The sequence below is a fragment of the Aegilops tauschii genome, chromosome 1, assembly GCF_002575655.3.
Source record: "Aegilops tauschii subsp. strangulata cultivar AL8/78 chromosome 1, Aet v6.0, whole genome shotgun sequence".
Lineage (NCBI taxonomy): Eukaryota > Viridiplantae > Streptophyta > Magnoliopsida > Poales > Poaceae > Aegilops > Aegilops tauschii.
In genome coordinates this window covers 16,222,887-16,294,975 of record NC_053035.3, presented here as the reverse complement: position 1 = coordinate 16,294,975, position 72,089 = coordinate 16,222,887, and positions in this window count along the sequence as shown.

Below are 72,089 nucleotides of genomic sequence, written 5' to 3'. Positions count from 1 at the left end.
GCTTCCGCTGTCGGTCTACGAGGGTACGTGGACAACACTCTCCCCTCTCGTTGCTATGCATCACCATGATCTTGCTTGAGCACAGGAAATTTTTTGAGTTTACTACGTTCCCCAACAGTGGCATCCGAGCTAGGTTTTATGCGTTAATGCTATGCACGAGTAGAACACAAGTGAGTTGTGGGCGATATAAGTCATACTGCTTACCAGCATGTCATACTGCTTACCAGCATGTCATACTTTGGTTCAGCGGTATTGTGAGATGAAGTGGCCCGGACCGTCATTACGCGTACGCTTACGCGAGACTGGTTTCACCGTCGGGAGCACTCGTTGCTTAAAGGTGACTGGCGGGTGTCTGTATCTCTCACTTTAGTTGAACATAGTGTGGCTACGCCCGGTCCTTGCGAAGGTTAAAACACCACCAACTTGACAAACTATTGTTGTGGTTTTGATGCGTAGGTAAGAACGGTTCTTGCTAAGCCCGTAGCAGCCACGTAAAACTTGCAACAACAAAGTAGAGAACGTCTAACTTGTTTTTGCAGGGCATGATGTGATGTGATATGGTCAAGACATGATGCTATATTTTATTGTATGAGATGATCATGTTTTGTAACCGAGTTATCGGCAACTGGCAGGAGCCATATGGTTGTCGCTTTATTGTATGCAATGCAATCGCCATGTAATTGTTTTACTTTATCACTAAGCGGTAGCGATACTCGTAAAAGCAATAAGTTGGCGAGACGACAACGATAGTACGATGGAGATCAAGGTGTCGCGCCGGTGACGATGGTGATCATGACGGTGCTTCGGAGATGGAGATCACGAGCATGGTGCTTCGGAGATGGAGATCACAAGCACAAGATGATGATGGCCATATCATATCACTTATATTGATTGCATGTGATGTTAATCTTTTATGCATCTTATCTTGCTTTGATTGACGGTAGCATTATAAGATGATCTCTCACTAAAATTTCAAGATAAAAGTGTTCTCCCTGAGTATGCACCGTTGCGAAAGTTCTTCGTGCTGAGACACCACGTGATGATCGGGTGTGATAGGCTCTACGTTCAAATACAACGGGTGCAAAACAGTTGCACACGCGGAATACTCAGGTTAAACTTGACGAGCCTAGCATATGCAGATATGGCCTCGGAACACGGAGACCGAAAGGTCGAGCGTGAATCATATAGTAGATATGATCAACATAGTGATGTTCACCATTGAAACTACTCCATCTCACGTGATGATCGGATATAGTTTAGTTGATTTGGATCACGTAATCACTTAGATGATTAGAGGGATGTCTATCTAAGTGGGAGTTCTTAAGTAATTTGATTAATTGAACTTAAATTTATCATGAACTTAGTACCTGATAGTATCTTGCTTGTCTATGTTAATTGTAGATAAATGGCCCGTGCTGTTGTTCCGTTGAATTTTAATGCGTTCCTTGAGAAAGCTAAGTTGAAAGATGATGGTAGCAATTACACGGAATGGGTCCGTAACTTGAGGATTATCCTCATTGATGCACAGAAGAATTACGTCCTAGAAGCACCGCTAGGTGCCAGGCCTCCTGCAAGAGCAACGCCAGAAGTTATGAACGTCTGGCAGAGCAAAGCTGATGACTACTCAATAGTTCAGTGTGCCATGCTTTACGGCTTAGAACCGGGCCTTCAACGACGTTTTGAACGTCATGGAGCATATGAGATGTTCCAGGAGTTGAAGTTAATATTTCAAGCAAATGCCCAGATTGAGAGATATGAAGTCTCCAATAAGTTCTACAGCTACAAGATGGAAGAGAATAGTTCTGTCAGTGAGCATATACTCAAAATGTCTGGGTATAATAATCACTTGATTCAACTGGGAGTTAATCTTCCGGATGATAGCGTCATTGACAGAATTCTTCAATCACTGCCACCAAGCTACAAGAGCTTCGTGATGAACTATAACATGCAAGGGATGAATAAGACAATTCCCGAGCTCTTCGCAATGCTAAAGGCAGCGGAGGTAGAAATCAAAAAGGAGCATCAAGTGTTGATGGTCAGTAAAACCACTAGTTTCATGAAAAAGGGCAAAGGGAAGAAGAAGGGGAACTTCAAGAAGAACAGCAAGCAAGTTGCTGTTCAGGAGAAGAAATCTAAGTCTGGACCTAAGCCTGAAACTGAGTGCTTGTACTGTAAGCAGACTGGTCACTGTAAGCGGAACTGCCCCAAGTATTTGGCGGAAAAGAAGGATGGCAAGGTTAACAAAGGTATATGTGATATACATGTTATTGATGTGTACCTTACTAATACTCGCAGTAGCACCTGGGTATTTGATACTGGTTCTGTTGCTAATATTTGCAACTCGAAACAGGGCTACGGATTAAGCGAAGATTGGCTAAGGATGAGGTGACGATGCGCGTGGGAAATGGTTCCATAGTCGATGTGATCGCCGTCGGCACGCTACCTCTACATCTACCTTCGGGATTAGTTTTAGACCTAAATAATTGTTATTTGGTGCCAGCGTTGAGCATGAACATTATATCTGGATCTTGTTTAATGCGAGACGGTTATTCATTTAAATCAGAGAATAATGGTTGTTCTATTTATATGAATAATATCTTTTATGGTCATGCACCCTTGAAGAGTGGTCTATTTTTAATGAATCTCGATAGTAGTGATACACATATTCATAATGTCGAAGCCAAAAGATGCAGAGTTCATAATGACAGTGCAACTTATTTGTGGCACTGCCGTTTGGGTCATATCGGTGTAAAGCGCATGAAGAAACTCCATACTGATGGATTTTTGGAATCACTTGATTATGAATCACTTGGTACTTGCGAACCGTGCCTCGTGGGCAAGATGACCAAAACACCGTTCTCCGGAACTATGCAGAGAGCAACAGATTTGTTGGAAATCATACATACAGATGTATGTGGTCCGATGAATATTGAGGCTCGTGGCGGATATCGTTATTTTCTCACCTTCACAGATGATTTGAGCAGATATGGGTATATCTACTTAATGAAACATAAGTCTGAAACATTTGAAAAGTTCAAAGAATTTCATAGTGAAGTTGAAAATCATCGTAACAAGAAAATAAAATTCCTACGATCTGATCGTGGAGGAGAATATTTGAGTTACGAGTTTGGCCTACATTTGAAACAATGCGGAATAGTTTCGCAACTCACGCCACCCGGAACACCACAGCGTAATGGTGTGTCCGAACGTCGTAATCGTACTTTATTAGATATGGTGCGATCTATGATGTCTCTTACTGATTTACCGCTATCGTTTTGGGGTTATGCTTTAGAGACGGCTGCATTCACTCTAAATAGGACACCATCGAAATCCGTTGAGACGACGCCTTATGAACTATGGTTTGGCAAGAAACCAAAGTTGTCGTATCTTAAAGTTTGGGGTTGCGATGCTTATGTGAAGAAACTTCAACCTGATAAGCTCGAACCTAAATCGGAGAAATGTGTCTTCATAGGATACCCAAAGGAGACTGTTGGGTACACCTTCTATCACAGATCCGAAGGCAAGATATTCGTTGCTAAGAATGGATCCTTTCTAGAGAAGGAGTTTCTCTCGAAAGAAGTGAGTGGGAGGAAAGTAGAACTTGATGAGGTAACTGTACCTGCTCCCTTATTGGAAAGTAGATCATCACAGAAATCAGTTTCTACGACACCTACACCAATTAGTGAGGAAGTTAATGATAATGATCATGAAACTTCAGATCAAGTTATTACTGAACCTCGTAGGTCAACTAGATCAAGATCCGCACCAGAGTGGTACGGTAATCCTGTTCTGGAGGTTATGTTACTAGACCATGATGAACCTACGAACTATGAAGAAGCGATGGTGAGCCCAGATTCCGCAAAATGGCTTGAAGCCATGAAATCCGAGATGGGATCCATGTATGAGAACAAAGTATGGACTTTGGTTGACTTGCCCGATGGTCGGCAAGCCATTGAAAATAAATGGATCTTCAAGAAGAAGACTGACGCTGATGGTAATGTTACTGTCTATAAAGCTCGACTTGTTGCGAAAGGTTTTCGACAAGTTCAAGGGATTGACTACGATGAGACCTTCTCACCCGTAGCGATGCTTAAGTCTGTCCGAATCATGTTAGCAATTGCCGCATTTATGATTATGAAATTTGGCAAATGGATGTCAAAACTGCATTCCTGAATGGATTTCTGGAAGAAGAGTTGTATATGATGCAACCGGAAGGTTTTGTCGATCCAAAGGGAGCTAACAAAGTGTGCAAGCTCCAACGATCCATTTATGGACTGGTGCAAGCCTCTCGGAATTGGAATAAACGCTTTGATAGTGTGATCAAAGCATTTGGTTTTATACAGACTTTTGGAGAAGCCTGTATTTACAAGAAAGTGAGTGGGAGCTCAATAGCATTTCTGATATTATATGTGGATGACATATTGCTGATTGGAAATGATATAGAATTTCTGGATAGCATAAAGGGATACTTGAATAAGAGTTTTTCAATGAAAGACCTTGGTGAAGCTGCATATATATTAGGCATTAAGATCTATAGAGATAGATCAAGACGCTTAATAGGACTTTCACAAAGCACATACCTTGACAAAGTTTTGAAGAAGTTCAAAATGGATCAAGCAAAGAAAGGGTTCTTGCCTGTACTACAAGGTGTGAGATTGAGTAAGACTCAATGCCCGACCACTGCAGAAGATAGAGAGAAGATGAAAGATGTTCCCTATGCTTCAGCCATAGGCTCTATCATGTATGCAATGCTGTGTACCAGACCTGATGTGTGCCTTGCTATAAGTTTAGCAGGAAGGTACCAAAGTAATCCAGGAGTGGATCACTGGACAGCGGTCAAGAACATCCTGAAATACCTGAAAAGGACTAAGGATATGTTTCTCGTTTATGGAGGTGACAAAGAGCTCATCGTAAGTGGTTACGTTGATGCGAGCTTTCACACTGATCCGGACGATTCTAAATCGCAAACCGGATACATATTTACGTTGAACGGTGGAGTTGTCAGTTGGTGCAGTTCTAAGCAAAGTGTCGTGGCGGGATCTACGTGTGAAGCGGAGTACATAGCTGCTTCGGAAGCAGCAAATGAAGGAGTCTGGATGAAGGAGTTCATATCCGATCTAGGTGTCATACCTAGTGCATCGGGACCAATGAAAATCTTTTGTGACAATACTGGTGCAATTGCCTTAGCAAAGGAATCCAGATTTCACAAGAGAACCAAGCACATCAAAAGACACTTCAATTCCATCCGTGTCGTGGAATTGTCACGGCAGATGTCCTCGAGCTAGGACTTAGTCGTGGAGCCATCGCAACTAGGAAGCTTGAAGGGGTTATGTGGGACAAGGAACACGAGGATTTATACTGGTTCAGCCCCTTACGGTGAAGGTAAAAGCCTACGTCCAGTTGGGGTGGTATTGATTAGGGTTACGATCACCAGGGAGCTAAACTGCTATGCCCGGCTCTCGTCGAGATTGTTGTTTTTTCCTAAACCGCTGCCGGGTCATCCCTTTATATAGGGAGGCTACGCCCAGCAGCCCTTAGAGTCCCGGCTGGCTCATAAGAGTGTCCGGCTCGGACTCTCAACTATACTTGCCTTACACTACAAGTTCTACCATAATAATGATTGTAACTACGGGCTTTAAGCCATATCCGGGTCTTAGCCCATCTCTGGCCCATCGTCTTCAAGCTTAGCTCCGGGCTTCTAGCAACGACCATACGAGTAACCCGGCCCCTCCTGGCAGGTGACTCTAAGGTCTATATCCTCAACATTAGGCCCCAGATTGATTTGAGCCGGCTCATGTCAATCTTCAACTCTGCCGACAGAAAAAATCTCTGGCTTACCATTCATGTGAAGGCCATAACCCGGCGTGACGTCATCCTCTGGACTCCGGATAATCCGCCGTGACGTCATCTTCCATTAAGCCCGTTTTTTACTCCACCAGATCCGCAACGGATCTTTGCTTTTACTGCCATTTCGAAAATTGAGGCTTCGTGGGGGGGAGATAACCACGCCGTGGTCTCCTTGAATCTCGGGCCCACTTATGACCATGCCTTATAAATAGGCCGGCCCGACGGGCTCTTCTCACGCTCTCTTCTTCCTCCTCGCGCCGCTGCCTTTCTCACTGAGCTCGCACTCCGCCGCCGTCGTCTCGCCTCCGGTCTTCGTCAACCTTGGCCGCTGCATCACCCTGACTCGGACCAGATAAACGGCGGCGACTCCCGCACCTCTTCAGCTCCGGTAAGTCCTCACCACCCCGTAGAGTAGATCTGCAGTAGGGTTCATCCACGTTCTTCGTGTTCGCCACTATTGCCCGCAAGTTCGGTAGTTCTCCTAGTTACTGCTCCTGCTTGATGTTAGTCCTGCATAGAACTAGTGCGGTGGTTGTTTAGGATCCATTTCACACGCAAGTAGCCTTCCTTGAACTGCATAAGAACTCTGTTTGGACCCAAGAACTCCCTCACTGCTGTTTCTAGGTCTAGAAACTTTTTCTTTTGACGACCATTTTGATCCAAAAAAGTTACTGCAATATGTGAAACCTGTTTTACCACACTTAGTAAAAACTGCAACCATTGAATCTTGGCGGCTTACGATTCCGGGTTAAAGAACCCACGCGCTGTATAATCCTCCGGTTTAAAGAAAACCATGCTTCGTAGAATCCTCCGGCTTAACTGTAGTAAGGCCGTAGATAACCAACTTAATCTGAATGCCCCTGCGGCTTAAATAACCCATTGTACCTGAGTATATATCATTAGTCCCCTTCATAAGCCGCCACCTTAGTTTTGAACTGTAGATCTCCGGCTTATAATTAACCCGGACATTTTCCTTTTTGTCATAGACCACCAACTTTCACCATGCCTCCCAAGGCTCCCATCACTTGCAACTGGATGAGGTCCAACGTCACCAACGAGACCCTAGCCAATTTTGTTAAGTCTGGATATTTTCCTAAGAAGGAAATCATGTCCTACCGTGCCCCTGACCCGTCAGAAGAGAGACCACAGCCAAAGGACGGGGAGGTAGTGATTTTCACAGATCATATGAGCCGGGGCTTCGCACCGCCCGGCTCAAAGTTTTTTTGGGATGTGCTCAACTTCTTCGACTTGCGGCCTCAAGATATAGGACCCAACTCCGTATCCAACATCTGCAATTTTCAAGTCTTCTGCGAGGTTTACCTTGGAGAAGAGCCAAGTCTGCTGCTCTTCAGAGAGCTGTTTTACTTAAACCGCCAGAACGAGTGTGCGAACGGGCCAAGTCTGGAGTTAGGTGGCATTTCCATCCAGTGGCGTAGGGACTGTCTTTTCCCTTATGCAGAGCCGCCGAGCCACCCCAAGGAGTGGAACATGACTTGGTTCTACTGCCAAGACACGTCCCCGGCTGATGAAAGCCCGCTGCCCGGCTTTCGCCCAACACGTCTGGAGCCGACTCACCCACTGTCGGACAAGCTGACTCAAGCGGAGCGCCAGCCTCTGCTTCCTACTATCAACAAAATCAAGGCCCTCCTGGGCAACGGTCTGAACGGAATCGACCTGGTCCGGGTCTGGATCTCATGGCGGGTGATCCCATTGAGCCGCCGCCCCGGCTTAATGTGTGAGTACACCGGGCGAAAGGATGACCCTCAGGGGCACAGCCGCAATGATCTTCCAGAAGACGTTGCAGAGGAGGAGACCAAGGCTCTTTTAAACGAGAGCCTGGCAGACTGCGGAAGGACCGGGTTAGCCCCCTTCTGCAAGACCAATCCAGCCCCAGCGGTAAGCCGCTGACTTTAACTTTTTATCTTCGTCTGCATATAACCTTCATCTGAACCTGTTTTAAGAATTCCTTATTGTATTTTTCAGGCTGATGATAAGTTCTGGCGGGTCAAGTATGACCATGAGGCGGCCAAGAAAGCCAGGAAGGCGAAGAAAGCCGCCAAGAAAGCCGCCCCTCGCAAAAAAGGAAGCAAACCTACTGCTTCGGAGCTGATGCAATTAAGCGACAGCACCGAGTCAGAGGTAACCCTTAAGCCTTTAAATTCTTGCTGTATTTGTTGTTTGTTGTTGTCCGCCTTATCAACACTTGCTCATTGACAGGATGACACCAGCGCCAGTAACCCGGTGGTTGAAGAGGTAATGTCACTTTCCTCCGACTTGGAGCCCTTGCCACAGCTGAAAGTCCGAAGGGTAACCCGGAAAGTAAGCTTTTCACATCCTTTAGCTCATCAAGACCCTCAATTTCTTTTGAAGTGACAGGTTCATGAAAGCCGGCGTCACACCCGGACCAACAAGGACACCGACCTCTCCGCCGGGTTACCCGACGCAACAAGGAAGCGTCGAACTGAGGTTATTTCCCACTTGTACCTTTTTCACCCGTTGGCGGGTGTTATCCATCAGCCACTCAACTCTTCTGACTCCAATTATCAGGAGACCTCCCCCTCTTCGGGTGACTCCATGCAGTCAAATCTGCCGGCTTTCAAGACCGCGCCTGGGTAACAACAATCATCTCATGTTGTTCTGATCATTACTCATATGCTTTGTACTAACCTTTGTTGTTCTTTCAGTGCCCAAGCAAAGCTCACCAAGAGGGTGAAGAAAACCAAGTCGGCCGGAGTGCCGGATTTCCCTGAGCCGGCGGTGACAGTCCAAGAACCGCCAGCCGCCTCCGCCCCCGAAGCCGCCACTCCAATGGACACGGCACCTGAAGCCACCGCCCCAACTACCAAGGCAACGACCGAAGCTTCGGTTAACCCGGAGGCCTCCGGCTCAGCTCCACCAGCAAACGACCCGGACATGGTAATTACCCGGACGGAGTATGTTGAGCCAGGGAGACCGACCGTGTTGGCCAAGTGCTCCGCTAAGGGGGAGTTACTGCAGCCCCACCAGGCGAATCTGGACCTCTCCAACTACAGCAACCTGAGCATTGGAGAGCTCGTCTCTGGCTACATCAGCCAAGTACACAAGAGCCGGGACGCCGAGGTCGCCATGGTAAACCAGATCCAGCAAAAATCTGAGGTATCCTTCTGCCACCTTCTTACTTACTGCATAGTTACCTTTGCCATGCTAGCCCCCAAGTCGACGACTTATGATTTGAATATGTTGTAGACTTAGGTTCCGGCTTACTCAATTAAGCCGGCAGTATGTAGATAGATACGTTCAATATGCATTAGCCCCCAAGTGCCAAGTGTCTTTGCTTGGAAAATGCTTGGGACTTATATAATGACTGTTAATAACCCGGAAATTTATATGCAGGCTGTTGGCAAGAAACTAGAGGCGGACCTTGCAGATCTCAAGAGCCGGCTGAAGATGCAGGAGATGGAGACCCGGAAGGCAAACGCCAAGTTTGTATCCAGCATCGCCACTCAAGAAAAATTGAAGACCGAGTTTGATGCTGAGAGAAAAGCCTGGGCCGAAGAGAAGGCCGCACTGGTGACCCGGACGGAACAGGCGGAGAAGGCTCTCTCTGAAAAGACCGCCGAGCTCTCCGGCCTAAAGCGCCAGGTTTCCCAAATGGTGGTCGCCATCTTCGGTAAGTCGCCTCACCGGCTTTCATCAATGTTAGAATGTTTATATCTCGTTATTCATCCTTATCACCGGCTTATCTGATTCTGTTTAAACAGGTCCCAGAAGTGCCAACCTCAACCAGAGCGTGGTCACCAAGCTAAAGGCCGTGTATACCCTGGTGGAACAGCTCTACACCGGGTCACAGCGTGCCTTAGCTGTGGTGGCCCTATCCAACAAGGTGCCGACTCACCTGGCCGAAGTCCTACGCCGGCTCGCCGTTCTGCCTCAGCGGATCCAAGAGCTGCGACGGGCCTCTGCGAGAGCCGGAGCAATTGCCGCGCTGAGCCGGGCCAAGGCATTCCTGCCGGAGCTAGACCCGGCAGACATCACCCTGGGTTATCCAAGCCTGAAGGAAGACGGCTCAGCTTTCGACCAGAAGGATTTCGCAGCCTGCGTGAAGGCGGTACGCCCGGTAGCCACCCTTATCAGGAACGACACAGACCTGAGCAAGTACCAGCCAGGTTATGATGCGGAGAATCAGAGGATTCCAACCCCTCGCTACGAAGCTCTCAACCTGATTCCGCCGGCTCGGCAGCACACTTTCGCCCCGGAGATTGACCCGGCCGGGTTAATTGACGAAGAAGCCCAATTCGAAGCCCCCAGCGGCATCGACTGGAAGTCGTCAACCTTCGAGGTCTTGGGATCAGCCGGAGGAGAAGATAGGAACGAGCCGGAGACATCAACTCAACGGGCATCATAATTTGGCTGGCGGCTTACCAAACAATGTTCCATCTTTTTAGACATGATAAGTTTTTTGTAATAGAGTAGGTGCAACAGTTCGTCTCTGCCGTGCCATCGTGCACATATTGAATGCGAAAGTCATTTGAAGTTGTCTCTTTGATATTCCTCCGGGTCATAATCATCCCTTTGTTTTTCTCAACCTTAAAGAGGTACCTTTAAGTATCCTGCATAGAAAGGCAAATCACAAGTCTCAAGGTGGCTTACCGCCCTGAGAATCAGGTGTGTTGGATAGATAACCCGGAATATGAATCAAAAAAAGACTGGTCCTCGATTATATCCTTAATACAGCCATAATAACACACTTAGCGGCCTGTAAGCATACTTCCGGTTTAGATAACCCGGGAACAAGGTTGGTATCTTAACTCCGATTTACTTGTCGTAATGACACTCATGGCGTTCAACGAACACGGTAAACCAAAGTTAAGCCGGCAAGTGAGACCCGGCCGTACACATCTTTGACATAATCAGAGTAAACTTGTGATAAAGCAGAAGATCTTAGGGGCTTCCGGTTCGAATACGACCAGAGACCCGGCCCAAAGGGGTTAAGCCAAGATTCGGATACGATCATATAGCCCCCAGTGGGTGTGGCAATGCCAATCAAGAGGGTACCGACAGCTATGTTCTCTTTGGTTCGAATACGACCCATGTTTGAACATGAAGCCCCCAAGTGATTTTCAGAATTGTTTAACGACGCTGATTCGAATACGATCCACGTCGGTTCTCAGAGGGGTTAAACTATGATTCAAATATGACCAAAGATAACCTCCCAATGAGCTCGGCACTTTGCCAATCAAATGGGTATCGACATCTATGTTCTCTTTGGTTCGAATACGACCCATGTTTGAACAGGAAGCCCCCAAGTGACTTTACTACTTACGGCTAGATTCGAATACGATCATAAACCAGATCCTCCTTTAAGTCATCATGTAATCTTGCAATAAGAACAACACGTTTATATTTGGAGGAGAAAAAAGGACAGAGGTCCTGCTTTATTGCTTATCATAATATATACATGGCTGAGAGAAATATGTACACCACGAGAGCCGGTGGCTCAAGTGTAGTAAGGCCGAAGCTGAGCTATGTTCCACGGCCGACGGGTCTCCTCCTCCGACTTACGTGAATCTTTGTGCTCCCGAATGTCAATGAGGTAATATGACCCGTTGTGCAAGTTCTTGCTGACCACAAAGGGCCCTTCCCAAGGTGGGGATAACTTGTGAGCATCTGTTTGATCCTGGATGAGCCGGAGCACGAGGTCGCCTTCCTGGATGACCCGGGATTTGACCCGGCGGCTATGATAACGGCGCAGGTCTTGTTGGTAAATCGCTGAACGGGCTGCCGCCACATCACGCTGTTCATCCAACAAGTCAAGAGCATCTTGGCGCGCCTGTTCATTATCCGTCTCCACATAAGCCGCCACGCGAGGTGAGTTGTGACGGATGTCACTGGGGAGGACTGCTTCTGCTCCATAAACCATGAAGAAAGGCGTGAAGCCTGTAGACCTGTTAGGAGTAGTGTTGATGCTCCATAACACGGAGGGCAACTCCTCCACCCAATAACCCGGCGTCCGTTGCAAAGGGACCAAAAGCCGGGGCTTGATGCCCTTCAGAATCTCCTGATTAGCTCTCTCAGCTTGACCATTGGATTGAGGATGAGCCACTTAAGAAACATCAAGTCGGATATGCTCTCGTTGACAAAACTCTTCCATAGCGCCCTTGGAGAGATTGGTGCCATTGTCAGTTATAATGCTGTGCAGAAAGCCAAAGCAGAAAATCACCTTTTTCATAAATTGAACTGCCGTGGCTGCATCGCACTTGCTAACTGGTTCAGCTTCTACCCAGTTTGTGAATTTATCAGCTGCCACCCAGAGGTGGGTCTTCTTATCCTTGGACCTTTTAAAAGGCCCAACCATATCAAGCCCCCAGACCGCAAAGGGCCAAGTGATTGGGATCATCCTCAGCTCTTGAGCCGGCACATGAGCCCGTCGTGAAAACCTCTGGCAACCATCACATTTGCTGACCAAGTCCTCTGCATCAGCATGAGCCGTCAGCCAATAAAAACCATGACGGAAAGCCTTGGCCACAAGGGACTTTGAGCCGGCATGATGGCCACAATCCCCTTCATGGATCTCACGCAAGATTTCTTGACCCTCCTCAGGGGAGACACAACGCTGAAATGCTCCCGTGACACTGCGATGATGCAATTCACCATCGATAACGATCATTGACTTAGCCCGCCGGGTTATTTGCCTGGCCAAAGTTTCATCCTCAGGGAACTCTCCCCGGGTTATATAAGCCAGATATGGCATTGTCCAGTCTGGTATGACATGAAGAGCCACCACCAGTCGTGCCTCCGGGTCAGGGACAGCCAAGTCTTCCTCTGTAGGCAACTTAACCGAAGGGTTATACAGGACGTCCAGGAAAGTGTTAGGCGGCACCGGCTTTCGCTGAGAGCCTAGCCGGCTTAGAGCATCAGCCGCCTCGTTCTTCCTGCGATCAATGTGCTCTACTTGGTAGCCCTGAAAGTGCCCAGCAATGGCAGCGACTTCGCGGCGATAAGCCGCCCTTAGAGGGTCTTTAGAGTCCCACTTGCCTGATACTTGTTGAGCCACCAAGCCTGAGTCACCGAAGCACCTTACCCGGCTCAAGCTCATCTCCTTAGCCATCCGAAGACCGTGGAGCAAGGCCTCGTACTCAGCCGCATTGTTAGTGCAAGGAAACATCAACTGTAACACATAATGGAACTTGTCACCTTTAGGGGAAGCAAATACAACGCCAGCCCCCGAGCCCTCCAACTGCCTGGACCCATCGAAGTGAATAGTCCAATATGTGTTATCCGGCTTTTGCTCGGGCACTTGTGACTCTGTCCAATCATTGATGAAATCCACCAAGGCCTGAGATTTAACAGCAGTGCGTGGCACATATTTGAGACCATGAGGTCCAAGCTCTATAGCCCACTTAGCAATTCTCCCTGTGGCCTCTCTGTTTTGAATGATATCACCAAGGGGGCAGAACTGACCACGGTAATGGGATGACCTTGAAAGTAATGCTTAAGTTTCCGGCTCGCCATGAACACACCATAGACCAACTTCTGCCAATGCGGGTACCGCTGTTTAGACTCAATGAGCACTTCGCTGACATAATAAACCGGCCGCTGAACCGGATGCTCCTTACCCTCCTCCTTGCGCTCCACCACAATAGCCACACTGACGGCTCATGCGTTTGCCGCCACATACAGTAGTAAGGGCTCCTTATCAACCAGAGCAGCAAGGACTGGGGGCTCTGCCAGCTGCTTCTTCAAATCCTCAAAGGCGGTATTAGCTGCATCATTCCAGACAAAGTTATCAGTTTTCTTCATCAGCTGATATAAGGGCATGGCCTTCTCACCCAAACGGCTTATAAACTGGCTTAAAGCAGCGATGCGACCCGCCAAGCGCTGAACGTCATTTATACACGCCGGTTTAGCCTCAATGCCTCTGTCAGAAACCAAGAAACCCAAGAGTTTGCCTGCAGGAACACCAAAGACACACTTGGCCGGATTAAGCATCATCTTATAGACCCGAAGATTATCAAAGGTTTCCCTTAAATCATCTATCAGGGTTTCCTCTTTGATGGACTTAACCACAATATTGTCCACGTAAGCGTGAACATTGCGCCCGATCTGTTTGTGAAGACAGTTCTGTACACAACGCTGGTAAGTCGCCTGTACACACTTGAGTCCAAAGGGCATAGACACATAGCAGAAGGCTCCAAAGGGAGTAATGAACGCCGTCTTCTCCTGGTCCATAACTGCCATCTTGATCTAATGATAACCGGAGTAAGCATCCAAGAAACTTAAACGTGCACAACCTGCCGTAGCATCAATGATTTGATCAATACGGGGGAGGGCAAAAGGATCAGCCGTACACGCCTTGTTTAAGTCCGTGTAGTCCACACACATCCGCCAGGTGCCGTTCTTCTTGAGTACGAGCACCGGGTTGGCCAACCACTCTGGGTGAAAGACTTCAACGATAAACCCGACCGCCAAGAGCCGGGCCACTTCTTCACCAATAGCTTTCCGCCTCTCTTCATTAAACCGCCGAAGGAACTGTCTGACCGGCTTAAATTTAGGATCAACATTGAGAGTATGCTCAGCGAGTTCTCTAGGTACACCTGGCATGTCAGCTGGTTTCCATGCGAAGATGTCCCTATTCTCACGGATGAACTCGATGAGCGCGCTTTCCTATTTTGGATCCAGATTTGCACTGATGCTAAACTGCTGAGATGAGTCACCTGGCACAAAATCGACAAGTTTAGTCTCATCAGCTGATTTAAATTTCATTGCCGGCTCTTGTTCTGTAGTTGGCTTTTTTAGAGAGGTCATATCTGTTGGGTCAACATTGTCCTTGTAAAACTTCAACTCCTCTGTGGCACAAACAGATTCCGCATAAGCCGCATCGCCTTCCTCACACTCCAGAGCCACTTTCCGGCTGCCGTGAACCGTAATGGTCCCATTGTGACCCGGCATCTTGAGTTGTAAGTATACATAACACGGCTGTGCCATGAACTAGGCGTAAGCCGGCCGTCCAAATATAGCATGATATGGACTTCTTATCTTGACCACCTCAAAGGTTAATTTCTCCACCCTGTAATTCTTCTCATCACCAAAAGCCACTTCCAATTCGATCTTGCCAACTGGATAAGCCGACTTACCAGGTACCACACCATGGAAGATAGTGCTTGACTGGCTGAGATTCTTATCAACCAACCCCATACGGCGAAAAGTCTCATAATAGAGGATGTTGATGCTGCTGCCTCCATCCATGAGTACCTTTGTGAACTTATAACCTCCCACTTGAGGAGCCACCACTAAGGCCAAGTGGCCCGGGTTATCCACCCGGGGAGGGTGATCCTCCCTACTCCATACTATAGGTTGCTCAGACCACCGCAGGTAGCGTGGGACCGCCGGCTCAACAGCATTCACAGCCCTCTTGTGAAGCTTCTGATCTCGCTTGCACAAACTAGTGGTAAACACATGGTACTGTCCACCGCTAAGCTGCTTTGGATTGGTCTGATAACCCCCTTGCTGCTGTTGATGACCCTGGCCAGACTGTTGATTAAAGCCCCCTTGACCGTTCTGAGGACCAGAATTTGAGCCGCCCCCCGGGCCATGAAAGCCGCTGGCGCCTGAGCCGCCGGCACCTGAGCCGCCGCCCGGGCCGTTGTAGTTTTTAAAGGCCTTCATGTTTGCACAATCCTTCCATAGATGAGTCGCTGGCTTCTCTCTAGAGCCGTGCCTCGGACAAGGCTCATTCAACAGCTGCTCCAGTGAAGGTCCTGACCCGCCGCCTCGGGGAGGGGGCCTCCCCTTGCGTCGCTGGTTATTGCCTTACGCGCTGGCGTTGGCCACAAACTCTAGGCTGCCATCTGCCTTGCGCTTGCCTCCTCCTTGGTTCCCCGGGTTAAACTGAGGACCCTTGCCGTTGTCGTTCTTCTTTCCCTTCCCTGTCCTTTCATCATCTGAAGGGGGATCCTTGGTACCATCAGAATCGGCGTACTTGACAAGAGCTGCCATTAGTGTGCCCATATCAGTGCAGTCGCGCTTAAGCCGCCCGAGTTTCATCTTCAGGGGCACAAAATGACAATTCTGCTCCAGCATTAAAACTGCTGAGCCGGCATCCATTTTGTCTGATGAGTGTATGATTTTCTTAACCCGGTGAACCCAATGTGTCGTGGACTCACCCTCCTGCTGCTTACAGTTAGTCAAATCCACAATTGACATAGACTGCCTACAGGTATCTTTGAAGTTTTGGATGAACCGGGCTTTCAGCTCAGCCCAAGACCCAATGGAATTCGGTGGTAGCCCTTTCAACCAAGTGCGGGCAGTTCCATCTAACATCATGGTGAAATACTTGGCCATGGCCGCCTCACTGACCTCCAGCAGCTCCATAGCCATCTCATAACTCTTGATCCAGGCTGTGGGCTGTAAGTCAGCTGTGTAGTTAGGCACCTTCCTGGGGCCCTTGAAGTCCTTAGGTAGACGTTCATTACGGATAGCTGGCACCAAACAAGGGACACCCCCGGTCCTGGTAGGGATACCCACATCAACGGAAGTCGTCGGATAAGCCGGGGGGGTCTGGTAAGCCGTCAATTGAGGTACTTGCTCCGCCTCTTGGCGCGCTTTGTCCTGGTCTGCTGCGTAAAAGGCTCCATTATAAGCCGGGCCATGGCCAGGGGGCGGGTCATGGCGTCGGACGTTACTTGAGCCGGTTGCTGAGACCATGTGCCGGCTGTAACTCGGGCTCTGGCCTGGACGAGGGGTCGAGTGGATCCTGTCCCGGCTGTAGGAGTATGCCTCTTGCTGCGCCAGTGCTGTCTGAAGGAATTCCCTGACCCGGCGGGTTTCAATAGCCGTCGAAGAGTCGCCGTCAACTGGGAGAGCCGCCAGCCGTGCTGCCGCAGCGACCATGTTCTCCAGCGGGTTATTATAATGACCCGGGGGTATTGGCACATACTGAGGCGGGGCAGGTTGCACCTGGGGAGGCCCCATCACTCGTGACTGAATAAGGGGTCCAGACCCGGGCGCTATGACCCCTGCCGGGTTACTAGACCCTGCACCTGGCGTGTTGAAGAGGTTGCGTGGATCGTAAACCGGAGGGAGTCGAGATTGGGCCTTTTGATGCCTCCTTCTCATGACCTCATTGGCCGTGTTCTGGTCCATCGTGAGTTGGAAGGACTGCGCCTGAATCAGCTGAGTCTGGGCATCGAGAGCCGCCCGCTCCGCAGCCAGCCTGATCCCTTCCGCTGCAAGATCCTCTTTAGCTTTCACTAGATCCAATTTTAACTGTGCCACCTCCGCATCATGCCGAGCTTGATCCGCCGGGTCAACCGTGGCGGTTAACAGGGCCGTCATCTTGTCCGTGAGATCCATTAGCACCTGAGCCGGAGAAGGCACCGGGTTTCTTGCTCCAGCGGCGGGGTTCTGAACAGGCTGCGCACCAGCCATAAAAACTCCGACCCGACTTGGCGGCTCAAAGAGGTCCAGAATACTGTCACCATCGGAACAACCCATGAGCCTGCCATCTTGGAGTTGGTACAACGAGTTTGACTCATCGGTGGCCGACTCGCCGTTAGAGCCGGCGGCCGTCTCATCACCAGATCGAGATCGATCGGAGGGTCCTCCATGGATACACCCCACAAAAGCATGCTTTAAGGTAGGCCGGGCCCGGGCGGGTCGTGCGCGCTGAGCCGTTTTGATGAGATCGACGGAGAGATCCGGGTCAGGGCCCGGCTCACCAGTCTTGCCAATGAAAACATGAATTCCGCCGAAGGGGACCCGGTACCCGTACTCAATTGAGCCGGCGTCGGGGCCCCAGTTTGCGTCGTCGATGTAGAGCTTGCCGCGATGACTCTTGGTCATCCGGCCCATAGCGTATCCCTTGAGCCCTTCGAAGCTGCCCTTCAAGAACTCAAATCCACCGTGCGCTGGCCCCACGGTGGGCGCCAACTGTCGTGGAATTGTCACGGCAGATGTCCTCGAGCTAGGACTTAGTCGTGGAGCCATCGCAACTAGGAAGCTTGAAGGGGTTATGTGGGACAAGGAACACGAGGATTTATACTGGTTCCGCCCCTTACGGTGAAGGTAAAAGCCTACGTCCAGTTGGGGTGGTATTGATTAGGTTTACGATCACCAGGGAGCTAAACTGCTATGCCCGGCTCTCGTCGAGATTGTTGTTTTTTCCTAAACCGCTGCCGGGTCGTCCCTTTATATAGGGAGGCTACGCCCAGCAGCCCTTAGAGTCCCGGCCGGCTCATAAGAGTGTCCGGCTCGGACTCTCAACTATACTTACCTTACACTACAAGTTCTACCATAATAATGATTGTAACTACGGGCTTTAAGCCATATCCGGGTCTTAGCCCATCTCTGGCCCATCGTCTTCAAGCTTAGCTCCGGGCTTCTAGCAACGACCATACGAGTAACCCGGCCCCTCCTGGCGGGTGACTCTAAGGTCTATATCCTCAACAATCCGGGATTTAGTCCAGGTGGGAGACATAGAAATTTGCAAGATACATACGGATCTGAATGTTGTGGACCCGTTGACTAAGCCTCTTCCACGAGCAAAACATGATCAGCACCAAGACTCCATGGGTGTAAGAATCATTACTGTGTAATCTAGATTATTGACTCTAGTGCAAGTGGGAGACTGAAGGAAATATGCCCTAGAGGCAATAATAAAGTATTATTTATTTCCTTATATCATGATAAAAGTTTATTATTCATGCTAGAATTGTATTAACCGGAAACATAATACATGTGTGAATACATAGACAAACAGTGTGTCACTAGTATGCCTCTACTTGACTAGCTCGTTAATCAAAGATGGTTATGTTTCCTAGCCATAGACATGAGTTGTCATTTGATTAACGGGATCACCTCATTAGGAGAATGACGTGATTGACTTGACCCATTCCGTTAGCTTAGCACCCGATCGTTTAGTATGTTGCTATTGCTTTCTTCATGACTTATACCTGTTCCTATGACTATGAGATTATGCAACTCCCGTTTACCAGAGGAACACTTTGTGTGCTACCAAACGTCACAACGTAAATGGGTGATTATAAAGGTGCTCTACAGGTGTCTCCAAAGGTACTTGTTGGGTTGGCGTATTTCGAGATTAGGATTTGTCACTCCGATTGTCGGAGAGGTATCTCTGGGCCCACTCGGTAATGCACATTACTATAAGCCTTGAAAGCATTGTGACTAATGAGTTAGTTGCGGGATGATGTATTACGGAACGAGTAAAGAGACTTGCCGGTAACGAGATTGAACTAGGTATCGAGATACCGACGATCGAATCTCGGGCAAGTAACGTACCGATGACAAAGGGAACAACGTATGTTGTTATGCGGTTTGACCGATAAAGATATTCGTAGAATATGTGGGAACCAATATGAGCATCCAGGTTCCGCTATTGGTTATTGACCGGAGAGGTGTCCCGGTCATGACTACATAGTTCTCGAACCCGTAGGGTCCGCACGCTTAACGTTACGATGACAGTTATATTATGAGTTTATATGTTTTGATGTACCGAAGGTTGTTCGGAGTCCCGGATGTGACACGGACATGACGAGGAGTCTCAAAATGGTCGAGACATAAAGATTGATATATTGGACGACTATATTCGGACAACGGAAGTGTTCCGGAGAAGTTTCGGATAAAACTGGAGTGCCGGAGGGGTCACCGGAACCCCCCGGGGAAGTATTGGGCCTTAGTGGGCCTTGAGGGGAGAGAGAGGGCAGCAGCCAGGAGGTGGCGCGCCCCCTCCCATGAGGAGTCCTAATTGGACTAGGGGAGGGGGGCGTAGCCCCTCTTTCCCTGTCCCTCTCCCTCTCTTTCCTTCCCCCCCTCTCTTCCTAGTTGGACTAGGAAAGGGGAGTCCTACTCCTACTAGGAGGAGGACCCCCCCTCTCCTTGGCGCGCCCAAGGCAGCCGGCCTCCCCCTTGCTCCTTTATATACGGGGGCAAGGGGGCACCTCTACACACAAGTTGATATACGATATTTTAGCCGTGTGCGGTGCCCCCCTCCACCATATTACACCTCGATAATATCGTTGCGGAGCTTAGGCGAAGCCCTGCGTCGGTAGAACATCATCATCGCCACCACGCCGTCGTGCTGACGAAACTCTCCCTCAACACTCGGCTGGATCGGAGTTCGAGGGACGTCATCGAGCTGAACGTGTGCTGAACTCGGAGGTGCCGTGCGTTCGGTACTTGATCGGTCGGATCGTGAAGACGTACGACTACATCAACCGCGTTGTGATAACGCTTCCGCTGTCGGTCTACGAGGGTACGTGGACAACACTCTCCCCTCTCATTGCTATGTATCACCATGATCTTGCGTGAGCGTAGGAAATTTTTTGAATTTACTACGTTCCCCAACAAGAGGGTGGTGGGACGTGAGGCGACAAAACCCACACGAAATAGATGATGGTGGGAGGTTAGGCGAAAATAAAGCGTGGAAGCCTGAAATTGAAAGGCTCTAGAAATGAACTCCCAAGAGGTTGAAACTTGGCATGGTATCATCGTTTCACCCACATAGCATGTGCTAAAAAATTGAGAGGGTTAAGGCAAAAACTGGATGCACTTCGTGTACAAACTGGACAATCTCTTTCGAAGTATCAGGGTTTCGGACGAAAAATCATCTATTACAAAGGCATTTCATTTTTTGAAACTTATTTTAACTCCATACTTTTTGTGCATTCAATGTGCACCACTCAAAGTCACGTCATCAATTTTCAACCCTTGCTGACTTCATTTGCTATTTTTCATGCATTTATTGATTTTTGAGCTAATCATTTGCTATTTTTAGAATTTCATATATTTTGTTGAAATTATTTGATAATCATGTGTATTACACATAAGTGAGTATGTATTAAAATTAGGATGTGATTTGAAGAAGGTCAAAAAATTGACATAACATATGCGGAAAAAAAATACCCTCCTATTAGCAGGAGAATTCACACACCACGGCCTACATACGACTAGAAACCCAACTATTTATGGGCGAGGATGCAGGCCCACGGGGCACAAATATCTCCTGTCAGTAGGCCCCATGGGGCAGAGAGGTCCAGGTCAGAGATGAGCTGTCTATGCTTTGAGAGGAACTTGATATGGCACCCGCAGCGGGGCTTATAAACAGGTGCGAGCGCCTCTCGCTTGGCGAGGTGCGACTAAACTCCCACCACCCCGTGACGGCCAGGACCAACCCTTTAGTCCCGGTTGGTGGTTCGAACCAGCCAGGAATAAAGGCCCCTCTTTAGTCCCATTCCGAGCCACCAACCGGCACTAAAGGGCTGGGCTCCCCGCCCTTTGGGCTCATGAAATTCACCTTTAGTCCCGGTTGGTGGCTAGGACCCGGACTAAAGGCACACCTTTAGTCCCAGTTGGAGCCACCAACCGGGACTATATAGGTACGTGTATATAAGAAGCACCTAGAAAAATTCCAAAGGCCATCTGCAGTTCGATCTCCCCGATGCCCACCACCACGACGCTGCCAGGCTGCCGGAGCATGCCGCCGCTCCCGAGCCCGTCCTCGTTGTCGCCGCCCCCAATGTCGGCCGCCCGCGCCTCCTCCCGAGCCCCGACGCCGCCAGGCTGCCGCTCGTCGCCGTCGCTCCACTCCTCGTCTCCCTCGACCTTGCCGTCGCGTCGACGTCGCCGCCGAGTCCGCTGTGAGCCCTATATCTCCTCCCTCCCCCCCCTCTCCCCTCCCTTGAATCGATCGAAGCCCCCTCTCCCCATTCTCCATTGCCACCATCGCCTCGACCTCGGCGTCCGCCATGGCGGCCCCTCCCCGAGCCCATCCCCCACCTAGCCGCCACCCCGTCCATCTCCGGCATAGGAGCCCTGCCGGTGCTGGATTCAACACACACACATAAAAAATGAATGAGATGTATTTAATTTAGATGAATATATGTAAGTTAGACGAATATATATAGGTTAGATGAATTTATGTATTTAATTTTGTGTGTAGATGAATGTTAGATACGTAGATGAATGATTTATATGTAGATGAATGATGAATATGTAGAATGATGTATATATGTTATAAAAAAATGAAGAATGAAAAGAAAAAAAATTAAAAATTATGTATGTTCGAATGATGGATTAATGATGGATGGATATGTAGAATGATGTATTCCCTCCATTCCCTTATACAAGGCCAGAAAGTCAAATTACAGGTACGAAGGTAAAATTTAATGACAACTTTGCAAGCCAACTTTTCTTTTTGTTCAGCGCGATCATTAATACGCCCGCATGCATGCAATGAAGGATTGAGAAGGAAGTAGCACAGTGTCATTATGACTACATGCATGCAAGTATTAAGCAAGTTGGTAGTATGAGGAAACATCATTAATTTTGTGTTCGATTACTGTTAGTGGCCTTATATAGAGGCAAAATGTATTTTTTATAGTGGCCTTGTATAAGGAAATGGAGGGAGTATGTCATATTGATGTATGTGCTTGCAATTTGTTATAGTTCTCCGGATGGATATAGAATGATGTATGTGTGTGATATCTATACGTCATAGAGAGTTTTTCAAATTTGCCCATCTACTATATAGTTGTAAAAGTTTATTAAATATGAGTAGCATAATAAAATGACAATTATTGCATAGAAATTTGTTCTCATAAGAATTTGTTCTCGACGTCGACGATGCCCGGCCCGCATCCTCGTCGTCGACTCGGCGGTAACAACCTGCTTGAGAGGCGCCATGTCCGGGACTGGGCTCCGCCGGGGGTGGCACTGGGAGGTGCTACCTTCCGGGGCACGCAGCTTGGTGAGGAATCGGGCTCCCGTCGTCGACCCGGAGCTTCTTTGGTGGCGGTCGCATGGGCCACTATAGGTGCGGAGGCTGCCGGCCCCCGAGGAGGTGGTACATCGGCGTGTCAGGGAGGAGGACAAGCACGTCCGTCGCTACATGGTTGTGTTGGACGTCAGGTTCTCAAATACCTGGCAGGTTCTTCAGGGATCTCACCCGAGTTATGATCATGTGATGGTTCCTTCTCTTTGGGTGTCCACTGTCCGCGCCTCAGGAACCGCGAGTCAACTGGATTATTCCATAATATTTGAGTTGTATTAGTGATGTTATATGATAATATTTGAGATGTATTCGTGATAATATTCGAGATGTATTCGAGATAATATTTGATAATAATCGATGGTGCATTAACTGGATTACTCGAGATGTATTAGTGATATTATATCATGATCTTGCTAGCTATAAAAATTAATCCTCCTTGCCATCCCTCGCCCCTCAGATCGAACCTCTTCGGCGGCTGACTACTATGATTCAGTTTTTGCTTATTGAATGCATTCTAATTTGAATAATAAATTGTTTTATCTTTCTTCTAGATTAGTTAAGCTATAGACGATATCGACAGAGACGGCCATGATCAAGACGAGATCATGTCCAACATCATATGCTCCCCGAGCCCAGAGAATGAACCTGAAGATGACGGCTCACTATCTGAACGATTTGTGTGAGGGAATATTTGAGGAAGAACCAAGAGGCGAGGTGTGTGTATATATATATATATATTAATGAATATTTCTTCTTTTAGCCCTCCAGATCGAGCAAATCTTCTACAAGCAGGGTAGTACAAGGCCTGGCTAAAAAGTTGCAGGCTGGCATAAAGTACAACATCGATGAGATAAAACCAAATGGCGAACCGCTTGCTCCTAAAAAGAATGTGGACAAATTTACTCGTCGGAGTTATTGTCAGGGACCAAATCCCAATCTCCGTTCAAGAATGGAATAAGCCACATGAAGATCGAGGAGTTAGTTTTGTCAACGAAAGAGCAAAAGATATGCTTTGGGATGCGCTCAATGCAAATTTCACCCTACCAGAGCATTTTACGGATGCAGAACGGGAGAAAGTCAAGAAGAGTGCTCTTAAGAAGATGGCCACACAATTCTGCAACTGGAAGAAAAGATTATGGGCCGGCTACGTCGCAGCAGAAAAGTAGACTCCAGAATTCACTGGACCACTGGAGAAGGTAAAAGATCACTGGGACTTATTTGTGGAGTTCAAGGAATCGGAAGCAGCTAAGGAACGGTCGAGGAAAAACAAGAAAAATGTTGAGAACAAAAGCACCACCATGTTCTGGGGCTAGGTGGCTACAAGATTGGCCTGCCTAAGTGGGGAATCTGAGGAAAAGATTGTTGCTGAATGGGTCACTCCAAAACATTGGGTTGGCCCGACAGGTGCAGGACATGGTTTTAAGCACATGGGGGAAAGTTAGACAAAAACACAGGGGAGATTATTGAGCATGGGGGAAAGTTGGACCCAAAGAAGCCTCAGACGCTTTACTTGTTGCTATAGAAGAGGCTCGAACGGGGGTGTTCCAGCCTGACAGAGAGAACGACGAGCTTACACACGCCCTCAAGAATCCTGAACACCCGGGATGAACACGAGGCAAAGGCGTTGTTCCATGGTTTGAGGGGTTTTCGGATTGGAACACCACTTACAGAAGCCTTCCGAGAAACAAGAAGCATGAGGAAGAGAAGAACAAGCAGGATGCAGACTGGCTTCAACAGGTAGAATCAAAGCACGCGGAGTTTGAACGCGATTTCATGCGGCAGCAAGAGCAGATCCTAGAAAGGGCGTCTCAACGGCAGCAGCAAGCAGATCCAACATTGGATAGCACCGTCCCATCTATGTCGAAAAGCAGCGTTGGTTCCACGGGGGTCCCGGCCGATGATGCACTGGTGGCTACATACCCCGTGCATGATATCAAAGAGACGAAAACTTGTGAGCTACACATGAAACTCGAGAACATATCCATGGAAGAACCTAAAGCAACCATTCATGGCAATCCGATTCCAGCTGGCTATGCTCGTGTTGGGGTGGATGAAGTGATGTCGGGATATGACTCACTAGATCTTGACTGTCCTGCAGGTCAAGAGGAGCACACACTGGGAGAATCCATACATGTTGTCATTGTATGGAGAAAGGATTGCATTGTCTTTCCAAACACGGCACCGACTCCTCCTCCATGTCCATGATAACCCACAAGTATAGGGGATCAATTGTAGCCTCTTTCCATAAGTAAGAGTGTCGAACCCAACGAGGAGCTAAAGGTAGAACAAATATTCCCTCAAGTTCTATCAACCACCGATACAACTCTACACATGCTTAACGTTCGCTTTACCTAGAACAAGTATGAAACTAGAAGTACTTTGTAGGTGTTGTTGGATAGGCTTGCAAGATAATAAAAAGCACAGAAATAAATTCTAGGGGCTGTTTAGATAAAGAAGCAATAAAGTTAGTATAGAGAGTGTGAAAAAGTGGTGGTAGGATTTGCGAAATTGTCCCTAAGAAATTGACTAGTTTACTAGACCGATAGCAAGTTTAATGTGGGAGAGGCCACTGCTAGCATGTCATCCCTGACTTGGAATTCTATGCACTTATGATTGGAACTATTAGCAAGCATCCGCAACTACTAACGTTCATTAAGGTAAAACCCAACCATAGCATTAAGATATATTGGTCCCCCTTCAATCCCGTATGCATCAATTTCTATGCTAGGTTGAAGCTTCTGTCACTCTTGCCCTCCAATACATAGTCCTATCAACATACAACTAACCCTATGGTGTGATCCACGCGCGCGCTCATATGATGGGCACCAAAGGACAGCAACATAACCACAAGCAAATTAAACCAATCATAGCAATTCACCAATTACCGATAGGACAACGAAAATCTACTTAGACATCATTGGATGGCACCACATCATTGAATAATAATATGAAGCATAAAGCACCATGTTCAAGTAGAGGGTACAGCGGGTTGCGGGAGAGTGGACCGCTGTAGATAGATGGGGGAAGGTGATGAAGATGTTGGTGAAGATGACGAAGGTGTTGGTGTAGATCGTTGTCGCGATGATGGCCCCAGCGGCGTTCCGGCGCCAACGGGAGAGAGGGGGAGAGGGCCCCCCTTCTTCTTCTTCTTCCTTGACCTTCCCCCTAGATTCGGGAAGGGATTCCCCTCTGGTCCTTGGCTTCCATGGCGGCAGAGGGGCGAGAGCCCCTCCGAGATTGGATATATCTCTATGTCTCTCTCTGTTTCTGCGTTCCAGATTCTGGCCTTTCATCGTTTCTTATATTCCCGGATATCCGTAACTCCGATTGGGCTGAAATTTTAACACAATTTGTATCCGGATATTGGATTTCTTGCGGCGAAAGAAGGGCACCAACCGCCTTACGGAGTGGCCACGAGGTTCAGGGGTGCGCCCCCCTGCCTCGTGGCCCCCTCGGGCATCGTCTCGCGTTGATTCTTCTTCCCAAAAATCACATATATTCCAAAAAAATCTCCGTAAGTTTTTATCCCGTTTGGACTCCGTTTGATATGGATTTTCTGCGAAACAAAAAACATGCAACAATAGGAACTGGCACTGGGCACTAGATCTATGTTAGTCCCAAAAATAGTATAAAAAGTTGCCAGAAGTATATGAAATTTGTATAATATTGGCATGGAACAATAAAAAATTATAGATACGACGGAGACGTATCAGCATCCCCAAGCTTAATTCCCGCTCATCCTCGAGTAGGTGAATGATAAAAAAGATAATTTTTGATGTGGAATGCTACCTAGCATAATCTTGATCATGTAATCTAATCATGGCATGAATATTAAGACACGAGTGATTCAAAGCAATAGTCTATCATTTGACACTAAGACAATAATACTTCAAGCATACTAATAAAGCAATCATGTCTCTTCAACATAACATGGCCAAAGAAAGTTATCACTACAAAATCATATGGTCTGGCTATGCGCCATCTTCACCACACAAAGTATTTAAATCATGCACAACCCCGGTTTTAGCCAAGAAATTGTTTCATACTTTAGTATTCTCAAACTTTTTCAACTTTCACTCAATACATGAGCATGAGCCATGGATATAGCACTATAGGTGGAATAGAATATGATGGTGGAGGTTGTGTGGAGAAGACAAAAAGGAGAAAGTCTCACATCAACGTGGCTAATCAACGGGCTATGGAGACGCCCATCAATTGATGTCAATGTGAGGAGTAGGGATTGCCATGCAACGGATGCACTAGAGCTATAAGTATATGAAAGATCAAACTGAAAACTAAGTGGGGTGCATCCAACTTGCTTGCTCATGAAGACCTCGGGCATTTGAGGAAGCCCATCATCGGAATATACAAGCCAAGTTCTATAATGAAAATTCCCACTAGTATATGGAAGTGATAACTCAAGAGACTCTCTATATGAAGAACATGGTGCTACTGTGAAGCACAAGTGTGGTAAAAGGATAGTAACATTGCCCCTTCTCTCTTTTTCTCTCGTTTTTTTCTCGTTTTTTGGTGGGCTTCTTTGGCCCCCTTTTTTTATTTAGGCTTCTTTGGCCTCTTTTTTTTATAACCTCACATGGGACAATGTTCTAATAATGATGATCATCACACTTTTATTTACTTACAACTCAATATTACAGCTCGATACTAGAACAAAATATGACTCTATATGAATGCCTCTGGCAGTGTACCAGGATGTGCAATGATCTAGCATAGCAAAGATATCAAAAAACAGACAAGCCATGAAAACATCATGCTAGCTATCTTACGATCATGCAAAGCAATATGACAATGAATGCTCAAGTCATGTATATGATGACGATGGAAGTTGCATGGCAATATATCTCGGAATGGCTATGGAAATTCCATAATAGGTAGGTATGGTGGCTGTTTTGAGGAAGATATAAGGAGGCTTATGTGTGATAGAGTGTATCGTATCACGGGGTTTGGATGCACCGGCGAAGTTTGCACCAACTCCCGAGGTGAGAAAGGGCAATGCACAGTACCGAAGAGGCTAGCAATGATGGAAGGGTGAGAGTGCGTATAATCCATGGACTCAACATTAGTCATAAAGAACTCACATACTTATTGCAAAAATGTATTATCCATCGAAACAAAGTACTACACGCATGCTCCTAGGGGAAGGGTTGGTAGGAGTTAACCATCACGTGATCCCGACCTCCACACAAAGGATGACAATCAAACAATAAATCATGCTCCGACTTCGTTACATAATGGTTCACCATACGTGCATGCTTCGGGAATCACAAACCTCAACACAAGTATTTCTACTAATCCACAATTACTCACTAGCACGGCTCTAATATCACCACCTTTATATCGCAAAACTATTGCAAGGAATCAAACATATCATATTCAGTGATCTACAAGTTTTATGTAGGATTTTATGACTAACCATGTGAATGACCAATTCATTTCATCTCTCTAAATAGATATAAGTGAAGCAAGAGAGTTTAATTCTTTCTACAAAAGATATGCCCACGCTCTAACAAATATAAGTGAAGCAAAAGAGCATTCTACAAATGGTGGTTTTCTATGTGAAGAGAAACAGGCAATCCAAACTTCAAATGATATAAGTGAAGCACATGAAGCATTCTATAAAGCCGTACTCGAAAGATTTAAGTGAAGTGCAATGAGCATTCTATAAATCAAGCATGGACTATCTCATACCAGCATGGTGCATAAAATAAAAGTTAAAAACTAAATGCAAAAGGCGCTCCAAGATTTGCACATATCGCATGAACGAAACGAAACCGGAAACATACCGATACTTGTTGAAGAAAGGTGGGATGCCTTCCGGGGCATCCCCAAGGTTAGACGCTTGAGTCTCCTTGAATATTTATTTGGGTTGCCTTGGGCATCCCCAAGCTTGAGCTTTGCCTCTCCTCCTTCTCCTCATATCGAGACCTCTGTCGGTATCAAAACTGGCGGACCTCGGGTAAGGGGTCCCGAACTGTGCGTCTAAGGAGGCGGGGGACACAATGTTTACCTAGGTTTGGGCCCTCTCGATGGAGGTAATACCCTACTTCCTGCTTGATTGATCTTGATGATATGAGTATTACAAGAGCTGATCTACCACGAGATCGTAGAGGCTAAGCCCTAGCAGCTAGCCTATGATTATGATTGTTGTTGTCCTACGGACTAAAACCTCTGGTTTATATAGACACAGGATGGGGCTAGGGTTACACAGAGTCGGTTACAAGGGAAGAGATCTACATATCCGAATTGCCAAGCTTGCCTTCCACGCAAAGGAGAGTCCCATCCGGACACGGGACGAAGTCTTCAATCCTGTTCTTCATAGTCCAACAGTCCGGCCAAAGTATATAGTCCGGCTGTCCGAGGACCCCCTAATCCAGGACTCCCTCAGTAGCCCCTGAACCAGGCTTCAATGACGATAAGTCTGGTGCGCAGATTGTCTTAAGCATTGCAAGGCGGGTTCCTCCTCCGAATACTCCATAGAAGATTTTGAACACAAGGATCGTGTCCGGCTCTGCAAAACAAATTCCACATACCACCGTAGAGAGTATAATATTCCACAAATCTAATCTGCTGACAACTTTCATAGCGTGACATCACGCCATGGCCCGGTCATTATTCGAACCGTTTTTCTCAACCAGCTACTTCACATATTGCGAGGCGGTTTTCCTGGCACGTCTTGTCGAAGCAGAGATCGTGTCCCCCTATTACGGGATCCTCATCAATACGGGTGTGGGTAACCCAACCGCGCCATAAATCACGACGCTTGGGGAATAAGCGAGTTTAACAGGCAAGTGGGGAGGCGCACAGTTTCTACCGCCCTTATAAAGGGACAAGGACTCCTCTTTTTCACCCACGCCTTCTTCTTCCCTGCCCATCTATTCTCACACACTCGAGCTCCAGTGCCCAAGTTCGCATTTTCTCTGCAAAACAACTCCAAACATGTTCGGAGCTACTACGGGCTGGACTTCCATGATCTGGCCCCCAATTTCATCCTCAACATCTCGGCGTTTATCGTCGTGTGCGAGGCCTTCCTCCGCATCAGGCCCCACTTTGGCCTGTGGCTGAAGACCTTCAACGTGAAACCGAAGGTGGTGGTTGGCCAGCAAGCGGAGTGCGGGGGCGCCATGGTGGGCAAAATGCCCAACGTCACCTGGCTCAAAGGCTCCTGCGTGGATACCATGAAGGGGTGGCAATCGGGGTGGTTCTACATCACCGAGCCGCGCGACACCAACTGGGTGGCGGCCCCCGAATTTCGATCCGGCATCCCCATGCGGCTCACCTCCTGGAAAGAGAAGGGCCTATCCTGGGGCTCATCGGTGGAGCTGACCGGACTCCAGAACTGTGTGAAAAACATGATAAGCAAGAAAATCAAGCTTGTCAACATGGTCCAGGTCATGCTCTTCCGCCGGATCCTCCCGTGTCAAAGACGGGCATTCAATATGTGGGAGTTCGACCCGGCTAAGCACCAGACGCTGCGAGAGCTTTTCGACACGACGCACCAAGACATCTGGAAGGTGTTGTTCAAGTCTGCCAAGGTACCTCCTCCCCTTACCGAGGATCGCGGACTCCGCGCAAAGCGCCCTGCCAATCCGGTAAGCTCCTTATATCTCATAAGATGTTCCTTTCCCCAGTATAATCATGTGAGGGATCTGAGCCTCCACGCCATTTAACAGGACTGGGTCGCAACAGCGGAGCAGATCGATTGTCCTGCCCCACTTCCCGAAGATCCAGCAAGGGCTCTCCTGACGGAGATGCTAGTTCCGGCGCCCTATGAGGCACCGGAGAAGAAGGCCAAGAAGAAGGCCGCGGGGACCAGGAAAGGTCTCCGGCGCAAGGTTGTATCAGACTCATCGTCCGATAACACTGAGGCGCCCTCCTCCCATGAAAACGAGGACGAGGAAGAGGAAAGTTCTCCCCCCCAGCCAGGGCAGACAAGAAAAGGAAGGCCGCCCCATCTGGGGAGGCCGAAGGGAACAAGAAGGGAAGGACCCTTCTGTTGGGGATCGTAGCAGATATCAAAAAATTTCTACGCATCACCAAGATCCAACTATGGAGTTTACTAGAAACGAGAAGGAAGGAGTGCATCTACATACCCTTGTAGATCGCGAGCGGAAGCGTTCAAGTGAACGGGGTTGATGGAGTCGTACTCGTCGTGATCCAAATCACCAATGACCGAGCGCCGAACGGACGGCACCTCCACGTTCAACACACGTACGGAGCAGCGACGTCTCCTCCTTCTTGATTCAGCAAGGGGGAAGGAGAGGTTGATGGAGATCCAGCAGCACGACGGCGTGGTGGTGGAAGTAGCGGGGATCCCGGCAGGGCTTCGCCAAGCGCAAGCGGGAGGGAGAGGTGTCACGGGAGGGAGAGGGAGGCGCCAGGGGCTAGGGTACTGCTTCCCTCCCTCCCCCCACTATATATAGGCCCCCTGGGGGGGCGCCAGCCCTGGGATCCCATCTACATGGGGGGGCGGCGCCAAGGGGGGAAACTTGCCCCCCAAGCCAGGTGGGGCGCCCCCCACCCCCAGGGTTTCCAACCCTAGGCGCAGGGGGAGGCCCTTGGGGGGCGCACCAGCCCACCAGGGGCTGGTTCCCCTCCCACTTCAGCCCATGGGGCCCTCCGGGTTAGGTGGCCCCACACGGTGGACCCCCGAGACCCTTCCGGTGGTCCCGGTACAATACCGATAAACCCCGAAACTTTCCCGGTGGCCGAAACTGGATTTCCTATATATAATTCTTCACCTCCGGACCATTCCGGAACTCCTCGTGACATCCGGGATCTCATCCGGGACTCCGAACAACTTTTGGGTTTCCGCATACTAGTATCTCTACAACCCTAGCGTCACCGAACCTTATGTGTGTAGACCCTACGGGTTCGGGAGACACGCAGACATGACAGAGACGACTCTCCGATCAATAACCAACAGCGGGATCTGGATACCCATGTTGGCTCCCACATGTTCGTCGATGATCTCATCGGATGAACCACGATGTCGCGGATTCAATCAATCCTGTATACAATTCCGTTTGTCAATCGGTACGTTACTTGCCCGAGATTCGATCGTCGGTATCCCAATACCTTGTTCAATCTCGTTACCGGCAAGTCACTTCACTCGTACCGTAATGCATGATCCCGTGACCAACCACTTGGCCACTTTGAGCTCATTATGATGATGCATTACCGAGTGGGCCCAGAGATACCTCTCCGTCATACGGAGTGACAAATCCCAGTCTCGATCCCGCCACAAGGCCGCCATGTACTCCGCTTCACATGTAGATCCCGCCACGACGCTTTTCTTGCAACTGCACCAGCTTACTACCCCTCCATTCAAAATATACACGTATCCGGTTTGTGACTTCGAGTCATCCAGATCTGTGTCGAAGCTAGCGTCGACGTTACCCTTTACGATGAGCTCTTCATCACCTCCATATACGAGAAACATATCCTTAGTCCTTTTCAGGTACTTCAGGATATTCTTGACCGTTGTCCAGTGTTCCATGCCGGGATTACTTTGGTACCTTCCTACCAAACTTACGGCAAGGTTTACATCAGGTCTGGTACACAGCATGGCATACATAATAGACCCTATGGCCGAGGCATAGGGGATGACACTCATCTTTTCTCTATCTTCTGCCGTGGTCGGGCATTGAGCCGTGCTCAAATGCACACCTTGCAATTCAGGCAAGAACCCCTTCTTGGACTGATCCATATTGAACTTCTTCAATATCTTGTCAAGGTACGTACTCTGTGAAAGACCAATGAGGCGTCTTGATCTATCTCTATACATCTTGATGCCTAATATATAAGCATCTTCTCCAAGGTCCTTCATTGAAAAACACTTATTCAAATAGGCCTTTATACTTTCCAAGAATTCTATATCATTTCCCATCAATAGTATGTCATCCACATATAATATGAGAAATGCTACAGAGCTCCCACTCACTTTCTTGTAAACACAGGCTTCTCCATAAGTCTGTGTAAACCCAAACGCTTTGATCATCTCATCAAATCGAATGTTCCAACTCCGAGATGCTTGCACCATCTCATCAAAGAAGGTGATTGTTAGATCATAGGATCGTCATGAATTTTGGTAGGGGCCACGACCGAAGTGGCGGCCCTGAAGAAGGCGCTGTCCGAGGCCGAAGACCAAGCGGCCAAGGAGCGCACCGAGTGCGAGAAGCAAGATGCCCGAGTCGGCGAGGTTCAATAAGAGCTCCAGGATTTTGCCAAAAAATATGAGTCCTTGGAGCGTGACTACAAGATGCAAGGGTCCGAGCTTGCGAAGGCCCTCGAGAACGCACAAAATGCCAAGGCTGAAGCCCAAAAGGCCCTCCAGGAGATTCAGGCGCTCAAGAAGATAGTAGTGGGTAAGGTATTCATTATGCAAAGCAAGCATGTGAAGGAAACTTTCCTTTTACTTACCCGAATTTGTAGCTCTCCAGGAGCGTTCGCAGATCTGCCCCGCAGCTTATCTGATGCTGCAGAGTTCTACCGGGCCGAGGAAGGGAGCTCGATGAAGAAGTTGTTCTGGTCTCAGTATACTGGGACCGAACATCCGATGCCCTTGAGCGACCAGTTGAAGCAACTGGTCGAGCTTCACAAGGCGGCCGAACTGGCCATGAGGGGTCTCATAGTCCGGATGTGGCCTGGCAAGCCCCTACCTGGCAGCTACTTCGGCCTGGTAAAGCGGCTTGTGAATGCCCGCCCACGGTTTGAAGTCATAAAGCGGTCCGTCTGCATTGAAGGTGCGCGCAGGGCTTTTGCCCGGGCGAAAGTGCACTGGGCGAAGATGGACGCCGAAAAGCTGGTGAAGGAGGGGCCGCCGGAGGGCAAGCAGCATCGCCACCCCGAAAAGTATTATGACAGTGTCCTGAAGGGTGCTCGCCTTGTGGCAGAGGAATGTGCTAAGGATGTAATATTTGAATGAATGTACTCTTGTGATCCTGTAATATGAAACGAGTTCATGTGCGCTATGTAACGCTTGTTAATTTAAAATATTACCTTCTGTGCGGCCGTTTATAAAATCTAAGAGTTGGCCAGTCGTCGGCTTCTGCCCCCATGTAACTAGTATTGAGGTGTTCGGGATAAACCTGATCACTCTTTATCCCATTTTTGGGTCCTTCGAAGGAGGTGTCAGCACAACGAACCAGGCAACCGGACTATAAAGCTTTATCACTCTCACTTAGCCATAGAAGTCTACAATTTTAAATTTTGGCGAAGCCCCTAGTATTCGGAAGGCCGAACTTGGGGCGCTATGTACGCCTAAATCGGACAAGGTCGACTCCTCTCCCGAAGCGGAAAAAATCTTTACGGATTTGAGACCTCTCGAACAGCGACCAACTCTCGCCGCATCATGACAGTCAGTTTTCGGCTTTCTCTACTGAGGTGCTCGTCTGGGAGAACCGGGACACAATCGCAGTAGTTCTCCCAGCGCTACCTTAGCTGATATAGCAGAACGTAAGGTACCAAAACATGGGAGCCGGGCAAACCCAACTATTGACCCAAGACATGATTCGGAGCTGATGCATATAATGCTAAAACTTCGGGGTGCCGCACTGTCGAAAGTGTTCGGACTTTTCATGCCGTGTTATGGGGTACACTGAAGCCCCTGGCGCACTAGACGTATCAGAATGTATGGGTGCAATTTGTCGTAAATAAGCAGACAGGGAAAAAAGATGAAGGACTGCAATAATGCGCTAATGTTGTACATTGTTATTTAAATGATACGTCAAAGGGTATGCATACAGGTAGTGCAATAAGTAAAAAATAGGACTATTTGACATGTCCTATCCAAGGGCAAGCTGCGTGTGGGTATGCAAAACAGGTATAGCGATCGTTATCAGAGACCACCTGGGGATTCCCTTGTACGTCAAAGCTTCTTGCTTCCTTGGTGTTTCCTTCCCGTGACGGGTCCGATAATCAGACGATCGGAGAGGTCCTTCAGAGAATAGGGGCCTGAAAGGAAGAAAATGTTAAAGGTATAAGGGTCCTGAAGCGGTTGAGCCGCATTGTGGGCCGTGCCGTAGCCGTGCCTCCGCCTATGCCCATGGTATCTTGAGTGCGTAATTATGTACGCGTGGCGCAAATTTCGCCGCTTGACTGGGAGTAGGTCGGAGGCCGAATTGCTAGGCGAGCTCTGAACGTGCCTGGTGATCCTGTTGCGGGGTACTCCGGACTCGCTTGAAGGTGTCCGGGGGCTTTTTCGCCGAATTGGCGGTTTGCCTCAGAAGGCTGCTTTGCACTTCTGCTGCAAGGGCAGCGGTGTGCTCCTCCGTACAGAGCGAGCGTTCTGTGTTTCCATTAACTGTTATAACCCCGCGAGAGGTCCTGGCATTTTGAGCTTGAGGTATGGGGTTTAGACTGCCAATGGGGTTTATTATACTATCCAGGACTCCCTCAACCTCCTCGATCCTTGATCACTTCATCCACACAAAACTCAACAGAAAGCTCGGTAAGATCCGTTAGTATAATAAAGCAAATCACTACTCCAAGTACTGTTGCAAACCAATTCATATTTTTTTGCATTTTAGCTACTATAATATAACTTTTCCATGGCTTAATCCACTGATAGAAATTGATAGTTTCATCAAAACAAGCAAACAATGCATCAAAACAGAATCTGTCTTAAACAGGACAGTCTGTAGTAATCTGAACATTCAACATACTTCTGGTACTCCAAAAATTCTGAAACAATTAGGAAAAATAAAAAAATTTGTATAGAAAGACAGTGCAAAAAGTTTCAGAACCGTTTGACATTCCAGTAAAAAATGTAAAATCGCGCACTACAGCCAAAGTTTCTGTTTTGCACCGCACAAGCCAACAAGCAATGTAAACATCCTAAAGGCAAATCTTGGCACATTATTTTTATGATACAATGGATTTGTACAAGGGGATAATTATTTTTGTTGAAAATTTTCTGTAATCAAGGGTCACAAAGTTTCCATGGGCATGAACAAAGTTCAAGGCTAGCTCCCACTTTAACAATGCTCGTCTTTCTCACTTTCGCTTTTCTTTTTGAAAAAGTTTTACGTTCCCCTCTTTATTTTTTTGTTTTTAAACTTTATAAAAGCACACAACAGAAATAAATGACTCTCTAAAACTTCCGGGTTGTCTCCCTGGCAGCGCTTTCTTTAAAGCCATTAAGCTAGGGATATAGTGCTCAAGTAATGGATCCACCCGGATCCCAAGGTATATCAAAGCCAATTTTAATTAACAATGATTTGCGATTTATTAGTGAGCACAAAATAACATCTATCATGCAACAACGAAGTCTAACTCTCTTCCTATGCATCGGCATGTCATAAAAGAACAATTCATGCACAAATAGTAAAGGCCAATGCATAGTATAAACAACTTCTTGCAAGTTTATCATATTGGAAACATGGAGAGGCGGAGATGTAGTTCCTCTCTCATAATAATTGCAAGTACGAGCAGCAAGCACATGCATATTATATCTATCAAAATCATCATGTGTAGTAGTAAAATGCAACCCATCAATATAATCCTTAATAAGGGCAAACTTCTCCGATATAGTGTAGTAGGGAGAATTCAAAAAGATAATAGGACTATCATGCGTGGGTGTAATAGAAACAATTTCATGTTTAACATAAGGAACTATAGCAAGTTCATCTCCATAAGCATAATTCATATTGGCATCTTGGCCACAAGCATAGCAAGCATCATCAAAAAGGGATATTTCAAAAGAATCAACGGGATCACAACAATCATCATAGCATTCATCATTCGGTAAATTCGAATGGAAATTAAACAATGTATGGGATAAAGAGTTACTCTCATTAGATGGTGGGAACGGGTGATCAATCTGCTCTTCCACCTTTTGTTCTTCGCTCTCCTCCTCATCTTTTTCATCCAATGAGCTCACAATGTCATTAATTTCTTCTTCCATAGACTCCTGCAAAATATTAGTCTCTTCTTGGACAGCGGAGGAGTCCTCAATATATGGTTTAATATAAGGATTAGAAGCATAATTATCATAGCAATATTTAAGTATGGCCAAATTTTCAGATTTGTAGAGAGTAGTATCACACTCTTCAATAGAAGAAGCAATTTCACAAGTACCTCTAAAAGCAACAAATTCTTCAATTTGTTGAACATCATAGTAATTATAAACACCCTTAGTATACGAAGACACGATTACATTATCACTAAACTCACATTGGTAAGGAAGGTGTTTCTTAGGGTCTTTAGAACAACAAGTACAATCATATATTTCACATCAATTCCAAGCATAGCACTGCAAACGATGAATTTGATCCAGTAAAAGTTTCCCTTTTTCAGATATGCGGTGTCGCACATAACAAGCATGCTCATCTAAAGATTTTCCCTCAACTAAGCTAGTTGGGGTTTCAGCCCGAGCACATAGGGATCAAAGATGATCCAAGTAAAAAAGCTTCAGGAGTGTGATAGATTTTGAGTGGTTCTTCAACCATTGGTTCAGTAGGTACCACTAATTTTTTTGGTATTTTGCGTTTCCTACCCATAACTAAAGATAGAAAACAACAGCACAAAATAAAAACTACTTAGTGATAAGGCAAACAAGCACACACGAGAATATTCAACCCGCGCTATAACTCCCCGGCAACTGCGCCAGAAAAAGGTCTTGATAACCCACAAGTATAGGGGATCAATTTTAGCCTCTTTCGATAAGTAAGAGTGTCGAACCCAACGAGGAGATAAAGGTAGAACAAATGTTCCCTCAAGTTCTATCGACCACCGATACAACTCTACGCATGCTTAACGTTCACTTTACCTACAAACAGTATGAAACTAGAAGTACTTTGTAGGTGTTGTTGGATAGGTTTGCAAGATAATAAAGAGCACGTACATAAATTCTAGGGGCTGTTTACATAAAGAAGCAATAAAGTTAGTATAGCGAGTGTGGAAAAGTGGTGGTAGGATTTGCGAAATTGTCCCTAAGCAATTGACTACTTTACTAGACCGATAGGAAGTTTTATGTGGGAGAGGCCACTGCTAGCATGTCATCCCTGACTTGGAATTCTATGCACTTATGGTTGGAACTATTAGCAAGCATCCGCAACTACTAAAGTTCATTAAGGTAAAACCCAACCATAGCATTAAGATATATTGGCCCACCTTCAATCCCGTATGCATCAATTTCTATGCTAGGTTGAAAGTTCTGTCACTCTTGCCCTCCAATACATAGTCCTATCAACATACAACTAACCCTATGGTGTGATCCACACGCGCGCTCATATGATGGGCACCAAAGGACAGCAACATAACCACAAGCAAATTAAACCAATCATAGCAATTCACCAATTACCGATAGGACAACGAAAATCTACTCAGACATCATATGATGGCAACACATCATTGAATAATAATAGGAAGCATAAAGAACCATGTTCAAGTAGAGGGTACAGCGGGTTGCGGGAGAGTGGACCGCTGTAGATAGATGGGGGAAGGTGATGAAGATGTTGGTGAAGATGACGAAGGTGTTGGTGTAGATCGTTGTCGCGATGATGGCCCCAGCGGCGTTCCGGCGCCAACGGGAGAGAGGGGGAGAGGGCCCCCCTTCTTCTTCTTCTTCCTTGACCTTCCCCCTAGATTCGGGAAGGGATTCCCCTCTGGTCCTTGGCTTCCATGGCGGCAGAGGGGCGAGAGCCCCTCCGAGATTGGATATATCTCTCTGTCTCTCTCTGTTTCTGCGTTCCAGATTCTGGCCTTTCATCGTTTCTTATATTCCCGGATATTCGTAACTCCGATTGGGCTGAAATTTTAACACAATTTGTATCCGGATATTGGATTTCTTGCGGCGAAAGAACGGCACCAACCGCCTTACGGAGTGGCCACGAGGGTCAGGGGTGCGCCCCCCCCTGCCTCGTGGCCCCCTCGGGCATCGTCTCGCGTTGATTCTTCTTCCCAAAAATCACATATATTCCAAAAAAATCTCCGTAAGTTTTTATCCCGTTTGGACTCCGTTTGATATGGATTTTCTGTGAAACAAAAAACATGCAACAATAGGAACTGGCACTGGGCACTAGATCTATGTTAGTCCCAAAAATAGTATAAAAAGTTGCCAGAAGTATATGAAATTTGTATAATATTGGCATGGAACAATAAAAAATTATAGATACGACAGAGACGTATCAGCATCCCCAAGCTTAATTCCCGCTCATCCTCGAGTAGGTGAATGATAAAAAAGATAATTTTTGATGTGGAATGCTACCTAGCATAATCTTGATCATGTAATCTAATCATGGCATGAATATTAAGACACGAGTGATTCAAAGCAATAGTCTATCATTTGACACTAAGACAATAATACTTCAAGCATACTAATAAAGCAATCATGTCTCTTCAAAATAACATGGCCAAAGAAAGTTATCACTACAAAATCATATGGTCTGGCTATGTGCCATCTTCACCACACAAAGTATTTAAATCATGCACAACCCCGGTTTTAGCCAAGAAATTGTTTCATACTTTAGTATTCTCAAACTTTTTCAACTTTCACTCAATACATGAGCATGAGCCATGGATATAGCACTATAGGTGGAATAGAATATGATGGTGGAGGTTGTGCGGAGAAGACAAAAAGGAGAAAGTCTCACATCAACGTGGCTAATCAACGGGCTATGGAGACGCCCATCAATTGATGTCAATGTGAGGAGTAGGGATTGCCATGCAACGGATGCACTAGAGCTATAAGTATATGAAAGATCAAACTGAAAACTAAGTGGGGTGCATCCAACTTGCTTGCTCATGAAGACCTCGGGCATTTGAGGAAGCCCATCATCGGAATATACAAGCCAAGTTCTATAATGAAAATTCCCACTAGTATATGGAAGTGATAACTCAAGAGACTCTCTATATGAAGAACATGGTGCTACTGTGAAGCACAAGTGTGGTAAAAGGATAGTAACATTGCCCCTTCTCTCTTTTTCTCTCATGTTTTTCTCGTTTTTTTGGTGGGCTTCTTTGGCCCCCTTTTTTTATTTAGGCTTCTTTGGCCTCTTTTTTTTTATAACCTCACATGGGACAATGTTCTAATAATGATGATCATCACACTTTTATTTACTTACAACTCAATATTACAGCTCGATACTAGAACAAAATATGACTCTATATGAATGCCTCTGGCAGTGTACCAGGATGTGCAATGATCTAGCATAGCAAAGATATCAAAAAACGGACAAGCCATGAAAACATCATGCTAGCTATCTTACGATCATGCAAAGCAATATGACAATGAATGCTCAAGTCATGTATATGATGATGATGCAAGTTGCATGGCAATATATCTCGGAATGACTATGGAAATTCCATAATAGGTAGGTATGGTGGCTGTTTTGAGGAAGATATAAGGAGGCTTATGTGTGATAGAGTGTATCGTATCACGGGGTTTGGATGCACCGGCGAAGTTTGCACCAACTCCCGAGGTGAGAAAGGGCAATGCACAGTACCGAAGAGGCTAGCAATGATGGAAGGGTGAGAGTGCGTATAATCCATGGACTCAACATTAGTCATAAAGAACTCACATACTTATTGCAAAAATGTATTATCCATCGAAACAAAGTACTACACGCATGCTCCTAGGGGAAGGGTTGGTAGGAGTTAACCATCACGTGATCCCGACCTCCACACAAAGGATGACAATCAAACAATAAATCATGCTCCGACTTCGTTACATAATGGTTCACCATACGTGCATGCTTCGGGAATCACAAACCTCAACACAAGTATTTCTACTAATCCACAATTACTCACTAGCACGGCTCTAATATCACCACCTTTATATCGCAAAACTATTGCAAGGAATCAAACATATCATATTCAGTGATCTACAAGTTTTATGTAGGATTTTATGACTAACCATGTGAATGACCAATTCATTTCATCTCTCTAAATAGATATAAGTGAAGCAAGAGAGTTTAATTCTTTCTACAAAAGATATGCCCACGCTCTAACAAATATAAGTGAAGCAAAAGAGCATTCTACAAATGGTGGTTTTCTATGTGAAGAGAAACAGGCAATCCAAACTTCAAATGATATAAGTGAAGCACATGAAGCATTCTATAAAGCCGTACTCGAAAGATTTAAGTGAAGTGCAATGAGCATTCTATAAATCAACCATGGACTATCTCATACCAGCATGGTGCATAAAATAAAAGTTAAAAACTAAATGCAAAAGGCGCTCCAAGATTTGCACATATCGCATGAACGAAACGAAACCGGAAACATACCGATACTTGTTGAAGAAAGGTGGGATGCCTTCCGGGGCATCCCCAAGCTTAGACGCTTGAGTCTCCTTGAATATTTATTTGGGTTGCCTTGGGCATCCCCAAGCTTGAGCTTTGCCTCTCATCCTTCTCCTCATATCGAGACCTCTGTCGGTATCAAAACTGGCGGACCTCGGGTAAGGGGTCCCGAACTGTGCGTCTAAGGAGGCGGGGGACACAATGTTTACCTAGGTTTGGGCCCTCTCGATGGAGGTAATACCCTACTTCCTGCTTGATTGATCTTGATGATATGAGTATTACAAGAGCTGATCTACCACGAGATCGTAGAGGCTAAGCCCTAGCAGCTAGCCTATGATTATGATTGTTGTTGTCCTACTGACTAAAACCTCTGGTTTATATAGACACAGGATGGGGCTAGGGTTACACAGAGTCGGTTACAAGGGAAGAGATCTACATATCCGAATTTCCAAGCTTGCCTTCCACGCAAAGGAGAGTCCCATCCGGACACGGGACGAAGTCTTCAATCCTGTTCTTCATAGTCCAACAGTCCGGCCAAAGTATATAGTCCGGCTGTCCGAGGACCCCCTAATCCAGGACTCCCTCAGTAGCCCCTGAACCAGGCTTCAATGACGATAAGTCTGGTGCGCAGATTGTCTTCTGCATTGCAAGGCGGGTTCCTCCTCCGAATACTCCATAGAAGATTTTGAACACAAGGATCGTGTCCGGCTCTGCAAAACAAATTCCACATACCACCGTAGAGAGTATAATATTCCACAAATCTAATCTGCTGACAACTTTCATAGCGTGACATCACGCCATGGCCCGGTCATTATCCGAACCGTTTTTCTCAACCAGCTACTTCACATATTGCGAGGCGGTTTTCCTGGCACGTCTTGTCGAAGCAGAGATCGTGTCCCCCTATTACGGGATCCTCATCAATACGGGTGTGGGTAACCCAACCGCGCCATAAATCACGACGCTTGGGGAATAAGCGAGTTTAACAGGCAAGTGGGGAGGCGCACAGTTTCTACTGCCCTTATAAAGGGACAAGGACTCCTCTTTCTCACCCACGCCTTCTTCTTCCCTGCCCATCTATTCTCACACACTCGAGCTCCAGTGCCCAAGTTCGCATTCTCTCTGCAAAACAACTCCAAACATGTTCGGAGCTACTACGGGCTGGACTTCCATGATCTGGCCCCCAATTTCATCCTCAACATCTCGGCGTTTATCGTCGTGTGCGAGGCCTTCCTCTGCATCAGGCCCCACTTTGGCCTGTGGCTGAAGACCTTCAACGTGAAACCGAAGGTGGTGGTTGGCCAGCAAGCGGAGTGCGGGGGCGCCATGGTGGGCAAAATGCCCAACGTCACCTGGCTCAAAGGCTCCTGCGTGGATACCATGAAGGGGTGGCAATCGGGGTGGTTCTACATCACCGAGCCGCGCGACACCAACTGGGTGGCGGCCCCCGAATTTCGATCCGGCATCCCCATGCGGCTCACCTCCTGGAAAGAGAAGGGCCTATCCTGGGGCTCATCGGTGGAGCTGACCGGACTCCAGAACTGTGTGAAAAACATGATAAGCAAGAAAATCAAGCTTGTCAACATGGTCCAGGTCATGCTCTTCCGCCGGATCCTCCCGTGTCAAAGACGGGCATTCAATATGTGGGAGTTCGACCCGGCTAAGCACCAGACGCTGCGAGAGCTTTTCGACACGACGCACCAAGACATCTGGAAGGTGTTGTTCAAGTCTGCCAAGGTACCTCCTCCCCTTACCGAGGATCGCGGACTCCGCGCAAAGCGCCCTGCCAATCCGGTAAGCTCCTTATATCTCATAAGATGTTCCTTTCCCCAGTATAATCATGTGAGGGATCTGAGCCTCCACGCCATTTAACAGGACTGGGTCGCGACAGCGGAGCAGATCGATTGTCCGGCCCCACTGCCCGAAGATCCAGCAAGGGCTCTCCTGACGGAGATGCTGGTTCCGGCGCCCTATGAGGCACCGGAGAAGAAGGCCAAGAAGAAGGCCGCGGGGACCAGGAAAGGTCTCCGGCGCAAGGTTGTATCAGACTCATCGTCCGATAACACTGAGGCGCCCTCCTCCCATGAAAACGAGGACGAGGAAGAGGAAAGTTCTCCCCCCCAGCCAGGGCAGACAAGAAAAGGAAGGCCGCCCCATCTGGGGAGGCCGAAGGGAACAAGAAGGGAAGGACCCTTCTGTTGGGGATCGTAGCAGATATCAAAAAATTTCTACGCATCACCAAGATCCAACTATGGAGTTTACTAGAAACGAGAAGGAAGGAGTGCATCTACATACCCTTGTAGATCGCGAGCGGAAGCGTTCAAGTGAACGGGGTTGATGGAGTCGTACTCGTCGTGATCCAAATCACCAATGACCGAGCGCCGAACGGACGGCACCTCCACGTTCAACACACGTACGGAGCAGCGACGTCTCCTCCTTCTTGATTCAGCAAGGGGGAAGGAGAGGTTGATGGAGATCCAGCAGCACGACGGCGTGGTGGTGGAAGTAGCGGGGATCCCGGCAGGGCTTCGCCAAGCGCAAGCGGGAGGGAGAGGTGTCACGGGAGGGAGAGGGAGGCGCCAGGGGCTAGGGTACTGCTGCCCTCCCTCCCCCCACTATATATAGGCCCCCTGGGGGGGCGCCAGCCCTGGGATCCCATCTACATGGGGGGGCGGCGCCAAGGGGGGAAACTTGCCCCCCAAGCCAGGTGGGGCGCCCCCCACCCCCAGGGTTTCCAACCCTAGGCGCAGGGGGAGGCCCTTGGGGGGCGCACCAGCCCACCAGGGGCTGGTTCCCCTCCCACTTCAGCCCATGGGGCCCTCCGGGATAGGTGGCCCCACCCGGTGGACCCCCGAGACCCTTCCGGTGGTCCCGGTACAATACCGATAAACACCGAAACTTTCCCGGTGGCCGAAACTGGACTTCCTATATATAATTCTTCACCTCCGGACCATTCCGGAACTCCTCGTGACATCCGGGATCTCATCCGGGACTCCGAACAACTTTTGGGTTTCCGCATACTAGTATCTCTACAACCCTAGCGTCACCGAACCTTAAGTGTGTAGACCCTACGGGTTCGGGAGACACGCAGACATGACCGAGACGACTCTCCGGTCAATAACCAACAGCGGGATCTGGATACCCATGTTGGCTCCGACATGTTCGTCGATGATCTCATCGGATGAACCACGATGTCGCGGATTCAATCAATCCTGTATACAATTCCGTTTGTCAATCGGTACGTTACTTTCCCGAGATTCGATCGTCGGTATCCCAATACCTTGTTCAATCTCGTTACCGGCAAGTCACTTCACTCGTACCGTAATGCATGATCCCGTGACCAACCACTTGGCCACTTTGAGCTCATTATGATGATGCATTACCGAGTGGGCCCAGAGATACCTCTCCGTCATACGGAGTGACAAATCCCAGTCTCGATCCCGCCACAAGGCCGCCATGTACTCCGCTTCACATGTAGATCCCGCCACGACGCTTTGCTTGCAACTGCACCAGCTTACTACCCCTCCATTCAAAATATACACGTATCCGGTTTGTGACTTTGACTCATCCAGATCTGTGTCGAAGCTAGCGTCGACGTTACCCTTTACGATGAGCTCTTCATCACCTCCATATACGAGAAACATATCCTTAGTCCTTTTCAGGTACTTCAGGATATTCTTGACCGTTGTCCAGTGTTCCATGCCGGGATTACTTTGGTACCTTCCTACCAAACTTACGGCAAGGTTTACATCAGGTCTGGTACACAGCATGGCATACATAATAGACCCTATGGCCGAGGCATAGGGGATGACACTCATCTTTTCTCTATCTTCTGCCGTGGTCGGGCATTGAGCCGTGCTCAAATGCACACCTTGCAATTCAGGCAAGAACCCCTTCTTGGACTGATCCATATTGAACTTCTTCAATATCTTGTCAAGGTACGTACTCTGTGAAAGACCAATGAGGCGTCTTGATCTATCTCTATACATCTTGATGCCTAATATATAAGCAGCTTCTCCAAGGTCCTTCATTGAAAAACACTTATTCAAATAGGCCTTTACTTTCCAAGAATTCTATATCATTTCCCATCAATAGAGTGTCATCCACATATAATATGAGAAATGCTACAGAGCTCCCACTCACTTTCTTGTAAACACAGGCTTCTCCATAAGTCTGTGTAAACCCAAACGCTTTGATCATCTCATCAAATCGAATGTTCCAACTCCGAGATGGTTGCACCAGCCCATAGATGGAGCGCTGGAGCTTGCATACCGTGTTAGCATTCTTAGGATCGACAAAACCTTCCGGCTGCATCATATACAATTCTTCCTTAAGAAAGTCGTTAAGGAATGCTGTTTTGACGTCCATTTGCCATATCTCATAATCATAGAATGCGGCAATTGCTAACATGATTCGGACGGACTTCAGCTTCGCTGCGGGTGAGAAAGTCTCATCGTAGTCAACCCCTTGAACTTGTCGATAACCCTTAGTGACAAGTCGAGCCTTATAGATGGTTACATTACCATCCGCGTCTGTCTTCTTCTTAAAGATCCATTTATTTTCTATGGCTCACCGATCATCGGGCAAGTCAGTCAAAGTCCATACTTCGTTTTCATACATGGATCCTATCTCGGATTTCATGGCTTCTAGCCATTTGTCAGAATCTGGGCCCGCCATTGCTTCTTCATAGTTCGAAGGTTCACCGTTGTCTAACAACATGATTTCCAGGACAGGCTTGCCGTACCACTCTAGTGCGGAACGTGTCCTTGTGGACCTACGAAGTTCAGCAGTAACTTGATCCGAAGCTTCATGATCATCATCATTAACTTCCTCCCCAGTCGGTGTAGGCACCACAGGAACATCTTCCCGCGCTGCGCTACTTTCCGGTTCGGAAGGGGTGACTATCACCTCATCAAGTTCCACTTTCCTCCCACTCAATTCTTTCAAGAGAAACTCTTTCTCCAGAAAGGACCCATTCTTGGCAACAAAGATCTTGCCTTCGGATCTGAGGTAGAAGGTATACCCAATGGTTTCCTTAGGGTATCCTATGAAGACGCATTTTTCCGACTTGGGTTCGAGCTTTTCAGGTTGAAGTTTCTTGACATAAGCATCGCATCCCCAAACTTTTAGAAACGACAGCTTAGGCTTCTTTCCAAACCATAATTCATACGGTGTCGTCTCAACGGATTTCGACGGAGCCCTATTTAAAGTGAATGCGGCAGTCTCTAAAGCATAGCCCCAAAATGAGAGCGGTAGATCGGTAAGAGACATCATAGATCGCACCATATCCAATAGAGTGCGATTACGACGTTCGGACACACCATTTCGCTGAGGTGTTCCAGGCGGCGTGAGTTGTGAAACGATTCCACATTTCCTTAAGTGCGTACCAAATTCGTGACTTAAATATTCTCCCCCACGATCTGATCGTAAGAACTTTATTTTCCCGTCACGTTGATTCTCAACCTCACTCTGAAATTCCTTGAACTTTTCAAAGGTTTCAGACTTGTGTTTCATCAGGTTGACATACCCATATCTACTCAAGTCATCAGTGAGAGTGAGAACATAACGATATCCTCCGCAAGCCTCAACACTCATTGGACCGCACACATCGGTATGTATGATTTCCAATAAGTTGGTTGCTCGCTCCATTGTTCCGGAGAACGGAGTCTTGGTCATTTTGCCCACGAGGCATGGTTCGCATGTGTAATGATTCATAATCGAGAGACTCTAAAAGTCCATCAGCATGGAGCTTCTTCATGCGCTTGACACCAATGTGACCAAGGCGGCAGTGCCACAAGTATGTGGGACTATCGTTATCAACTTTACATCTGTTGGTATTCACACTATGAATATGTGTAACATCACGTTCGAGATTCATTAAGAATAAACCATTGACCAGCGGGGCATGACCATAAAACATATCTCTCATATAAATAGAACAACCATTATTCTCGGATTTAAATGAGTAGCCATCTCGAATTAAACGAGATCCTGATACAATGTTCATGCTCAAAGCTGGCACTAAATAACAATTATTGAGGTTTAAAACTAATCCCGTAGGTAAATGTAGAGGCAGCGTGCCGACGGCGATCACATCGACCTTGGAACCATTCCTGACGCGCATCGTCACCTCGTCCTTCGCCAGTCTCCGCTTATTCCGTAGCTCCTGTTTTGAGTTACAAATATGAGCAACCGCACCGGTATCAAATACCCAGGAGCTACTACGAGTACTGGTAAGGTACACATGAATTACATGTATATCACATATACCTTTGGTGTTGTCGGGCTTCTTGTCCGCTAAGTATTTGGGGCAGTTCCGCTTCCAGTGACCACTTCCCTTGCAATATAAGCACTCAGTCTCAGGCTTGGGTCCATTCTTTCACTTCTTCCCGGCAACTGGCTTATCGGGCGCGACAACTCCCTTGCCGTCTTTCTTGAAGTTGTTCTTACCCTTGCCTTTCTTGAACTTAGTGGTTTTATTCACCATCAACAATTGATGATCCTTTTTGATCTCCACCTCCGCTGATTTCAGCATTGAATATACCTCAGGAATGGTCTTTTCCATCCCCTGCATATTGAAGTTCATCACAAAGCTCTTGTAGCTCGGTGGAAGCAACTGAAGGATTCTGTCAATGACCGCGTCATCCGGGAGATTAACTCCCAGCTGAGACAAGCGGTTGTGCAACCCAGACATTTTGAGTATGTGCTCACTGACAGAACTATTTTCCTCCATTTTACAACTGAAGAACTTGTCGGAGACTTCATATCTCTCGACCCGGGCATGAGCTTGGAAAACCATGTTCAGCACTTCGAACATCTCATATGCTCCGTGTTTCTCAAAACGCTTTTGGAGCCCCGGTTCTAAGCTGTAAAGCATGCCGCACTGAACGAGGGAGTAATCATCAGCATGTGATTGCCAAGCGTTCATAACATCTTGGTTCTCTGGGATGGGTGCTTCACCTAGCGGTGCTTCTAAGACATAATCTTTCTTGGCAGCTATGAGGATGATCCTCAGATTCCGGACCCAGTCCATATAGTTGCTGCCATCATCTTTCAGCTTGGTTTTCTCTAGGAACGCGTTGAAGTTGAGGGCAACATGGGCCATTTGATCTACAAGAGATATTGTAAAGATTTTAGACTAAGTTCATGATAATTAAGTTCATCTAATCAAATTATTCAATGAACTCCCACTCAGATAGACATCCCTCCGGTCATCTAAGTGAAACATGATCCGAGTTAACTAGGCCGTGTCCGATCATCACGTGAGACGGACTAGTCAAGATCGTGAACATCTTCATGTTGATCGTATCTTCTATACGACTCATGCTCGACCTTTCGGTCTTCCGTGTTCCGAGGCCATGTCTTTACATGCTAGGCTCGTCAAGACAACCTAAGTGTATTGCGTGTGTTCCGAGGCCATGTATGTACATGCTAGGCTCGTCAACACCCGTTGTATGCGAACGTTAGAATCTATCACACCCGATCATCACGTGGTGCTTCGAAACAGCGAACCTTCGCAACGGTGAACAGTTAGGGGGAACACTTTCTTGAAATTATTATAAGGGATCATCTTACTTACTACCGTCGTTCTAAGCAAATAATATGTAAAACATGATAAACATCACATGCAATCAAATAGTGACATGATATGGCCAGTATCATATTGCTCCTTTGATCTCCATCTTCGGGGCGCCATGATCATCTTCATCACCGGCATGACACCATGATCTCCATCATCGTGTCTTCATGAAGTTGTCACGCCAACGATTACTTCTACTTCTATGGCTAACGTGTTTAGCAATAAAGTAAACTAATTTACATGGCGTTATTCAATGACACGCAGGTCATACAAAAAATAAAGACAACTCCTATGGCTCCTGCCGGTTGTCATACTCATCGACATGCAAGTCGTGATTCCTATTACAAGAACATGATCAATCTCATACATCACATATATCTCATTCATCACATCCTTTTGGCCATATCACATCACAAGGCACATGCTGCAAAAACAAGTTAGACGTCCTCTAATTGTTGTTGCAAGTTTTTTACGTGGCTTCTATAGGTTTCTAGCAAGAACGTTTCTTACCTACGTAAAACCACAATGTGATATGCCAATTTCTATTTACCCTTCATAAGGACCCTTTTCAACGAATCCGTTCCGACTAAAGTGGGAGAGACAGACACCCGCTAGCCACCTTATGCAACTAGTGCATGTCAGTCGGTGGAACCTGTCTCACGTAAGCGTACGTGTAAGGTCGGTCCGGGCCGCTTCATCCCACAATACCGCCGAAACAAGATAAGACTAGTAGTGGCAAGAAAAATTGACAACATCTACGCCCACAACTGCTTTGTGTTCTACTCGTGCATAGAACCTACGCATAGGCCTGGCTCATGATGCCACTGTTGGGGATCGTAGCAGAAATCAAAAATTTTCCACGCATCACCAAGAAGGAAGGAGTGCATCTACATACCCTTGTAGATCGCGAGCGGAAGCGTTCAAGTGAACGGGGTTGATGGAGTCGTACTCGTCGTGATCCAAATCACCGATGACCGAGCGTCGAACGGACGGCACCTCCGCGTTCAACACACGTACGGAGCAGAGACGTCTCCTCCTTCTTGATCCAGCAAGGAGGAAGGCGAGATTGATGGAGATCCAGCAGCACGACGGCGTGGTGGTGGAAGTAGCGGGGATCCCGGCAGGGCTTCGCCAAGCGCAAGCGGGAGGGAGAGGTGTCACGGGAGGGAGAGGGAGGCGCCAGGGGCTAGGGTACTGCTGCCCTCTCTCCCCCCACTATATATAGGCCCCCTGGGGGGGCGCCGGCCCTGGGATCCCATCTACATGGGGGGGCGGCCAAGGGGGGAAACTTGCCCCCCAAGCCAGGTGGGGCGCCCCCACCCCCAGGGTTTCCAACCCTAGGCGCAGGGGGAGGCCCATGGGGGGCGCACCAGCCCACCAGGGGCTGGTTCCCCTCCCACTTCAGCCCATGGGGCCCTCCGGGATAGGTGGCCCCACCTGGTGGACCCCCGGGACCCTTCCGGTGGTCCCGGTACAATACCGATAACCCCCGAAACTTCCCCGATGGCCGAAACTGGACTTCCTATATATAATTCTTCACCTCCGGACCATTCCGGAACTCCTCGTGACGTCCGGGATCTCATCCGGGACTCCGAACATACTAGTATCTCTACAACCCTAGCGTCACCGAACCTTAAGTTTGTAGACCCTACGGTTTCGGGAGACATGCAGACATGACCGAGATGACTCTCCGGTCAATAACCAACAACGGGATCTGGATACCCATGTTGGCTCCCACATGTTCCTCGATGATCTCATCGGATGAACCATGATGTCGAGGATTCAACCAATCCCGTATACAATTCCCTTTGTCAATCGGTACGTTACTTGCCCGAGATTCGATCGTCGGTATCCCAATACCTTGTTCAATCTCGTTACCGGCAAGTCACTTTACTCGTACCGTAATGCATGATCCCGTGACCAACCACTTGGCCACTTTGAGCTCATTATGATGATGCATTACCGAGTGGGCCCAGAGATACCTCTTCGTCATACGGAGTGACAAATCCCAGTCTCGATTCGTGCCAACCCAACAGACACTTTCGGAGATACCCGTAGTGCACCTTTATGGCCACCCAGTTACGTTGTGACGTTTGGCACACCCAAAGCACTCCTACGGTATCCGGGAGTTGCACAATCTCATGGTCTAAGGAAATGATACTTGACAATTGGAAAAGCTCTAGCAAACGAACTACATAATCGTTGTGCTATGCTTAGGATTGGGTCTAGTCCATCACATCATTCTCCTAATGATGTGATCCCGTTATCAATGACATCCAATGTCCATAGTCAGGAAACCATGACTATCTGTTGATCAACGAGCTAGTCAACTAGAGGCTCACTAGGGACATGTTGTGGTCTATGTATTCACACATGTATTACGATTTCCGGATAACACAATTATAGCATGAACAATAGACAATTATCATGAACAAGGAAATATAATAATAACCATTTTATTATTGCCTCCAGGGCATATTTCCAACAGTCTCCCACTTGCACTAGAGTCAATAATCTAGTAACATTGTGATGAATCGAACACCCATAGAGTTCTGGTGTTGATCATGTTTTGCTCTAGGGAGAGGTTTAGTCAACGGATCTGCTACATTCAGGTCCGTATGTACTTTACAAATGTCTATGTCTCCATTTTGAACACTTTCACGAATGGAGTAGAAGCGACGCTTGATATGCCTGGTCTTCCTGTGAAACCTGGGCTCCTTGGCAAGGGCAATAGCTCAAGTGTTGTCACAGAAGAATGTCATCGGGCCCGACGCATTGGGAATCGCCCCTAGGTCGGTAATGAACTCCTTCATCCAGATTGCTTCTTGCGCTGCCTCTGAGGCCGCCATGTACTCCGCTTCACATGTAGATCCCGCCACGACGCTTTGCTTGCAACTGCACCAGCTTACTACCCCTCCATTCAAAATATACACATATCCGGTTTGTGACTTCGAGTCATCCAGATCTGTGTCGAAGCTAGCGTCGACGTAACCCTTTACGACGAGCTCTTCATCACCTCCATATACGAGAAACATATCCTTAGTCCTTTTCAGGTACTTCAGGATATTCTTGACCGTTGTCCAGTGTTCCATGCCGGGATTACTTTGGTACCTTCGTACCCAACTTACGGCAAGGTTTACATCAGGTCTGGTACACAGCATGGCATACATAATAGACCCTATAGCCGAGGCATAGGGGATGACACTCATCTTTTCTCTATCTTCAACCGTGGTCGGGCATTGAGCCGTGCTCAAATGCACACCTTGCAATTCAGGCAAGAACCCCTTCTTGGACTGATCCATATTGAACTTCTTCAATATCTTGTCAAGGTACGTACTCTGTGAAAGACCAATGAGGCGTCTTGATCTATCTCTATAGATCTTGATGCCTAATATATAAGAAGCTTCTCCAAGGTCATTCATTGAAAAACACTTATTCAAATAGGCCTTTATACTTTCCAAGAATTCTATACCATTTCCCATCAATAGTATGTCATCCACATATAATATGAGAAATGCTACAGAGCTCCCACTCACTTTCTTGTAAACACAGGCTTCTCCATAAGTCTGTGTAAACCCAAACGCTTTGATCATCTCATCAAATCGAATGTTCCAACTCCGAGATGCTTGCACCATCTCATCAAAGAAGGTGATTGTTAGATCATAGGATCGTCATGAATTTTGGTAGGGGCCACGACCGAAGTGGCGGCCCTGAAGAAGGCGCTGTCCGAGGCCGAAGACCAAGCGGCCAAGGAGCGCACCGAGTGCGAGAAGCAAGATGCCCGAGTCGGCGAGGTTCAATAAGAGCTCCAGGATTTTGCCAAAAAATATGAGTCCTTGGAGCGTGACTACAAGACGCAAGGGTCCGAGCTTGCGAAGGCCCTCGAGAACGCACAAAATGCCAAGGCTGAAGCCCAAAAGGCCCTCCAGGAGATTCAGGCGCTCAAGAAGATAGTAGTGGGTAAGGTATTCATTATGCAAAGCAAGCATGTGAAGGAAACTTTCCTTTTACTTACCCGAATTTGTAGCTCTCCAGGAGCGTTCGCAGATCTGCCCCGCAGCTTATCTGATGCTGCAGAGTTCTACCGGGCCGAGGAAGGGAGCTCGATGAAGAAGTTGTTCTGTTCTCAGTATACTGGGACCGAACATCCGATGCCCTTGAGCGACCAGTTGAAGCAACTGGTCGAGCTTCACAAGGCGGCCGAACTGGCCATGAGGGGTCTCATAGTCCGGATGTGGCCTGGCAAGCCCCTACCTGGCAGCTACTTCGGCCTGGTAAAGCGGCTTGTGAATGCCCGCCCACGGTTTGAAGTCATAAAGCGGTCCGTCTGCATTGAAGGTGCGCGCAGGGCTTTTGCCCGGGCGAAAGTGCACTGGGCGAAGATGGACGCCGAAAAGCTGGTGAAGGAGGGGCCGCCGGAGGGCAAGCAGCATCGCCACCCCGAAAAGTATTATGACAGTGTCCTGAAGGGTGCTCGCCTTGTGGCAGAGGAATGTGCTAAGGATGTAATATTTGAATGAATGTACTCTTGTGATCCTGTAATATGAAACGAGTTCATGTGCGCTATGTAACGCTTGTTAATTTAAAATATTACCTTCTGTGCGGCCGTTTATAAAATCTAAGAGTTGGCCAGTCGTCGGCTTCTGCCCCCATGTAACTAGTATTGAGGTGTTCGGGATAAACCTGATCACTCTTTATCCCATTTTTGGGTCCTTCGAAGGAGGTGTCAGCACAACGAACCAGGCAACCGGACTATAAAGCTTTATCACTCTCACGTAGCCATAGAAGTCTACAATTTTAAATTTTGGCGAAGCCCCTAGTATTCGGAAGGCCGAACTTGGGGCGCTATGTACGCCTAAATCGGACAAGGTCGACTCCTCTCCCGAAGCGGAAAAAATCTTTACGGATTTGAGACCTCTCGAACAGCGACCAACTCTCGCCGCATCATGACAGTCAGTTTTCGGCTTTCTCTACTGAGGTGCTCGTCTGGGAGAACCGGGACACAATCGCAGTAGTTCTCCCAGCGCTACCTTAGCTGATATAGCAGAACGTAAGGTACCAAAACATGGGAGCCGGGCAAACCCAACTATTGACCCAAGACATGATTCGGAGCTGATGCATATAATGCTAAAACTTCGGGGTGCCGCACTGTCGAAAGTGTTCGGACTTTTCATGCCGTGTTATGGGGTACACTGAAGCCCCTGGCGCACTAGACGTATCAGAATGTACGGGTGCAATTTGTCGTAAATAAGCAGACAGGGAAAAAAGATGAAGGACTGCAATAATGCGCTAATGTTGTACATTGTTATTTAAATGATACGTCAAAGGGTATGCATACAGGTAGTGCAATAAGTAAAAAATAGGACTATTTGACATGTCCTATCCAAGGGCAAGCTGCGTGTGGGTATGCAAAACAGGTATAGCGATCGTTATCAGAGACCACCTGGGGATTCCCTTGTACGTCAAAGCTTCTTGCTTCCTTGGTGTTTCCTTCCCGTGACAGGTCCGATAATCAGACGATCGGAGAGGTCCTTCAGAGAATAGGGGCCTGAAAGGAAGAAAATGTTAAAGGTATAAGGGTCCTGAAGCGGTTGAGCCGCATTGTGGGCCGTGCCGTAGCCGTGCCTCCGCCTATGCCCATGGTATCTTGAGTTCGTAATTATGTACGCGTGGCGCAAATTTCGCCGCTTGACTGGGAGTAGGTCGGAGGCCGAATTGCTAGGCGAGCTCTGAACGTGCCTGGTGATCCTGTTGCGGGGTACTCCGGACTCGCTTGAAGGTGTCCGGGGGCTTTTTCGCCGAATTGGCGGTTTGCCTCAGAAGGCTGCTTTGCACTTCTGCTGCAAGGGCAGCGGTGTGCTCCTCCGTACAGAGCGAGCGTTCTGTGTTTCCATTAACTGTTATAACCCCGCGAGAGGTCCTGGCATTTTGAGCTTGAGGTATGGGGTTTAGACTGCCAATGGGGTTTATTATACTATCCAGGACTCCCTCAACCTCCTCGATCCTTGATCACTTCATCCACACAAAACTCAACAGAAAGCTCGGTAAGATCCGTTAGTATAATAAAGCAAATCACTACTCCAAGTACTGTTGCAAACCAATTCATATTTTTTTTGCATTTTAGCTACTATAATATAACTTTTCCATGGCTTAATCCACTGATAGAAATTGATAGTTTCATCAAAACAAGCAAACAATGCATCAAAACAGAATCTGTCTTAAACAGGACAGTCTGTAGTAATCTGAACATTCAACATACTTCTGGTACTCCAAAAATTCTGAAACAATTAGGAAAAATAAAAAAATTTGTATAGAAAGACAGTGCAAAAAGTTTCAGAACCGTTTGACATTCCAGTAAAAAATGTAAAATCGCGCACTACAGCCAAAGTTTCTGTTTTGCACCGCACAAGCCAACAAGCAATGTAAACATCCTAAAGGCAAATCTTGGCACATTATTTTTATGATACAATGGATTTGTACAAGGGGATAATTATTTTTGTTGAAAATTTTCTGTAATCAAGGGTCACAAAGTTTCCATGGGCATGAACAAAGTTCAAGGCTAGCTCCCACTTTAACAATGCTCGTCTTTCTCACTTTCGCTTTTCTTTTTGAAAAAGTTTTACGTTCCCCTCTTTATTTTTTTTGTTTTTAAACTTTATAAAAGCACACAACAGAAATAAATGACTCTCTAAAACTTCCGGGTTGTCTCCCTGGCAGCGCTTTCTTTAAAGCCATTAAGCTAGGGATATAGTGCTCAAGTAATGGATCCACCCGGATCCCAAGGTATATCAAAGCCAATTTTAATTAACAATGATTTGCGATTTATTAGTGAGCACAAAATAACATCTATCATGCAACAACGAAGTCTAACTCTCTTCCTATGCATCGGCATGTCATAAAAGAACAATTCATGCACAAATAGTAAAGGCCAATGCATAGTATAAACAACTTCTTGCAAGTTTATCATATTGGAAACATGGAGAGGCGGAGATGTAGTTCCTCTCTCATAATAATTGCAAGTACGAGCAGCAAGCACATGCATATTATATCTATCAAAATCATCATGTGTAGTAGTAAAATGCAACCCATCAATATAATCCTTAATAAGGGCAAACTTCTCCGATATAGTGTAGTAGGGAGAATTCAAAAAGATAATAGGACTATCATGCGTGGGTGTAATAGAAACAATTTCATGTTTAACATAAGGAACTATAGCAAGTTCATCTCCATAAGCATAATTCATATTGGCATCTTGGCCACAAGCATAGCAAGCATCATCAAAAAGGGATATTTCAAAAGAATCAACGGGATCACAACAATCATCATAGCATTCATCATTCGGTAAATTCGAATGGAAATTAAACAATGTATGGGATAAAGAGTTACTCTCATTAGATGGTGGGAACGGGTGATCAATCTGCTCTTCCTCCTTTTGTTCTTCGCTCTCCTCCTCATCTTTTTCATCCAATGAGCTCACAATGTCATTAATTTCTTCTTCCATAGACTCCTGCAAAATATTAGTCTCTTCTTGGACAGCGGAGGAGTCCTCAATATATGGTTTAATATAAGGATTAGAAGCATAATTATCATAGCAATATTTAAGTATGGCCAAATTTTCAGATTTGTAGAGAGTAGTATCACACTCTTCAATAGAAGAAGCAATTTCACAAGTACCTCTAAAAGCAACAAATTCTTCAATTTGTTGAACATCATAGTAATTATAAACACCCTTAGTATACGAAGACACGATTACATTATCACTAAACTCACATTGGTAAGGAAGGTGTTTCTTAGGGTCTTTAGAACAACAAGTACAATCATATATTTCACATAAATTCCAAGCATAGCACTGCAAACGATGAATTTGATCCAGTAAAAGTTTCCCTTTTTTCAGATATGCGGTGTCGCACATAACAAGCATGCTCATCTAAAGATTTTCCCTCAACTAAGCTAGTTGGGGTTTCAGCCCGAGCACATAGGGATCAAAGATGATCCAAGTAAAAAAGCTTCAGGAGTGTGATAGATTTTGAGTGGTTCTTCAACCATTGGTTCAGTAGGTACCACTAATTTTTTTGGTATTTTGCGTTTCCTACCCATAACTAAAGATAGAAAACAACAGCACAAAATAAAAACTACTTAGTGATAAGGCAAACAAGCACACACGAGAATATTCAACCCGCGCTATAACTCCCCGGCAACTGCGCCAGAAAAAGGTCTTGATAACCCACAAGTATAGGGGATCAATTTTAGCCTCTTTCGATAAGTAAGAGTGTCGAACCCAACGAGGAGATAAAGGTAGAACAAATGTTCCCTCAAGTTCTATCGACCACCGATACAACTCTACGCATGCTTAACGTTCACTTTACCTATAAACAGTATGAAACTAGAAGTACTTTGTACGTGTTGTTGGATAGGTTTGCAAGATAATAAAGAGCACGTACATAAATTCTAGGGGCTGTTTACATAAAGAAGCAATAAAGTTAGTATAGCGAGTGTGGAAAAGTGGTGGTAGGATTTGCGAAATTGTCCCTAAGCAATTGACTACTTTACTAGACCGATAGGAAGTTTTATGTGGGAGAGGCCACTGCTAGCATGTCATCCCTGACTTGGAATTCTATGCACTTATGGTTGGAACTATTAGCAAGCATCCGCAACTACTAAAGTTCATTAAGGTAAAACCCAACCATAGCATTAAGATATATTGGCCCACCTTCAATCCCGTATGCATCAATTTCTATGCTAGGTTGAAGGTTCTGTCACTCTTGCCCTCCAATACATAGTCCTATCAACATACAACTAACCCTATGGTGTGATCCACACGCGCGCTCATATGATGGGCACCAAAGGACAGCAACATAACCACAAGAAAATTAAACCAATCATAGCAATTCACCAATTACCGATAGGACAACGAAAATCTACTCAGACATCATATGATGGCAACACATCATTGAATAATAATAGGAAGCATAAAGAACCATGTTCAAGTAGAGGGTACAGTGGGTTGCGGGAGAGTGGACCGCTGTAGGTAGATGGGGGAAGGTGATGAAGATGTTGGTGAAGATGACGGAGGTGTTGGTGTAGATCTTTGTCGCAATGATGGCCCCGGCAGCGTTCCGGCGCCACCGGGAGAGAGGGGGAGAGGGCCCCCCTTCTTCTTCCTCCTCCTTGACCTTCACCCTAGATGGGGGAAGGGTTTTCCCTCTGGTCCTTGGCTTCCATGGCGGTGAAGGGGCGAGAGCCCCTCCGAGATTGGAGATTGGATCTGTCCCTCTCTCTCTCTCTCTCTCTCTCTCTCTCTCTCTCTCTCTCTCTCTCCGTGTTTCTGCGTTCCAGATTCTGGCCTTTCACTGTTTCTTATATTCCCGGAGATCCGTAACTCCTATTGGGCTGAAATATTAACACGATTTGTATCCGGATATTGGCTTTCTTGTGGCGAAAGAAGGGCACCAACCGCCTTACGGGGTGGCCACGAGGGTTAGGGGCGCGCCCACCCCCTGGGGCATGCCCCCCTGCCTCGTGGCCCCCTCGGGCATCGTCTCGCGTTGATTCTTCTTCCCAAAAATCACATATATTCCAAAAAAATCTCCGTAAGTTTTTATCCCGTTTGGACTCCATTTGATATGGATTTTTTGTGAAACAAAAAACATGCAACAAACAGGAACTGGCACTGGGCACTGGATCAATATGTTAGTCCCAAAAATAGTATAAAAAGTTGCCAAAAGTATATGAAAGTTGTATAATATTGGCATGGATCAATAAAAAATTATAGATACGACGGAGACGTATCAGTCCACCACGCAAGCTGACTCTGAATCCAAGTCCGTCGCGTCTACCGACTCCTCCTCCAAGTCCGCCGCGTCGGTCGACTCCAGCCCACCCCGAGATGGCGCCCATTGCGTGTCTGCAATATCGATCTCTGCAGCGTGAGCCGACTCCAAAGCGGAAGAGAGCACCAAGGAAGAGAGCCGATCCTCCTGACAAAAAGAAGTTGGATTGCAAGATGACTAAAGAGGAAACCAATGCCTAAGTGGATGCCGAAGTTAAGGCCCATTCTGCACTGAAACCGCCCCCGCCGCCGAAGGAGAAATACCTAAAAAAGTCATACAACACTTTGTGGATCTTGCTAAATCGGCTATGGAGAAAAGGTGATCAGACCATGAACGCTCAATTAGGGAAGTCATATCATGCACAAAAAGATGAGTCAAGCCTTACAGGTAGTAGTAAAAGCGGGAAAATTGTTCCCCAGCTGGGAGAACAGGCAGTGCAATCGACCCCCCCCCCCCGCTCAAGGTGAGTACTGATTTGGCGGTAACGACGACGCTGTTAGACAAATGGCTAGAGAAGCTGGTATCACTGTTGAACAACTCCTAGGCACCGAGGCCCTTCCCACGGAACCAGAGGATCTATGGAAATATGTCCCCGGGAACCCTCTGGTCAAGCCTGAGGAGGTCCCGCTTTTACCAACGCAAATGCGCAAATTGCATGACTGGTACCTCAGAGAAGTAAACGTTGGGCGAGAGAGCCTGAAAGTGCGTTATATCGACTAGAGGGGGGTGAATAGGCGATTTTTATGAATTCTTCACTGAGGAATTTGCGGGTGAGGAAATTCCTTAGCGAAGAACTACTAGCAGCGGAATAAGTAGTCAGAAGTAAACATAACAAAACACAAGCATGGTCATCATGATGAATTGAAGACAAGCAAAGAGTACAAAAAGCGTAAACACAGGATGAAGACAAACAGACTGAAGAAATTGAACTGAGGAAATTGAGAAAGTCTTCAGTCAAATTCTTCAAACAGATATGAACAAGCACACAACAACTGTAATGAGGAAATGAAGGGTTGAGGAAATAAAACCAGTAAGCTTGATGAAGACAATGATTTGGTAGACCAGTTCCAATTGTTGTCCCAGTTGTACATCTGGTTGGAGCGGCTAGGTATTTAAACCTGAGGACACACAGTCCCGGACACATAGTCCTCACCGTATTCTCCTTGAGCTAAGGTCACACCGACCTTGCCCAAACACTCGTGGTAAGTCTTCAGGTGACTTCCAAACCTTCACAAACTCAGTCACTCGGCGATCCACAATTCCTCTTGGATGCTCTAGACCATGACGCCTAACCGTCTGGAAGAAGCACAGTCTTCAAAGGTAACAAGTGTCGGATCAACGCAATACCAATCTCTTTAGTGATGCTCAATCACTTTGGGTTTGTAGGTGTTTGGGTTTGGGTTTTCCTCACTCGATGATTTTCACTCAAAGTCCTCGGAGGATGGGATGCTCTCAAATGACAAGTGTCAGTTTCTCTCGGAGCAGCCAACCAGCTAGTGGTTGTAGGGGGTGGCTATTTATAGCCTAGGGAGCAACCTGACATGATAAGACATAAATGCCCTTCAATAATATGACCGTTAGGTGGGTAGATATTTTGGGACAGCTGGTGCGTAGCACAGCAACGGTCAGAAATTTGAGTATCAAATTCCTCAGGGCTATCATGTTCCTCACTGTGCAGGCAATCCGCACTGACGAATTCCTAACTCCTCAGTCAGAACAAATTCCTCAGAGACCAGAAGAACTTCGTCTCTGTCACTGAAGAACATGACTGAACTATATGAGATTTCCAATGGCTTCACTCGAAGGGATTGATAGGTGTAGGATTTTGAGTTGAGCATCACATGGAAATTTTTCCTTAGTATTTCCTCGACCCCCTTTAATAGTACGGTGTTTCCTATGACTCAAGAAAGAGAAAATGAAACTATGAAAACAAAAGTCTTCACGCTTCATTTTCCTCAAATGAATACCAAGTCTTCAAGGTAACACCAATTTCTTCACTTTCAAAGTCTTCAGAAAGTCTTACGAAATCCAAAGTCTTCAGTCGAAGAACTTCATTTTTAGGGGTCGACTTTCTCTGTAAATATCAAACTTCTCATAGACTTATAGACCTGTGTACATTCATAAACACATTAGTCCCTTAACATATAAGTCTTGAATACACTAAAATCACTAAGGGGCACTAGATGCACTTACAATCTCCCCCTTTTTGGTGATTGATGACAATATAGGTTAAGTTTTCGACGGGGATAAACATATGAAGTGTAACTACTGAGATTGAGGAATCTGATTGCAAGATATAGAAGAACTACCCCTGAAGATGTGCATAGTGAGGAGTTTGCTTTTGAAGCAATGCACACTTGAAGAGTAGAATCATGGAGATCTCCCCCTATATCTTGTAATTCATACACGCATTTGACATATAATATGAAGAATTTGAAATGCATGATGAAATATGGTGACTGATGTAATTTAGCATGCGTGCGTAAACATTAATGAGGAATAAGCATGCAGAATAAAACAACAAAAGTATCAGGTCACCATAGAGTTTAAATTTACAACTCGCTTCAGCAAAGTCATCAGAAGAACGAGATTTGTAACTTAGCAAAAAAAGCCCATATAAGATAGACCCGCTTGAAGACTAACTCAAATTTCTCCCCCTTTGTCATCGAATGACCAAAAGGATCGAAACTGAGGACTAACGCCCCTGAAGAAACTGAAGTTGATGATGGAGCGCCAGCGTTGTTGGGGTTAATTGTTGATGTAGGGCCTGCCACAGTGTCGTCCAACTCTTCATGCTCGTCGGTGTCGCCCGATGAAGAATAGGAGCTGGCCACCAAGGAAGGAACCTTGACCTCCTTGTATTTCTTCGGTGGAGGAGCAGACCAGTCAAAATCTTCCTTGAGACCCATGTTCTTCAGATCTTCAGCGCTATAAATGTGAGACAGAACAGCACAGGTACGGTTGAGGGTTTCATGAAGGTACTAATGGTTTTTCTTCACTGCATTGTGGGTAGCAGTCATGTTGTGAAGAATTGAACTAAACTGACGCTGGACCCATTTGTGATTACGATCAACCTTCTGGTGAAGACTGAGGAGAAGCTCACGATCAGTCATCACCCTGGGTGCCGTGCCTTGAGGATTTTGCTTGGGTGCGTTGGCGGCAGAGTCATGAGTGGCAGAGTCATCATCGGTGGAATAAGATGCAACTTTGCGAAATTGACCATCCAATGGACGAATGCCTTCATCAACAACAGCAGTAGCCTTGCCCTTGTCGTTGGCTGAGGAAAATGTCCGTTTGAGGACTTCAATCGGGGGCAAGTAGCTGCATGGTTCAGTGTATCGGCTTTGTAGTTGAGTGAAGACCTTGTTCTGATGAATCTCATAATCCACGGAGCATAAGGCTTCAACTCAAATGGTGACATTGCGACGTTGGCCAGAGTCCTCATGAAGAAATGATGGAAGTTGACGGGAACGCCATGCATGATATTGAAAAGCAGATTCTTCATGATGCCAACGACTTCTTCTTCATTCGAGTCGTGGCCCTTGATAGGATTTAATGTCTTCGTCAGAATGCAATAGACAGTCTGAGGCACATATAGCAATTCCTTCACGAGGAATTTGGTTCTGGGGCCTTACTTGGCTTCAATGGCTTCATCAGCACTTGCATATAATGATCTGTAAGTTCAGGCTCTTGGTACATGCAACAAGCAGCTTCAAGGGGAGGACTGAGAGGCAAAGCACAAAGCAATTCAGTAGCTGGTACTTTGTAGTGTGTGTTTTCGGTCATCCAGTCCAGCACCCATGAATTGACATCTTTAGAGTCTCCGGTGATGTGCAACGTGGCATAGAATTGAAGAATGAGTTCTTCATTCCAATCACAGATGTCAGTGCAGAAATTTAACAGTCCAGCATCGTGAAGAACACTGAGGAATGGCACGAAGCACGGCAGAGATTCCATATCCACGTGAGGAATGTGCTCATGATCGAAGACTTTGTCTTTGTTGAACAGCACTGAGGAATAAAAATTTGCTTGGCTGGCAGTCCAGAAATGCCTCTTCCTAATGCGAGCAGTGAAGAATACGTGCTCGCCGAAGAAATCATCAGTTTTCAATTTTTGCTTCCTTGAGAATGGATCCTTTGGCTTGGGTTGAGGAGTGTCAGTCAGTTGCATCACAACCTCTGGAATCGCAATCTCAGGTTCTTCAGGCTGAGGTATTTCTGGTTCCTCTTCAGTGGCAGTCTGTGTCTTCAAAGATTCAGCAACAACAGTTTCTTCAGCACTAGTGGCTGGAATTTCTTCATGAACAGATGAAGTGGGTTGATTTTCTTCAGAGCCCATTTGAACAGTTTGTGCAGGGGATTGAGGGATTTGTTGCAATGGCGTGAACAGAGGGGAGTTGGGATGCTGACTATCCCAAAAATCATCATTCATCAATGGAGTAGTACTCCCAATGTCCACGTCAGAATTTTGTTCATCCAATTCCTCAACGCCGGCCTCTTCAGCAGTGAACTGAGGCATGGGCGAGGAGACAATTGGAGTTTAAGGGATTGCATCCGCTTCAATTTTTTAATCCATCTGCTCTGAGGAAGCAGCAGAGGGAATATGTTCATCAGATCCGCTGGGGATCACATATTCTTCATCGAAAAGGATGATTTCCTTTGATGGCATGCTGGAAACAGGAACAAAATCAATTGGATTTGCAAATGAGCTTGTCAATTTCTCATCTTCTTCGGTGCTGAAGAAGCTGATGATTTCCTTTTCTTCACTGCTGCACGCTCTGTAGCCTTGGTCTTCTTCACATCTGATGCAGATGGAAGGATCGGAGTTCGAGTACGCGGGGGAGGAGCAGAGGAATTCGGTTGAATTTCTTCAGGCACAACTGATGCAGTTGCCCTGACTTCTTCATTTTCTTTAGGCGCACCACTAGTGGATGCCTTGGCAATTTCTTCTATGGATGGAATGCTGTCATCTGCCCTGGAACTAACATTTTCTTCAGCAGCCTGATTGTCATCAGCGGTGCTGGCATTTTCTACAGTAGGCTGAGTAGATGCTTCAGCCTGAGGATTTTCTTGTTACGTTGGGGCTCCAACATTGGAGGTGAATTTATCAGTCAATTTCACAAATCTGACTTTGGCTCCAAGCCAGTCAACACGGTATACGTCAAATTCATCACTGAGTTTCTTGATCTCAGATTGAATAGTGACAAGTTATTCAGTTGTCATAGAGACAACGTTTTTCTTCAGGAAGTGCTCCTTCCTGTATTGTGCTTTCTTGAGCTGCCTGGCCTTCTCATATTTCCATTTTTCTTCTTGGATGAAGGCAGTCAGCATATGACTTTGGCCAGGAGTCAGCTCGAAATCAGGCATCGGAGTGTTGGGGTCCTTGTGCCAGAGATCAATGTAATCGAGGATCAACTTGGGATCCAAAAGAAGAGGCACATTCATGCCTTTGGCTCTAGCGGCCTTGACCTTCCTATCTCTGATGATTTCTGCAAGTTCATCATCATCAGCTTCGTCTTCATCAGACGGCACTTGGAAGGCGACCTGCTTCTTGTGAGGACTTGGGCGAGAACCCCGTCCAACAGTGGCCTTTGTCTTCAGCAGAGAGGGTCCCGTTGAAGAATTTGGGGCAGCTGAGGAACTAGTAGAAGCTCCTGAGGCAATAGAGATGCCTGTCGTCCTTTGGCACGTGGCGAGATGCACAGGAGCAGAGGATTTGGTCGGAGGAGCCGAAGACTTAGCGGAGGAGCTGAGGACTTTGGAGGAGCAGGAGCAGTTTGAGGATTTTGCTGTGAGGGCTTTGAGGAATCCGGCCGTGAGGGCATTGCTCAGGAACTTGGCCATGGCCTTCTTCGGCTTGCTAGCAGAGGCCTCAGCAGTGGCAGTAGCAGCAGAGTCCTTGTTGAATTTCCTCACTGCATCTTTTGCCTGTTTGGCCAACTTGGCCTAGCGCTTGGCCCATTCTTCAGGATAGTCCTCACCGCGCTTGAGGCTGGTGGGATCAGCTACTTGGCCAGGTGCCAATGGAGGTCTTGAGCATGGAGGGGTAACAGCTAATTTCTTCATGTACTTTGGAGTAACATATGTGTACTCCCTCCACTCTCTTACCCTCAGGGATTTCAAAAGCAGTGTTGACCTCAGGCCTCTTTCCTCCTTTCTGTGGTTTCTTTCCATCAGCCATTTTCTTCAGATGAGGAATTTGAACGATGGAATTTTCTGAAGATGTATGCAACTTTTCTTCGAGGAGCTGCAAATGAGTTAAGTTGATGAGAACCTAGTGATTCAGCAGCGGACATGAGTACCTGTGAACAGAGTATAGTTGCGAGGAATTTGCAGAGGTCATATGCGTTCTCAGAAGGTTTTGTAAAAAGAACAACTTTGAGGAATTTGACTAGATGAGTCTTGAAGAATTTCACTAAGCGTTCTTTGTCTTAGTTTCCAGAGTTGTTTAGATCAGAAATCCACACAATTGAGGAATCTTGAAGAAAAATATAACTTAGAGAAATGAATCAAGAACCGGTGACATGTGAGGTGTTTTAGTGTGTGAGAATCTGAAGAATAAACACCTTTGAAGATTTTGTAGAAAACATTTGAATCAAAGAGGGAACTAAAAGTAACTTTTAATTACCCTGGACGAAGAACACGACGAACTAGGAAGTGGAGATGTGAAGTTCGTTAGTGTAGATATTCCACGCCATAACTCGACAGAGGAAGACAGCTACGGCGGCGGAGGAGTGAAGAAATCCGCGCGAGTACGCCGGCGATGAGGTCGAGGCAGTGAAGCTCTTCCTCACCGGCGACGATGAAGTAGCGGCGGCGCTAGGGTTTGAGATGCTCGAGCTTGAGTGAGGTCGAGCGGAGTAAAAGAGAAGTGTGGAAGGGAAGGGGTATTTATAGCCACAGTGAAAAACTGTTCGCCCGAAGAAATTGGACGAACGTGCCCCTGACCCTTCTCATTCGCTTGACATGTGTCACCCACCTACTGAAAAGTGGAGATCGTGTGAGATCGTGGGTGAGTAGATAAGTGTTTTCGTGGGATGCGGAACGGTTTGAGCGGCAAAGCCGACAATTTGGATAAGATAAATTAAAAGTTCCGTTCGCAAATTCTTCAGCTGACAAGGAAACAGTGAAGATTTTGAACGAGTTTCAAATAGAACGCACATGAAGAATTTGTGAATAGATTGGGTTGAGTTTAGCATAGAGGGGGAAGGGTTCGATCACATTCACTTAGCAAAACAACCAACTTGAAGAAATAGCAATAAGTGAACGCTGTAGAGGACATAAACTCATATATATATATATATATATAGCCAATGAAGAAAAACGACGGAAAAGGTGAAGACAATGCAAAGTTGAAGAAAATGACCAACTGAGGAATTTCAAAAACTGAGGAAAAACTCAAATTGAAGATTTGCAACTTTGGTGGTGGCGTGACCCACCGTATAAGAATGATGATTTCAGACACCGCGTACAATTGTCGTAGGGTTCTGAGAATCAAATTCTCGTTAATTTCTTCACACATAGGGTGTTATTCTTCATTGATTGAAGGAAAACTTTTCTTCATGTGTTGCACATCTAAGTCGTCAATTTTGCATAAGTGTTAGGATGAGTGTCCTTTTCAAAGAACATTCGAAGACTCTAAGATATTTAGCTCACACCGCAACTTGCTAAATCTCTTCTCATCCAAGGGCTTTGTGAAGATATCGGCTAGCTATTCTTCAGTCTTCACATGCTCAATAGAAATGTCGCCCTTCAACACATGATCACGAAGAAAATGATGACGAATCTGAATGTGCTTTGTCTTCGAGTGCTGAACTGGGTTGTGAGCAATCTTGATGGCACTCTCATTTTCACAGTAGAGAGGCACGTTCTTCACGTTGACGCCGTAGTCCTTGAGAGTTTGCTTCATCCACAGTAATTGAGCACAGCAATAACCAGCAGCAATGTACTCAGCTTCAGCAGTAGACAGTGATACGCAATTCTATTTCTTAAAGGACCAACAGACCAAAGATCGTCCGAGGAAATGACATGTACCAGATGTTGCCTTGCGGTCCACACGATCACCAGCATAGTCAGAGTCTGAATATCCAATGAGATCGAAAGCCAAGCCCTTGGGGTACCATAATCCAAGTGTTGGTGTGTGAGCTAGATATCGAAGAATATGTTTCACAGCCTTATGGTGTGATTCATTTGGTGTAGCTTGAAATCGGGCACACATGCAAACACTAAGCATTATATCTGGCCTAGATGCACATAAGTACAATAAAGAACCAATCATGGAGCGGTATACCTTATGATCGAAGTCAATACCATTTTCATCAGTGCATAGATGGCCATTGATGGGCATTGGAATTTTGACCCCTTTGCAATCTTGCATGCAGAATTTCCTCAGTACATCCTTGAGGTATTTCTCCTGAGATATGAATATGCCATTGCGTTGTTGACGAATTTGAAGACCTAAGAAGAATTTCAACTCTCCCATCATAGACATTTGATATTCTTCACTCATCATATAGGCAAATTCATCACTATGACGTTAGTCAGTACAGCCAAAGATAATATCATCAACATATATTTGGCACACAAACAGTTCACCATCATAAGATTTAGTGAAAAGAGTAGGGTTGAGTGAACCGGGTTTGAAGCCTTTCTTCATGAGAAATTCCTTCAAAGTATCATACCATGCCCGTGGGGCCTGCTTGAGGGCATAGAGGGCCTTACTGAGTCTGAAGACTTTGTCAGGATGCTTTGGATCTTCAAAACCTGGGGGTTGAGCTACATATACTTCTTCCTCAAGCTTACCATTGAGGAATACACTTTTCACATCCATTTGATATAAAGTGATATCATGATGGTTAGCATAAGCAAGTAATATGCGAATAGCCTCAAGTGTAGCAACATTTGCAAAAGTTTCATCGAAATCAATTCCTTCAACCTGTGTGTAGCCTTGAGCTACAAGCCGTGCCTTATACCTCACCACAAGGCCATTTTCATCTTGCCTGTTGCGGTAGATCCACTATGTGCCAATGATATTGTGCTTGCGAGGATATGAACGTTTGACCAGTTCCCAGACGTTGTTGAGGTCGAATTGATGTAATTCTTCTTGGATAGCTTGAATCCACTCAGGCTCCATAAATGCTTCATCTACCTTAGTGGGCTCTGTGATAGAGACAAAAGCAAAGTGCCCACAAAAGTTAGAAAAATGTGAAGTTCTTGAGCGTGTGAGAGGACCTGGAATGTTGATGTCGCTGATGATTTTCTCAATCTACACTTCGTTGGCAACGCGAGGATGAGCTGGTTGTCGTCGAGGAATTTGATCAGCATTTTCTCCAGCACCATTTTCTTCAGGTGCATTAGCTCGACGTTCTTCACGTTCTGGAATGAATTCTTCAGCAGATTCTTCGGTAGGAATGACATCCTCAGTAGCCTTGAACTTGATAGATTCCTTAGGTGCTGGTTCATCTATCACAGAAGGTAGGTGCTCTCTTTGCGAGCCATTAGTTTCATCGAACCGCACATCAACATTTTCAACAACCTTGTGAAGAATGTTGTTGAAGACTATTTAGGTGTGCGCGTCCTTTCCGTAACCAAGCCTAAAACCTTCATGTGCTTTCGGTGCAAATTTTGAGTTGTGATGAGGATCTCTAATCCAACATTTAGCACCAAAGACTTTGAAATAACTCACATTGGGTTTCTTGTCAGTGAGGAGTTCATAGGCAGTCTTGTTGAAGAATTTGTGAAGATAAACTCTGTTGATGATGTGGCACGCAGTATCAATTGCATCAATCCAGAAACGACGAGGCGTTTTGTATTCATCAAGCATAGTGCGAGCCATCTCAGCAAGAGTCCTATTCTTGCGCTCCACGACGCCATTCTGCTGAGGAGTATAAGGAGCAGATAACTCATGAGTAATACCAAGTTCATCAAGATAGTCATCGAGACCAGAATTCTTGAACTCAGTTCCATTGTCACTTCTGATGTGCCTGATCTTCACACCAAAGTTGGTGGAAGCCCTCGAGGAAAATCGTTTGAAGACTTCCTGCACTTCATGTTTGTAAGTAACAATGTGTACCCATGCGTATCGAGAGTAATCATCAACAATAACAAGGCCATATTGAGATGCATCATTTGAAACTGCAGAATAATGGTTAGGACCGAAGAGATCCATGTGAAGCAATTCAAATGGTCGAGTAGTAGTCATGATAGTCTACGCTGGATGCTTAGCCTTGGTCATCTTTCCAGCTTCACAGGCTCCGCATAAGTGATCCTTGAGGAATTTGACATTCTCAATGCCAATGACATGCTTCTTCTTTGCAAGCGTGTGCAAATTCCTCATGCCTCCATGACCAAGTCGTCGATGCCATAGCCAGCCTTCTGAAGCTTTTGCAAGTAGGCACACGGCTAGTTGTGGTCCCGTAGAGAAATCAACAATATACAAGTCTCCTCTCCTAAAGCCTTCGAAGACTTTGGAATTGTGAGCTTCCATAACCACAACACAGCGATACTTGCCAAAGACAACAACCATATCAAGATCAGAAAGCATTGAGACAGACATGAGGTTGTATCCTAAGGACTCGACAAGCATGACTTTGTCCATGTGTCGATCCTTTGTGATCGCAACCTTACCTAGACCCAATACCTGACTTTTGCCTTTCTCGGCGAAGATGATATGCTTCAGATGCGATGGAGATAAGGGAGCATCCGTCAATAGATTCTTGTCACCAGTCATGTGATTTGTACATCCACTATCGAGGACCCACTCAATGGATTTGGGTTGATCATCCTGCAGATGAATTAGTGCAGCTTACGAACTCATATACTTCATCAGTGAAGAATATGACATCACAATTCATCAGATCAATTTCATCAAGCAATAGAACAGATAAAGCAGTATGAGGACGTGAGAAATGAAAGTTCATTTCTTCATTATTAGCTTGCGTCCTTTCAGGCAATTTTAGGTCTCCAGCAAATTCTTCAGACGTTTGAGCACATCTGGAGACCTGACCCTGCAGAAGAGATTAGTTCTTTTTCTTCACCACCCACATCTGAAGGGGTGGCAAAGAGTTCATCACTCTGCGAGCTCCATACGAGAAAGGTGGCATAGAAGCCAGTCCATTTCGTTTCACATAAGAGGATTTAGGATAAGCATATGGATAAGCAGAGAAATTCTTTGAGCACTTATGAACATAATGGTTAGAAGAATAATGTTCGTATTCATAGCCCTTAGCTCTTCCCTGCGAAACAGAGGTATTAGCACGATGATAATCATATCAGGACTTTGATCCTTTTGAGGAATTTGATCCACGTGAGGAATTTGGTCCGTACGAGGACTTTGATCCATATGAAGAATTTGGTCCATATGAAGAGTTTGATCTGGGGTTCCTATTCTTCACAGGTGGTGTCATGAGGACATTCACCTGAAGACTTTCAAGGCATTTTTTGGGAACCCAGATTTTCTTCATAGGGGAACCGTTCCTGCAGTTAGTACCAACATATCTAGCAAATACTTCACCATTCTGTTTTTTGAACAGTTTATAGTTGGAGTCAAATGACTCATCAGAAGAATGAGGAGATTCACATGTAAAGCCAGATAGATTAGATGGATCAACTGGAGGACCCTTTGTAGCAACCCATGAGGTTTTGGGGTACTGCTTAGGCTTCCAATATGTACCATCAGCATTGAGTTTCCTCTCAAAGGCAATACCCTCTTTCCTAGGGTTCTTGTTGAGGATCTGCTTTTTAAGCACATCACAAAGAGTCTGATGCCCTTTGAGGCTTTTGTACATGCCTGTCATGTACAATTCCTTCAGCGCTGCATCATCAGTGATAGTAGCAATGTCCTCAGATGATGAATTAGTGGTAGTAGAGACAGTTGAAGAATTTGTAGCATTAGAAGCATTTGAACATTCAGGTGAAGAATTAGCAGATTCACGTTCAATGCATTTCAAACATGGAGGAACAAATTCTTCCTGGGAAGCGTTGATTTGTTGAGCAAGTAATGAATCGCGCTCCTTCTCAAGATCTTCCTTGCTCTGAAGGAATTCATAAGAAAGCTTCTCATGATCAGATAAGAGAGTGTTATGATGACCTTGAAGGTTGTCAAACCTAGTCTGAAGTCTGTGAAGATTTTCAGTCAAGGTTTTAGTGCGGTCCATTTCTTCACCCAACATATCATCACTTTTGTCTAGCATGTTTTGAACCTTTTCAAAAGACCTTTGTTGTTTCACAGCAATCTTAGCAAGTTTAGAGTAGCTGGGCTTGAGGTTTTCATCAGATCACTAGATTCAGAGGAGGTATATTTGAGTACCTTGGCACCCTTTGCCATGAAGCAATAGGTGGGAGCGTAGTCATCATTGCCTTCATCAGCCTTTTTGGTGAAGCTATTTTCTTCAGAGCTGAAGATAGACTTGCTGATGAAAGCAGTAGCGAGAGCTAGACTCGCCACACCAGACTCGGACTCCTCAGATGCCTCCTCTTCCTCATGTTCCTCAGATTCAGCCTCAGAGTCCATTTCCTTTCCAATGAATGCCCAAGCCTTCTTGGAGCTGCTCTCCTTGTGGACCGAAGACTTTGAGGATTTTGATGATGAAGATTTTGAGGATTTCTTCTTTTTCTTCGCATCATCAGAACTGTAATCCTTGATTTGTTTTTCTTTGATTCCTTTTCTGACTGAGGACAATCTTGAATGTAGTGTCCAGGTTTCTTGCATTTGTGACAAAGCCTCTTCTCGTAGTCACTGGATGAGGAATCATTGCTCCTTGAGACTTTTCCAAAGCGACCACGTATTGAGAACCTCTGAAATTTCTTCATGAGTAGTGCTAGCTCCTAGCTCAGTTCTTCAGGATCACCAAGGCTACTACCAGAATCTTCACCTTCAGATTCAGAGACAGCCTTGGCCTTCAGGGCACGAGATCTGCCATAGCTCGAACCATAGAGATCTCTCTTCTCAGCAAGCTGGAACTCATGAGTATTTAGCCTCTCGAGGATATCAGCGGGATCAAGTGACTTGTAATCAGCATGTTCTTGTATCATCAATGCCAGAGTATCAAATGAGGAATCAAGCGATCTCAGCAATTTCTTCACCACCTCATGGTCGGTGATCTCAGTGGCACCAAGCGCTTGAAGCTCATTTGAGATGCCAGTGAGGCAATCGAAGGTTTGTTGCACATTTTCATTGTCGAGTCTTTTGAAGCGGTTGAAGAGATTGCGAAGAACATCAACTCGAGAGTCACGCTGTGTTAAGACTCCTTCATTGATTTGGATAGCCTATCCCAGATAAGCTTAGCAGTTTCCAGAGCACTCACTCTTCCATACTGTCCTTTGCTTAGATGGCCACATATGATATTCTTTGCTTGAGAATCGAGTTGCTTGAATCTCTTCACATCAGTAGTGTTCAGAGAAGGTGTGACTGAGGGAACACCATTTTCCACAACATACCAGAGATCGTTATCAATTGCCTCAAGATGCATTCGCATCTTATTCTTCTAGTAGGGGTAGTCCGTCCCATCGAAGGTAGGACAGCCAGCAGAGACCTTGATCATACCTGCGGTCGACATAACTAAAACTCCAGGCGGTTAAACCAAAATCACACAGAACAAGGGAGTACCTTGCTCTGATACAATTGAAAGTGCGTTATATCGACTAGAGGGGGGGTGAATAGGCGATTTTTATGAATTCTTCACTTAGGAATTTGCGGGTTATGAAATTCCTTAGCGAAGAACTACTAGCAGCGGAATAAGTACTCAGAAGTAAACATAACAGAACACAAGCATGGTCATCATGATGAATTGAAGACAAGCAAAGAGTACAGAA